This window comes from Bombina bombina, chromosome 3 (genome assembly GCF_027579735.1).
Source record: "Bombina bombina isolate aBomBom1 chromosome 3, aBomBom1.pri, whole genome shotgun sequence".
Lineage (NCBI taxonomy): Eukaryota > Metazoa > Chordata > Amphibia > Anura > Bombinatoridae > Bombina > Bombina bombina.
Window position 1 is genome coordinate 165,549,213 of NC_069501.1, and position 72,089 is coordinate 165,621,301.

A 72,089-nucleotide genomic window follows, 5' to 3' on the forward strand; every position below is an offset into this window, starting at 1 on the left:
TGATTGGATCAGCCAATAGGATTGAGCTCGCATTCTATTGGCTGTTCCAATCAGCCAATGGTATGCAAGCTCAATCCTATTGGCTGATTGGATCAGCCAATAGGATTTTTTCTACCTTAATTCCGATTGGCTGATAGAATTCAATCAGCCAATTGGAATCTAAAGGGATGCCATCTTGGATGACGTCATTTAAAGGTACCTTCATTCGTCGTTAGTCCGTCGGATGAAGAGGATGCTCCGCATCGGATGTCTTGAAGATGGACACGCTCCACACCGGAAGGATTAAGATAGAAGATGCCTTCTGGATGAAGACTTCTGCCCATCTGGAGGACCACTTCTGCCCGTCTGGAGGACCACTTCTGCCGGCTTCGTTGAGGACATCTTCCCGCTTGGATGAAGACTTCTTCCGGTAAGTGAATCTTCGGGAGTTAGTGTTAGGATTTTTTTAAGGGTGTATTGGGTGGGTTTATTTTTTAGGTTAGGGCTTTGGGCCTGCAAAAGAGCTAAATGCCCTCTTAAGGGCAATGCCCATACAAATGCCCTTTTCAGGGCAATTGGGAGCTTAGGTTTTTTTAGTTAGGCTTTTATTTGGGGGGTTGGTTGTGTGGGTGGTGGGTTTTACTGTTGGGGGGTTGTTTGTATTTTTTTTTACAGGAAAAAGAGCTGATTTCTTTGGGGCAATGCCCTGCAAAAAGCCCTTTTAAGGGCTATTGATAGTTTAGTTTAGGCTAGGGTTTTTTTTTATTTTGGGGGGGCTTTTTTATTTTGATAGGGCTATTAGATTGGGTGTAATTAGTTTAAATATCTTGTAATTTATTTTTTATTTTCTGTAATTTAGTGGGGGGGTTTTTGTGATTTAACTAATTTAATTTAATTTATTTAATTGTATTTAATTTAGGTAATTTAGTTAATTGTAGTGTAGTGTTAGGTGTTAGTGTAACTTAGGTTAGGTTTTATTTTACAGGTAAATTTGTATTTATTTTAGCTAGGTAGTTATTAAATAGTTAATAACTATTTAATAACTATTCTACCTAGTTAAAATAAATACAAACTTGCCTGTAAAATAAAAATAAACTCTAAGCTAGCTACAATGTAACTATTAGTTATATTGTAGCTAGCTTAGGGTTTATTTTATAGGTAAGTATTTAGTTTTAAATAGGAATTATTTAGGTAATAATAGTAATTTTTATTTAGATTTATTTAAACTATATTTAAGTTAGGATGTGTTAGGGTTAGGGTTAGACTTAGGTTTAGGGGTTAATAAATTTAGAATAGTGGCTGCAACGTTGGGGGCGGCAGATTAGGGGTTAATAAGTGTAGGTAGGTTGCGGCGACATTGGGGGCGGCAGATTAGGGGTTAATAAATATAATGTAGGTGCTAGAGATGTTAGGGGCAGCAGATTAGGGGTTAATAATGTTTAACTAGTGTTTGCGAGGCGGGAGTGTGGCGGTTTAGGGGTTAATATGTTTATTCTAGTGGCGGCGATGTCCGGAGTGGCAGATTAGGGGTTAAAAATGTTATTATAGTGTTTGCGATGCGAGAGGGCCTCGGTTTAGGGCTTAATAGGTAGTTTATGGGTGTTAGTGTACTTTTTAGCACTTTAATTATGAGTTTTATGCTACAGCTTTGTAGCGTAAAACTCATAACTACTGACTTTAGAATGCGTTAGGAATCTTGGAGGTAGAGGGTGTACCGCTCACTTTTTGGCCTCCCAGGACAAACTTGTAGAACCAGCGCTATGGAAGTCCCATAGAAAAAAGTGTTTACAAACTTTACGTAAGTCGGTTTGCGGTAAGGCCAAAAAAGTGTGCAGTGCCCCTAAACCTGCAAGACTTGCAATAGCATCGGTAGTGAAAAAGCAGCGTTAGGACCTGTTAACGCTGCTTTTTCAGCTTACCGCAAAACTCGTAATCTAGCCTTAACTAACCACCCACACAAAGTATTTAAGAAAAAAATAAACATAACCGCAAAAACCTAACTCTTAAATCACTAAACTCCCAAAACAGAAACTACCTAACCCTTACACCGCCAAACCCCACAACGCCAACTAAATAAATTTCAATATTAACCCCTAAACAGCCAAACCCTACAACGCCAACTAATTTTACTATTAACCCCTAAACCAACAACCCCCCCAAATAGCAATAAATCAAATTAACATATTAACCCTAAACCGCCTACCCCCCACATCGCAATAAACCTAATTAACCTATTAACTCCTAAACCGCCAACCCGCCACAACGCAAATAACTAATTTATTTACTAAGCCCCCTAACCTAACACCCCCTAAATTAACCCCAATTACTACTAAATTACACTTAAAATAAAAAAATCCTAACATTAAATTACAAAAAAATAAATCTAACATTACAAAAAATAAAAAGTCTAACATTACAGAAATAAATAAAACACACTTAAATTAAACCTAATTCCTATGAAAATAAAAAAGCCCCCGCAAAATAAAAACACCCCCTAATCTAAACTAAACTACCAATAGCCCTTAAAAGGGCCTTTTGTAGGACAATTAAACAGCTCTTTTACATTAAATAACTACTAAGTCCCCCCCTAACAGTAAACCCCCCACCCACCAAACACCTAAAAAAAAAAACCTACCACTAAAAAAACCTAAACTACCCATTGCCCCTAAAGGGGCATTTGTATGGGCATTGCCCTGAAAAAGCATTCAGCTTTTTTTACTGCCCTTAAAAGGGCAATCAGCTCTTTATCAAGCCAATTAAATCCCTAATCTTAAAAAAAATATCCTATATCTAAGCCCCCAATAGGTACTCACCGTTGCGGAAGTCCGGCGGAGGTCTTCTTCCAGGTGGCTCCATCATCTTCTGTGTTCAACCGGAGTGAAGGCGGCACGGAGCGGAGGTGCGGTGCTGGCTTCCCAGATGCACGGATCTTCAGCAGCGGCGGTCATTGGCGCAGTGGTCCTCAGCAGCGGGGAGGCTCCTCTTCATGCGATCGTCTGTCGCACAATGAAGATTGAATGCAAGGTACCCCATATTTATTGGGGTACCTTGCATTCCTATTGGCTGAAATTTTGAAATCAGCCAATAGGATAAGAGCTACTGAAATCTTATTGGCTGATTTGAACAGCAATAGGATTTCAGTAGCTCTAATCCTATTGGCTGATTTCAAAATTTCAGCCAATAGGAATGCAAGGTACCCTAAATTGAATTCCTTTCATTCAATCTTCAGTGTACAACGGACATCAGATGGAGAGGAGCCTCCACGCCACCGAGGAACGCCACCATTGAGGACCGCCGCTGAGGATCCACGCATCGTGGAAGACAGCTCCGCACCTCTGCTCCGCGCCACCTTTGTTCCGGATGAAGATAGAAGATGATGGAGCCGCCTGGAAGAAGACCTTCTCCGCCGGACTTCACAGTGAGTACCTATTTGGTGGGTACCTATTTGGGGCTTAGTAAAAGAGCTGAATGCCCTTTAGGGGTAATGGGTAGTTTAGGTTTTTAGTGTTAGGTTTTTTTTATTTTGGGGGGGTTTGGTGGGTGGGGGGTTTTACTGTTAGGGGGTAATTGGTAATTTTTGTAAGTAATAGAGCTGTTTAACTAAGGGCAATGCCCTACAAAAGGCCCCTTTACAGCTATTGGTAGTTTAGTATTAGATTAGGGGGTGTTTTTATTTTGGGGGGATTTTTTATTTTTATAGGAGTATTAGTTTAGGTTGATTTTTTTTATTTTTGATAGCTTTGTTTATTTTTTTCTGTAATTTTACTTTTTTTATTTTTTGTAACTTTAGCTTGGGGGTTTGTATTTTTTAAACATAGACTGCCCTCGGGCAGGCTTATCGCCTAATCATATATCATTGTAAAAGCTATTAATAGTTAGTAGACTCTTACAGCTAGATACAATAGTGTTTTAGAGGAGGGGCTAATGCATGTAGGTTAATGTTTTCTTACTAATTGGGTGCTACATGGTGCAGAGCTGGTAGGATAGTTTTTCACTGAAATACACATCTTTTTATCTTTGTTTTGGTGCATTGTTTCTGCAAGCCATTGAGGTGCATTTTAAGCTAGATACAATGGGCTAGATTACGAGTGGAGCGCTATTTATCATTCCAGCTCGCGAGCCGACTGCACTCGACTTTGATTTTGACAAGTTTAAAGTAAAACGTTTTTGCTTGCTCGCTAACCTGAAATGTGCAAAAAGTTAAAGTTACAATATTGCAACCTCGTTAAAGTATTCTCCCATAGACTTCAATGGAGCATGAAAAGGAGGGGATAGGACTAACACCCAAGTCACACAAACCAATCGCATTTTCTCAAGTGTGCTAACCCAACATATTTATATAATATATATATATATATATATACAGTTCTGCTTCGTAGGGCTTCTTCAATTGTCAGCTGCTCAGGGTGCATTTAAATCCAACATCCAGCAAACAAATACGCCTAGATTTAGAGTTCTGCGGCCAAAGGGGTGTGTAGCTAACGCTGGCTTTTTTCTGGCCGCACCTTTTAAATACCGCTGGTATTGAGAGTTCACAGAATGGCTGCGTTAGGCTCCAAAAAAGGAGCGTAGAGCATATTTAACGCAACTTCAACTCTCGATACCGGCGGTGCTTACGGACGCGGCAAGCTTCAAAAACGTGCTCGTGCACGATTCCCCCATAGAAAACAATGGGGCTGTTTGAGCTGAAAAAAAACCTAACACCTGCAAAAAAGCCGCGTTCAGCTCCTAACGCAGCCCCATTGTTGTCTATGGGGAAACACTTCCTACGTCTGCACCTAGCACTCTAACATGTACCCAGAGTCTAAACACCCCTAACCTTACACTTATTAACCCCTATTCTTCCGCCCCCGCTATCGCTGACCCCTGCATATTTTTTTAACCCCTAATCTGCCGCTCCGTAAACCGCCGCTACTTACATTATCCCTATGTACCCCTAATCTGCTGCCCCTAACACCGCCGACCCCTATATTATATTTATTAACCCCTAATCTGCCCCCCACAACGTCGCCTCCACCTGCCTACACTTATTAACCCCTAATCTGCCGAGCGGACCGCACCGCTATTATAATAAAGTTATTAACCCCTAATCCGCCTCACTAACCCTATAATAAATAGTATTAACCCCTAATCTGCCCTCCCTAACATCGCCGACACCTAACTTCAAACATTAACCCCTAATCTGCCGACTGGAGCTCACCGCTATTCTAATAAATGTACTAACCCCTAAAGCTAAGTCTAACCCTAACACTAACACCCCCCTAAATTAAATATAATTTAAATCTAACGAAATAAATTAACTCTTATTAAATAAATTATTCCTATTTAAAGCTAAATACTTACCTGTAAAATAAATCCTAATATAGCTACAATATAAATTATAATTATATTATAGCTATTTTAGGATTTATATTTATTTTACAGGTAACTTTGTATTTATTTTAACCAGGTACAATAGCTATTAAATAGTTAAGAACTATTTAATAGCTAAAATAGTTAAAATAATTACAAATTTACCTGTAAAATACAATTAAACCTAACACTACACTATCAATAAATGAATTAAATACAGTACCTACAAATAACTACAATTAAATAAACTAACTAAAGTACAAAAAATAAAAAAGAACTAAGTTACAAGAAATAAAAAAATATTTACAAACAGAAAAATATTACAACAATTTTAAACTAATTACACCTACTCTAAGCCCCCTAATAAAATAACAAAGCCCCCCAAAATAAAAAAATGCCCTACTCTATTCTAAATTAAAAAAGTTCAAAGCTCTTTTACCTTACCAGCCCTGAACAGGGCCCTTTGCGGGGCATGCCCCAAGAAATTCAGCTCTTTTGCCTGTAAAAAAACACATACAATACCCCCCCCCCAACATTACAACCCACCACCCACATACCCCTAATCTAACCCAAACCCCCCTTAAATAAACCTAACACTAAGCCCCTGAAGATCTTCCTACCTTATCTTCACCTCACCGGGTATCACCGATCGGTCCTGGCTCCAAAATCTTCATCCAACCCAAGCGGGGGCTAGACATCCATCATCCGGCGGCTGAAGAGGTCCAGAAGAGGCTCCAAAGTCTTCATCCTATCCGGGAAGAAGAGGCGATCCAGACCGGCAACCATCTTGATCCAAGCGGCATCTTCTATCTTCATCCGATGAGGAACGGCTCCATCGTGAAGACCTCCAGCGCGGACCAATCTTCTTCCGACGACGTCCAACTGAAGAATGACGGTTCCTTTAAGGGACGTCATCCAAGATGGCGTCCCTCGAATTCCGATTGGCTTATAGGATTCTATCAGCCAATCGGAATTAAGGTAGGAAAATTCTGATTGGCTGATGGAATCAGCCAATCAGAATCAAGTTCAATCCGATTGGCTGATTCAATCAGCCAATCAGATTGAGCTCGCATTCTATTGGCTGTTCCGATCAGCCAATAGAATGCGAGCTCAATCTGATTGGCTGATCGGATCAGCCAATCGGATTGAACTTGATTCTGATTGGCTGATTCCATCAGCCAATCAGAATTTTCCTACCTTAATTCGGATTGGCTGATAGAATCCTATCAGCCAATCGGAATTCGAGGGACGCCATCTTGGATGACGTCCCTTAAAGGAACCGTCATTCGTCGGGAAGAAGAAGATGGGTCCGCGGTGGAGGTCTTCAAGATGGAGCCGGTCCTCATCGGATGAAGATAGAAGATGCCGCTTGAAAGAAGATGGTTGCCGGTCCGGATCTACTCTTCTTCCCGGATAGGATGAAGACTTTGGAGCCTCTTCTGGACTTCTTCAGCCGTCGGATGATGGATGTCTAGCCCCCGCTTGGGCTTGGATGCAGATTTCGGAGCCTGGAACGATCGGTGATACCTGGCATGGTGAAGACAAGGTAGGAAGATCTTCAGGGGCTTAGTGTTAGGTTTATTTAAGGGGGGTTTGGGTTAGATTAGGGGTATGTGGGTGGTGGGTTGTAATGTTGGGGGGGGTATTGTATGTGTTTTAAGGGCTGGTAAGGTAAAAGAGCTTTGAACTTTTGTAATTTAGAATAGGGTAGGGCATTTTTTTATTTTGGGGGTCTTTGTTATTTTATTAGGGGGCTTAGAGTAGGTGTAATTAGTTAAAAAATGTTGTAATTTTGTTCTAATGTTTGTAAATATTTTTTTATTTTTTTGTAACTTAGTTTATTTAATTGTATTTATTTGTAGGAATTGTATTTTATTTATTTATTGATAGTGTAGTGTTAGGTTTAATTGTAGATAATTGTAGGTATTTTATTTAATTTATTTATTGATAGTGTAGTGTTAGGTTTAATTGTAACTTAGGTTAGGATTTATTTTACAGGTAATTTTGTAATTATTTTAACTAGGTAGCTATTAAATAGTTATTAACTATTTAATAGCTATTGTACCTGGTTAAAATAATTACAAAGTTGCCTGTAAAATAAATATTAATCCTAAAATAGCTAAGATATAATTATAATTTATATTGTAGCTATATTAGGATTTATTTTACAGGTAAGTATTTAGATTTAAATAGGAATAATTTATTTAATAAGACTTAATTTATTTCGTTAGATAAAATTTATATTTAACTTAGGGGGGTGTTAGTGTTAGATTTAGCTTTAGGGGTTAATACATTTATTATAGTAGCGGTGAGATCCAGTTGGCAGATTAGGGGTTAATGTTTGAAGTTAGGTGTCGGCAATGTTAGGGAGGGCAGATTAGGGGTTAATACTATTATAGGGTTATTGAGGCGGGAGTGAGGTGGATTAGGGGTTAATAACTTTATTATAATAGCGGTGCGGTCCGCTCAGCAGATTAGGGGTTAATAAGTGTAGGCAGGTGGAGGCGACGTTGTGGAGGGCAGATTAGGGGTTAATAAATATAATATAGGGGTTGGCGGTGTTAGGGGCGGCAGATTAGGGGTACATAAGTATAACGTAGGTGGTGGTCGGCAGATTAGGGGTTAAAAAATTTTAATCGAGTGGCGGCGATGTGGGGGGACCTCGGTTTAGGGGTACATAGGTAGTTTATGGGTGTTAGTGTACTTTAGAGCACAGTAGTTAATAGCTTTATAAACCGGCGTTAGCCCAGAAAGCTCTTAACTACTGACTTTTTTCTGCGGCTGGAGTTTTGTCGTTAGATTTCTAACGCTCACTTCAGACACGACTCTAAATACCGGAGTTAGAAAGATCCCATTGAAAAGATAGGATACGCAATTGACGTAAGGGGATCTGCGGTATGGAAAAGTCGCGGCTGGAAAGTGAGCGTTAGACCCTTTCCTGACTGACTCCAAATACCGGCGGTAGCCTAAAACCAGCGTTAGGAGCCTCTAACGCTGGTTTAGACGGCTACCGCCAAACTCTAAATCTAGGCCATAGAAAGCACACACCGGGTTTTCAAAAATAAAGTCTCTATGAAAATGAAACTTTAAAGAGTGCTTTCTATTTGTTTGAGATATATATATACATGGATTTTTTTGTAAAATATTTATCTGTACCTATATATATATTTATTTATTTATATTTATATTTCAAATTACTTAGAACATATTCCCCTATGTGAAGAACATTGTAGTATGAAATGTTTACAGAACAAACACAAACACTTTATTAAATTTGAAGATTGCATAAATATAATTTTACATATTTTCAGCTACTTAAAGGAAAAGAACAGTCAAAATTAAACTTGCGTGAATCAGATAGAGCATGAAATTGTAAGACACCTCTAAATTCCCTTCTATTTTCAAATGGGCAATTGTTATTGTAATTGGCTAACTAGATGGTCTCAGCTAGCTGCCAGTAGTGCAATGCTGTTCCTTCAGTAAAGGATAACAAGAGAATGAAGCAAAGGTGATAATAGAAGTAATTGTATGTTCTATCTGAATCATGAAAGAAAATGTTGGCCTTTCTGTCCCTTTAACTGCAAAACAATGCACATATATATATATATATATATATATATATATATATATATATATATATATATATATATATATATATGTGTATACATATGTATTTATGTGTTTATATGTGTATATGTGTCTCTAAATACATATATAAACATATAAATACATAAACAAATACTGTATACACACACACACACACACACACACATATATATATACAGGGAGTGCAGAATTATTAGGCAAGTTGTATTTTTGAGGATTAATTTTATTATTGAACAACAACTATGTTCTCAATGAACCCAAAAAAACTCATTAATATCAAAGCTGAATAGTTTTGGAAGTAGTTTTTAGTTTGTTTTTAGTTATAGCTATTTTAGGGGGATATCTGTGTGTGCAGGTGACTATTACTGTGCATAATTATTAGGCAACTTAACAAAAAACTAATATATACCCATTTCAATTATTTATTTTTACCAGTGAAACCAATATAACATCTCAACATTCACAAATATACATTTCTGACATTCAAAAACAAAACAAAAACAAATCAGTGACCAATATAGCCACCTTTCTTTGCAAGGACACTCAAAAGCCTGCCATCCATGGATTCTGTCAGTGTTTTGATCTGTTCACCATCAACATTGCGTGCAGCAGCAACCACAGCCTCCCAGACACTGTTCAGAGAGGTGTACTGTTTTCCCTCCTTGTAAATCTCACATTTGATGATGGACCACAGGTTCTCAATGGGGTTCAGATCAGGTGAACAAGGAGGCCATGTCATTAGATTTTCTTCTTTTATACCCTTTCTTGCCAGCCACGCTGTGGAGTACTTGGACGCGTGTGATGGAGCATTGTCCTGCATGAAAATCATGTTTTTCTTGAAGGATGCAGACTTCTTCCTGTACCACTGCTTGAAGAAGGTGTCTTCCAGAAACTGGCAGTAGGACTGGGAGTTGAGTTTGACTCCATCCTCAACCCGAAAAGGCCCCACAAGCTCATCTTTGATGATACCAGCCCAAACCAGTACTCCACCTCCACCTTGCTGGCGTCTGAGTCGGACTGGAGCTCTCTGCCCTTTACCAATCCAGCCACGGGCCCATCCATCTGGCCCATCAAGACTCACTCTCATTTCATCAGTCCATAAAACCTTAGAAAAATCAGTCTTGAGATATTTCTTGGCCCAGTCTTGACGTTTCAGCTTGTGTGTCTTGTTCAGTGGTGGTCGTCTTTCAGCCTTTCTTACCTTGGCCATGTCTCTGAGTATTGCACACCTTGTGCTTTTGGGCACTCCAGTGATGTTGCAGCTCTGAAATATGGCCAAACTGGTGGCAAGTGGCATCTTGGCAGCTGCACGCTTGACTTTTCTCAGTTCATGGGCAGTTATTTTGCGGCTTGGTTTTTCCACACGCTTCTTGCGACCCTGTTGACTATTTTGAATGAAACGCTTGATTGTTCGATGATCACGCTTCAGAAGCTTTGCAATTTTAAGAGTGCTGCATCCCTCTGCAAGATATCTCACTATTTTTGACTTTTCTGAGCCTGTCAAGTCCTTCTTTTGACCCATTTTGCCAAAGGAAAGGAAGTTGCCTAATAATTATGCACATCTGATATAGGGTGTTGATGTCATTAGAGGTGTTGATGTCATTAGACCACACCCCTTCTCATTACAGAGATGCACATCACCTAATATGCTTAATTGGTAGTAGGCTTTCAAGCCTATACAGCTTGGGGTAAGACAACATGCATAAAGAGGATGATGTGGTCAAAATTCTCATTTGCCTAATAATTCTGCACTCCCTGTATATATATATATATATATATATATATATATATATATATATATATATATATATATATATATATATATATATATATACAGTCATGGCCAAAAATATTGGCCCCCATCATTTCTCCCTTCAGTGCACAAGGTACACCTCTCATATTGGCTCACTTGTACTGTTTTTTTTTGGGGGGGTGTTCATCGACCTAAGTCCCGGTGCCTGACTTGGCAATCTCTGTCTACACATGGTCAAAGTACAACTACTTTTCCTTGCCTTTGCCCCATCATTTCTGTCAGATAATGCACCACTTCACCCAAATTGCTGTAATTACAAATATTTAGGCATTCTCATGTTTATTTCTTTTGTTTACATTGGTATGACACAAAAAAAGTGGAGAAAAAAATCAAAATCTGACACTCCACGCAATATTCCAAAAATGGACTGGACAAAATTATTGACACCTTTTCAAAATTGTAAGAAATAATTTATATAGTTTGTGATGCTCCTGTAATTTGTAATTTAACTCTCCTGCATCAATTAGCAGGTGCTGACAATATAGAAATCACTCCGGCAACCAGTTAAAATGGTGAAAAATGTACTCAACCTTTCTGTTGTCTGTCTCTTTGTGCCACACTGAGCATGAAGAAGACAACGAGCAGCAACCCAAAATCTTTTTTTCATGATTCAGATAGAGAATACAAATTTAAACAACCTTACAATTTACTTCTATTATTTATTTTGCTTCATTTTTTAGATATCCTTCGTTGAAGAAAAAGCAATTCAAATGGTGAGCGAATCACACAAGGCTTCTATGTGCAGCAACCAATCAGCAGCTACTGAGCATATCTAGATATGATTTTCAGCAAAGAATATCAAGAGAATAAAACAAATTAGATAATATAAGTAAATTAGAAAGATGTTTAAAATTGCATTCTCTTTCTAAATCATGAAAGAAAAAATGTGGGTTTCATGGCCCTTTAAGAAGTTTACAGCCCATAGCACTGTAGCTAATCTCCCTGTACGTGGACGAAAGAAAAAAAGGCTTTTAAAGAAAAGAATACAGTCCCTACAGTCAAACATGGTGGAGGTTCACTGATGTTTTGGGGCTGCTTTGCTGCTTTAGGCACTGGATGTCTTGACTGTGTGCATGGCATTATGAAATCTGAAGACTTACGAAAGAATTCTGTGTTGCAATGTAGGGCCCAGTGTCAGAAAGTTGGGTCTCCATCAGAGGTCATGGGTCTCACAGCAGGACAAGGACCCAAAGCATGCATCAAAAAGCACCCAGAAATGGTTTAAGATAAAGCACTGGAGAGTACTGAACTGGCCAGCAATGAGTCCAGATCTAAATCCCATAGAGCACCTGTGGAGAGATCTCAAAACAGCAGTTGGGAAAAGGAACCATTCCAATCTGAGAGACCTGGAGCAGTTGGCACAAGAAGAGTGGTCCAAAATTCCAGTAGAGAGGTGTAAGAAATGTATTGATGGTTACATGAAACAATTGATTTTAGTATTTTTTTCCAAGGGGTGTGCTACCAAATATTAAATTGAGGGTCCCAATAATTTTATCTAGTCCATTTTTGGCATGGAATGTGTCAGCGTTGGCGTTTTTTTCTCCACTTTTTTGTATCATACCAATACAAACAAAAGAACTAAACATGAGAATGCCTAAACATTTGTAATTGCAACAATTTTCTAGGCAAAGTGGTGCATTATCTGACAGAAATGCAGGGGTGCCAATATTTTTGGCCTTGACTATATTTATAGACACTTTAATACACATACATGTATATGTATGTATCTCTATGTTAAAGCCCTTTGCAGCCTTTTGTTTTCTCTAACACATGAGACCTTATATCTTAAATCCCTTATAACGTTTTATTGCATTTTTTAAAAAATACATTTTATTAGATGGTGTTATTATAAGTGTAACTGTACTTTTTAATGTATTTTTAATGTTTTTTAGTGCAACTTTTTATTTGAAAGTAAGTTAACCAGAGTTCTGAGGTCACGCGAACCCAACACACGTTAAATTCAATTACCTCATTTACTTTAACCCCTTAACGACCGAGGACGTGCAGGGTACGTCCTCTAAAGGATGTCAGTTAACGACCAAGGACGTACCCTGCACGTCCTCAGTCTGGAAAGCAGCTGGAAGCGATCCTGCTCGCTTCCAGCTGCTTTCCGGTTATTGCAGTGATGCCTCGACATCGAGGCATCCTACAATAACACTTTCTGGCCATCCGATGCAGAGAGAGCCACTCTGTGGCCCTCTCTGCACCGGACATCGATGGCCGGTATCGTTGGTGGGTGGGAGCCGACTCGGGAGGCGGGTGGGCGGCCATCGGTGAGCTCTGTAAGGTGGAGGGGGGCGGGATCGGGGGCGGAGCCTTTGGGGGCGCGCACGGGCGCGTGCACGGGGGGGTGGCGGGCGGGCGCGTGCACGGGGCGGGAGCGGGTGGGAACCGCTACACTACAGAAAAAAAGTTGCAAGTAAATTGTAAAAAAAATGAAAATAAACTTATTTTTTGGAAAGCATCTAAGGGATCTGGAAGGGGTGGGGGGTTGGTATGGGGGGGGGGGGGAAGCTACACTACAGAAAAGGGACATTTTTTTTAATAAAAGCAGCATATTTTTCACTAAAATGGGTACTGCCAGTACCCAAGATGGCGCACATTAAGTCAGAGGGGGAGGGTTAGAGAGCTGTTTGGTGGGGGATCAGTGAGTTTGGGGGCTGAGGGGGATCCTACACATAAGCATATGTAAATATGCTAAAAAAAATTGCACAAAAAAGCCAAAATTTTCCTTTTATTTTAGTACTGGCAGAGTTTCTGCCAGTACTTAAGATGGCTGGGACATTTGTGGGGTAGGGGAGGGAAGAGAGATGTTTGGGAGGGATCAGGGGGTCTGATGTTTCAGGTGGGAGGCTGATCTCTACACTAAAGCTAAAATTAACCCTGCAAGCTGCCCTACAAGCTACCTAATTAACCCCTTCACTGCTAGCCATAATACACGTGTGATTAACAGCGCCATTTAGCAGCATTCTAATTACCAAAAAGCAACGCCAAAGTCATATATGTCTGCTATTTCTGAACCAAGGGGATCCCAGAGAAGCATTTACAACCATTTGTGCCATAATTGCACAAGCTGTTTGTAAATGATTTCAGTGAGAAACCTAAAATTGTGAAAAATGTAACGCATTTGGCGGTGAAATGGTGGCATGAAATATACCAAAATGGGCCTAGATCAATACTTGGGGTTGTCTACTACACTACACTAAAAATACCCCAAAAAGCTCCTTACATGCTCCCTAATTAACCCCTTCACTGCTGGGCATAATACACGTGTGGTGCGCAGTGGCATTTAGCGGCCTTCTAATTACCAAAAAGCAATGCCAAAGCCATATATGTCTGCTATTTCTGAACAAAGGGGATCCCAGAGAAGAATTTACAACCATTTATGCCATAATTGCACAAGCAGTTTGTAAATAATTTCAGTGAGAAACTGAAAGTTTGTGAAAAATATTGTGAAAAAGTGAACGATTTTTTGTATTTGATCGCATTTGGCGGTGAAATGGTGGCATGAAATATACCAAAATGGGCCTAGATCAATACTTTGGGATGTCTTCTAAAAAAATATATATACATGTCAATGGATATTCAGGGATTCCTGAAAGATATCAGTGTCCCAATGTAACTAGCGCTAATTTTGAAAAAAAAATGGTTTGAAAATACTTGTATTTATGGCCCTATACGTTACAAAAAAAGCAAAGAAGATGTAAACATTGGGTATTTCTAAACTCAGGACAAAATTTAGAAACTATTTAGCATGGGTGTTTTTTGGTGGTTGTAGATATGTAACAGATTTTGGGGTTCAAAGTTAGAAAAAGTGTGTTTTTTTCCATTTTTCCTCATATTTTATAAATTATTTTATAGTAAATGATAAGATATGATGAAAATAATGGTATTTTTAGAAAGTCCATTTAATGGCGAGAAAAACGGTATATAATATGTGTGGGTACAGTAAATGAGTGAGAGGAAAATTTCAGCTAAACACAAACACCGCAGAAATGTAAAAATAGCCTTGGTCCCAAACGGCCAGAAAATGGAAAAGTGCTCTGGTCACTAAGGGGTTAAAATTGTAATTTGCACACTACTTCCGACATGCACTAAACATCTGTGATAAACCCAATATAGCTCGCGCACATGTTAGCGCACCACTCATAATCTGGCCCAATATTTGCAAATGGTCAGTGATGCATAATCTGGCCCAATATTGGCAAATGGTCAGTGATGCAGTGTATTGATGCAGTTTTAACAATGTGTATTGCTTTTAAACTTATTACTGTACAGTATTTGTGCATAAGATTTACTATAGGTGTTTATTTTAGTACATGAGAAATAATAGAAACAAGAGAGGCGCCTGTGTGTACCAGTAACACAATGGAGATGTCGCAGTAACAGACCCTAACCAGGGTACTCACATTTGTGAAGAGCACTCAGACAGTGTCTAATAGCACAATCTGAGTGCTCTTCACAAATGTGAGTACCCTGGTTAGGGTCTGTTACTGTGACATCTCCATTGTGTTACTGGTACACACAAGCGCCTCTCTTGTTTCTATTATTTCTCTAGATATTGTAGCATCTATGGGCTAGATTTATTAAAGCCCTATGGCTGCAAGTTCTCATAAGAACTTGCTCGCCGTATTTATCAAGCAGCGGTCACTAGACCGCCGCTTCCCTATCCTATTCGCCACCTCTAAGGTGGCAAAATTCAATCTCCTCGGTCTAGTCAGACCGAGGAGATTGACAGCTCCTGCCCGCTCTTGATTGGCTGTGCACGGGCAGGGGGCGGGATTGCACGCAAGCGCAAAATTGCGCTCATGTGCAATAGCGAATACCTGCGGGTAATTTCGCCCCGCCACAGATGAGCTGAGGCGTACAGGGGCGCCTATACGCGCCCCTGTATGCCTCAGCTTTAATAAATCTAGCCCATAGTATATGTGAGGAGAGTGCAGCCTTCTATCAAATCCTGGGTTCTATTTCCCTGAATCACATCAGTTTGACTACCTGCTACAAGTGTAAAGTTATACCCAGAGGCTTATCAAGATTCTCTTTAGTATATGTACATTGTACAGTATACTGTGATCTACATCTAAATTTGTTTCTACAGGTGTTTAATAATCAACAATACACTTATATAAGTCAGTGTTTTTCAGGTTAATTCTAACCACAAATATATACATATTAATATGTGTTCATCTGAATGTATCATACTTTCATTTATTCTTATCTGAATGTATTGCTGTAGATCAACATAGCGCCCCCTATCTTGAGCCAAATACGACTGACTCTGTTTATTGTCTTTATTTTAGTACATGATCAGCATTTCGTAATGATACTCCTGATACAATTTTATACAATTAGGTAATTAATTGTTAAATATTCTGTTTAAACTTAAATTTATTTATGCTATCATTAGTAACATCATTAGATAATGTTATGTCACCTGCTTTTTAACTAAACATGTACATTTTTTTTTATATACAAATATCAAATATGGACGCAGGTATTAGACTCTTTTGGGAGCCAGATTTATTATGTTACTAGTGCAACACACAAAGATATGGATTTACCAGATCTTTGTGTGTTGCACTATCAAACAAATAGACAATAACTTTTTGACTGGAAAACTGAAAATGCATAGTGGTTTTACTTTCCAACTGTAAAAAAAAATAGCAATCATCCATCCAAATCGGCCATTCATTAGCATGAGTGTAATTCAAATTGACACACTGGTTGCTTTAGAGATACTTTGAATGATATGAAGTTGCTCTCACCTCAAAAAGGAATCATCATCGAACATTTTTGATCACCTAGAGTAACATTACCTGTCAAATGGTAGGACATTATTTTAATTAGTACCAAAAAAGAAATAAATGGAATTTGACATGAATGCCTTTGGGAGTGCTGCTCTTTGCTACAATATGCAAGTTTTCTCTCATCTTTGCCTTGAGTGGTATAATCCAAGAAAATGATGGGTCAGCATTCTATTCCACTTAAGGTGGGATATTTGGTAGAGTTTTCAATCTGAAATGACACGTCAAGACTGTAAAATACATGTTGCCAATAGCACCTACAACGGGGCATGACAAAGAGAATTTTTAGATTTCAGAGTTGCATAAAGAAGGAAATGTGAAGAGGACCAAAACAAAAATTGAAGAGGACTTACAAGGGAAAAGTTAGATCTTCACCTGGGTCTGCCTGGAAGATTGTAGTTTTTGTTGCATTGGACCATTTGTGTTAGGACAACATATTTTATCATTTTTAATTAAGTTTTCAATTTATTTGGCTTCATTTTTATCATTGTAGTTTGTTGTTTTTCATGATTATTTTTTTCCTCCACAAGGCCATATTTGGTCACTTGGCCAAAAAAGCACAAGCCAAAAATTGTGAGCACACTGTTCAAAATAAATTAGAGGGAGCATTGTATAGAATATGTACTAGTTCACATATAGGGCCAGAATACAAATGGAGCGCTATTTGATGCTCCCGATTGAGTGTTAACTGCACTAGAATTAAGCTTTTTGCGTTCATTGTGTTGCGCTCGTATTATAAGTTTAAAGTAAACTGTTTTTGCTTGCATGCTAACCCATTGAGCGCAAAAAGATGAACTTAGAATATTGCACGCTCGATAACATATTCCCCCATAGAAGTCAAAGGAGCAAAAAATGGATACTAAACACCCAACTTGCGTGCAAACCTGATCCCATATTCTCAAGTGCGCTAACCCAAGATGAAAATATTAATATGTCACATTCCAATGTTTTTCACATAGAAGAATATGTTCTATTTATTCATAAATATATATATATATATATATATATATGTATGATTTTTTTTACGTACAACATATAACTATACCTATATATACATGATGATAATATATAGGTATAGATATAAACAGATATATATAGGAATATCTATTTAGAAATATTTAGACCATATTCTGCTATGTGAAGAACATTGAAATATGAAATATTTACAATAAATGCGCAGTATAACACTTTATTAAATATGAATATTGCATAAATATGTTTTTTCATGTTTTTATCTACTTAACTGCAAAGGGCTCCAATGCTCTCTTATTTATGTCTCTATGGGGCAGATTTATCATGGCCCGAATGGGGCCAAATACCCCTGTTTCCGCGCAAGTCTTCTGCCGGAAACAAGAGTTAAAGGGACAGTCTACACCAGAATGTTTATTGTTTAAAAAGATAGCTAATCCCTTTATTACCCATTCCCCAGTTTTGCATAACCAACACAGTTACATTAATATATGTTTTACCTATGTGATTGTCTTGTATCTAAGCCTCTGCAGACTACCCCACTCTCAGTGCTTTTGACAGACATACAGTTTAATTAATCAGTGCAGACTCCTAAATAACTCCATGGGAGATAGCACAATATTATCTATATGACACACATGAAATATTACTGTCTAACTGTGAAAAACTTTCAAAATGCTCTGAGCTAAGAGGCGGTTTTCAACGTTTTTAGAAATCAGTTTGAGACTACCTAGGTTTAGCTTTTCAAAAATACCACCAAGGGAACAAAGCAAATTTAAAGATAAAAGTCCATTGGAAAGTTGTTTAAAATTGCATGCCCTATCTGAATCATAAAAGTTTAAATTTGACTAGACTGTCCCTTTAAGAAGCAGCAGTCTTAAGACCGCTGCTCCTTAACTCGTCCGCCGTCTCTGAGGCGATGGACAGCAATCTGCCCAATCGCATACAATCAGGTTAATTGACACCCCCTGCTAACAGCCGATTGGTCGCAAATCTGCAGGGAGCAGCATTGCACAATCAATTCACCAGAAATGCTTGTGCAATGATAAATGCAGTGTGCTGTCTGCATTTATCGATGTCCGCCAGACAAATAATAAATCGGCCCCTATATGTGGACATATGTATTTATGGGTTTATATGTCTATATATAATATATATATATATATATATATATATATATATATACATATATATTTTTAATAATTTTTATTAGCTGGTGTTATTATGAGTGTAACTGTACTTTTTAATGTATTTTTAATGTTTCTTCTGCAACTTTTTTTTGAGCATAACAGTTAACCAGAGTTCTGAGGTCACGCGAACCTGATGCACATTAAATTCAATTGCACTTGAGCAACCGTGTTTACTTTCAACTTGTAATACGTGCTCTACTTCCAACGCGTGCAAACATCTGTGATAGACCCAATAACGCTTGCGCACATCTGTTAGTGTGCCACTCATAATCTGGCTCAATATTGGCAAATGTTCAGACTGATGCGGTGTACTTTGTAATGTATTTTTGATGGGTTTTGTGACACTTTTTTGTTTCACAAAACAGTTACCCAGAGTTCTGACGACACCCTAAACCGACGAGCGTTAACTTAAAATACATGACGCTTCAGTGTCTACCTAACAAGTGTGTCAAATGTGTAATTACTGGCTCTAATATTTTGAAGATGAATATTAAATTTGTTTGCACCCTTGTGGTTGTGGATAGCACTACAAAGTGCCCAACGACAGATATGTGATATATTTTGTCATGAAAGGCATGTGTTTTTCTATTTTTTCTCTCAGCTGCTATTTTTTCTCTCAAGGTTAATTACAATTCAGGATATATAATGTCCAGCAAAGGCAGTATTTTGTTTCTTTTTGTTTCACTAGCTACTAAGGGGTTAACACAAAAAGCTTGGTACTAGAGGGGTGACCAAATGCTGTAACTTAAGATAAGATGTATCACAGTAAGAGATCTTGCTTCAAAGGTATAACCTGGTCTGCATGCCTCTGAATTTAACACTAGTAGTTTTTATGGCCTAACACAGCTGGGGTTGGGGGTCAGAGTTAGTTGTGATTATTTTAGATGCTGGTGAAACTGGGATTAAAGTCCAAAACTGACAGGATACGAATAAGTGGCAAAGTTGTACCTGGGAAATGCCAGCCACTTAAACTGAGGTATGGGGTGTTTAGTGTCTATTTATTGATAGTTTAGCCATGTAAAAATATTATGCCAACAGTTTTCATGCAGGGGCAAATGAAAAGGCCAAGTGGGTTTATATATTTTCCTAGGTCCAATATCTGCCATTCACCCAGCAAACAGGCTCAGTGTAACTTGAAGAGTAGTTAATTACCCCCTGGGAGGAAGACCATGTGACCTGGGATGCGTATAAAAGTGTGTGTAACTGTAACAGATTCAGAATTAATTTACTTTTACAACAAGAAATATAACATCAAAAAGGATTATTGAAGATGTCTCTAAAGAATTCATGTTTTAGGTCTTTTGTGTATTTAATCATTTTATTTTGTATAACTGTTTACAATCTGTTTCTATTGTTTTTTTGTCTATTGTTTAATTTCCCTTTGTATATCACATTTGATTTAATATATTTCTTGCACTGTGACCCCCTTTTCTCAGATTAATTATAAAATTAATCAGATCTGTCTTTGTGCTCTAGAAACAGAATTCACTGCTTCTATGAGCTTAGGAAAACTACCTAAATAATATTTGTATACATCTGTGTTTCATTAGGTGTTACTATAACAGTAATTTAGAGGCACCTCCAAAGGCCATGAGTCATAACTTTTGGGGTGTTTGCAGCTGATGAAGGTGTTTGGAGAAGTGTATGTAGATTGTGGGGGATTAATGGTGATAGCTGGTAGGATCTAAGGGAATTGAGTTCTTGTAACTTGCTGTAAACCCTGTAAGGTTGACCCTTTCATGCCCGCACTCTCCCTGTTGTCACAGTTTGGCAACTAGCTCTGCTTGTGACAAGAAGAAGATATTTGAACATTGAGTTTTGGCGTGGTGTAGATAAGATTTGGGAGTTAACTGGGGTAGGCCCTAAAAGAACTGGGATATGATAGTGAAGCCTTGACCTATGTGAAGTTGGCACCCCATGTTTGTAAAAACTGAATTAAAATATACCATTCGTTTGTGCTGCGTTTGTTCTGATTTGTGCCGCAAAAACCAATGTTTGTGCCGGTTTGGTTTAGGAGATATTGCACATTATTTTTTTATGAAACCCCGCCCACTTTGCACCCCATGTTATGCAATTTTAAAAACAAATATACCATTTGTTTGTGCTGCGTTTGTGCTGGTTTGTGCCACAAAAATGAACATTTGTGCCGGTTTGTGCTGCGTTTGTGCTGATTTGTGCTGCAAAAACGAACGTTTGTGCTGTTTTGGTTTTGGAGATATAGCACATTATTTATTATGAAACCCCGCCCACTTTGCACCCCATGTTATTCAATTTTAAAAACAAATATACCATTAGTTTGTGCTGATTTGTGCCGCAAAAACAAATGTTTGTGCCAGTTTGGTTTCGGAGATATAGCGCATTATATTTGCTGAAACTCCGCCCACTTTGCACCCCATGTTATGCAATTTTAAAAACAAATATACCATTTGTTTGTGCTGCGTTTGTGCTGGTTTGTGCCGCAAAAACAAACATTTGTGCCGGTTTGGTTTTGGAGATATAGCGCATTATATTTGCTGAAACTCCGCCCACTTTGCACCCCATGTTATGCAATTTTAAAAACAAATATACCAATTGGTTTGTGCTGCGTTTGTGCTGATTTGTGCCGCAAAAACAAATGTTTGTGTCGGTTTGGTTTCGGAGATATAGCGCATTATATTTGCTGAAACTCCGGCCACTTTGCACCCCATGTTATGCAATTTTAAAAACAAATATACCATTTGTTTGTGCTGCGTTTGTGCTGATTTGTGCTGCAAAAACTACCGTTTGTGCTGTTTTGGTTTCGGAGCTATAGCGCATTATTTTTTATGAAACCCCACCCACTTTGCACCCCATGTTATTCAATTTTAAAAACAAATATACTGATTGTTTGTGCTGTGTTTGTGCTGATTTGTGCCGCAAAAACGAATATAGAACACCAGTGATCAAAGGGACATTATACACTCATTTTTTCTTTGCATAAATGTTTTGTAGATTATCTATTTATATAGCCCATAAAGTTGTTGTTTTTTTTTTTTTTAAACTGATAGTTTTTGCTTATTCTTAAATAACATTGCTCTGATTTTGAGACTCCTAACCAAGCCCCAAAGTTTTAGGAGAATACCGAAGTATACCTACTCCACCTTCCTTCTGTTTGTGTAAAGAGTCTTTTCATATGCAAAGGAAGGGGGAGTGTCGGATATTTCCCACTTGCAATGGGTGCTCCAGTAACCTTTTAAACAGAACTAAACTGGAAGCTTCTAAGTAAGTTTTTAAATGGTTTTGTACCGGATTTTTATATCAGTATCTGTGCATATTATTCTTTATAATAGTGTCTATTACATGCAGTTATATGAAAATTGGTGTATACTGTCCCTTTAACACTGCACCAGAAAGTAAAATGTAAGAGGGTTAATATTGTACCAGAGAGGTTAATGTGGCATTTACAGGGCCATATTTGTAATGAGGCAGAGTAGGCATGTGCCCACAGGCGCCCTCCATAGAGGGGAGCCGTGCCTAATTGCTGGTGTTCTGTCAATTAATTCGACAGAACAGCGGCAACAACAAGGAGGGTGTGCTCTATAAATAACACTATTCAGTTCGCACCTCCTTCTTTTCCATGACCGGCGGCTTCCGTGGGGGCAGAGAGGGACCTCGGTGTAGGCTCCCTATTAAAAAGTCTGTCCAGCACAAGCAGGCGTTTCACTGGCACCACGGAAACCGCCGGTAACAGAAAACAAGGGGGATGTGCTCTGTTTAGTGCACTCTGTGCCTATGGGCACCCGAAATGTAAATCCGGCCCAGGGCATTAAAGGATTAACATGGTAACATACCGGTTTATACGGCATACATGGGGTTAATGAATAGTAATGGATTGGAAGAAGCCCAAACCATAGCTTAAAGGGACTGAACCCAATTTTTTTCTTTCGTGATTCAGATAGCGCATGCAATTTTAAGCAACTTTCTAATTTACTCCTATTATCAATTTTTCTTTATTCTCTTGCAATTTTTATTTGGAAAAAGAAGGCATCTAAGCTTTTTTTGGGTTCAGAACTGTGGATAGCACTTTTTTATTGGTGGATGAATTTATCCACCAATCAGCAAGGAAAACCCAGGTTGTTTACCAAAAATGGGCCGGCATCTAAACTTACATTCTTGCATTTCAAATAAAGATTCCAAGAGAATGAAGAAAATTTGATAATAGGAGTAAAGTTGCTTACAATTTCATGCTCTTTCTGAATCACAAAAGAAAAATTTGGGTTCAGTGTCCCTTTAAAGGGATATGAAACCCACATTTTTTCTTTCATGATTTAGAAAGAGCATGCAATTGTACACAACTTTCCAATTTACTTCTATCATCTAATTTGCTTAATTTTCTTGATATTCTTTGCTGAAAAGCATATCTAGATATGCTCAGTAGCTGCTAATTGGTAGATGCACAGATGCCTTGTGTGATTGGCTCACCCATGTGCATTGCTATTTCTTCAAAAAAGGATATCTAAAGAATGAAGCAAATTAGTTAGAAGTAAACTGGAATGTTATTTAAAATTGTATTCTCTTCTTAAATCATGAAAGAAAATGTTTTGGTTTAGTGTCCCTTTAAGTAATTTAACTGCAAAGTGAATAAGTAGAAACCCACTACTTAATTGAAAAAGGAAATTTTCAATTAAATTGCAGTAAAGCCCTCTTCAACCCCATTAGGCCTAATAAACCTCCTTTAGCCAATTTAACCTCTTTGTTGCCATATTAATCGCCTGTAATGTCATGTTAACCACAGACAGCCCAATATTAACTTGCTTAGATTTAACAAGCGCTTAAAAGCACTCAAGCAAGTTTTCTTATATAAGTCAATTCTTTTTTAGTCGCTTTTTAAAAAAAAAAAAAAAACATTTAGGGGGGCGTACATCCCTGGCGATGGGGAAAAAATTGTCTCAATAGTTTTCTATGCAGCGTAACTAGACTGTTGCGCTGAGCAGCTACACTGCTGCGCTGCATAGAAAACTGAAACAGGTTTTTTTTCCAGTTGCCAGGGATGTAATCTCACTCATATGTTCTTAAATATTTTTTTCTGGTGTGGAAGTCACATCTGTTCTTTTGTATACCCCAAAGTTTTATAATTCTATTTGTACTTACAAACATTTTTGTTGTGATAATACTTTTGAATCAAACAGTACAGGGAGTGCAGAATTATTAGGCAAATGAGTATTTTGACCACATCATCCTCTTTATGCATGTTGTCTTACTCCAAGCTGTATAGGCTCGAAAGCCTACTACCAATTAAGCATATTAGGTGATGTGCATCTCTGTAATGAGAAGGGGTGTAGTCTAATGACATCAACACCCTATATCAGGTATGCATAATTATTAGGCAACTTCCTTTCCTTTGGCAAAATGGGTCAAAAGAAGGACTTGACAGGCTCAGAAAAGTCAAAAATAGTGAGATATCTTGCAGAGGGATGCAGCACTCTTAAAATTGCAAAGCTTCTGAAGCGTGATCATCGAACAATCAAGCGTTTCATTCAAAATAGTCAACAGGGTCGCAAGAAGCGTGTGGAAAAACCAAGGCGCAAAATAACTGCCCATGAACTGAGAAAAGTCAAGCGTGCAGCTGCCAAGATGCCACTTGCCACCAGTTTGGCCATATTTCAGAGCTGCAACATCACTGGAGTGCCCAAAAGCACAAGGTGTGCAATACTCAGAGACATGGCCAAGGTAAGAAAGGCTGAAAGACGACCACCACTGAACAAGACACACAAGCTGAAACGTCAAGACTGGGCCAAGAAATATCTCAAGACTGATTTTTCTAAGGTTTTATGGACTGATGAAATGAGAGTGAGTCTTGATGGGCCAGATGGATGGGCCCGTGGCTGGATTGGTAAAGGGCAGAGAGCTCCAGTCCGACTCAGGCGCCAGCAAGGTGGAGGTGGAGTACTGGTTTGGGCTGGTATCATCAAAGATGAGCTTGTGGGGCCTTTTCGGGTTGAGGATGGAGTCAAGCTCAACTCCCAGTCCTACTGCCAGTTTCTGGAAGACACCTTCTTCAAGCAGTGGTACAGGAAGAAGTCTGCATCCTTCAAGAAAAACATGATTTTCATGCAGGACAATGCTCCATCACACACGTCCAAGTACTCCACAGCGTGGCTGGCAAGAAAGGGTATAAAAGAAGAAAATCTAATGACATGGCCTCCTTGTTCACCTGATCTGAACCCCATTGAGAACCTGTGGTCCATCATCAAATGTGAGATTTACAAGGAGGGAAAACAGTACACCTCTCTGAACAGTGTCTGGGAGGCTGTGGTTGCTGCTGCACGCAATGTTGATGGTGAACAGATCAAAACACTGACAGAATCCATGGATGGCAGGCTTTTGAGTGTCCTTGCAAAGAAAGGTGGCTATATTGGTCACTGATTTGTTTTTGTTTTGTTTTTGAATGTCAGAAATGGTTAAGAGCATTTCACCTGCAGTTTTGATTGCGATGCAGATACCTTTAGAACATAGCGCTATTGTAAGGCTTTGACAATCGGGCCCTTTGAATTCGCTTAAACACCTCATCATTGGCAAAAGATATTTGCCTAGATTATGAGTTTTGCACTACGGTGCGGTACAACTATTACCGCTAAAAAATTGGCCATTGCGCTGAAATGGCAGATAATGCACATTATGAGTCGCTGCGGTATAGCTATACCGCAAGCATTTTAGCCTGTAACGCAACGTCCACACTGGCGTTCAAGTGTGGAATTTTCCATAGCGCCGTATTACAGGTTGTGCGGTCCGACTAAAATGCTTGCTTTACAGCCTATACCGACACAATCCATTCCGCCATCTGAGAGTAGTAGTTATGGATTTTGCAAAACAAAAATGTTTCACAAAACTTATGACTAAAATGTTACAAAGTACACTAACACCCATAAACTACCTATTAACCCCTAAACCGCCATCCTCCCACATTGCAAATACTATATTAAACCTATAAACCCCTAATCTGCCGTCCACTCACATTGCGACTATTAAATAAACCTATTAACCCCTAATCCGCCACCCACCTACCCACATTGCCAACACTATATAAATCTATTAACCCCTAATCCGCCACCCACCCTATTTGCCATCACTTAATAAATCTAGTAAGCCCTAATTTGCTGCTCCCTGACATCGCTGACACTAAATAAACCTATTAACCCCTAAACCGCCAGTCCTCCACATCGTAACTAATAAACGAAACCTATTAATCCCTAAACCGCCAGCCCCCACATCGCAAAACACTAAATTAAACTATTAACCCCTAAACCTAACACCCCCTAACTTTAAATTAAAAGTTACAATATAACTATCTTAAAATAAATAAAAACTTTCCTGTGAAATAAAAAAAACTAATATTAAACTATAAATTATAAATTAACATAACTATTCTAATGAAATAAAAAAACTACCAATTAAAATTCATAAATTACAATTTTAAACACTACAAAAAAAATAAAAAAAAATCTAACATTACAAAAAATAAAAAAAACACAATTACGAAAAATAAAAAACTCTAAGCTTACAAAAATAATAAATGAAATTATCAAAAATAAAATCAATTAACCTAATCTAATAGCCCTATAAAAATAAAAAAGCCCCCCAAAATAAAAACACCCCCTAACCTACAATAAACTACCAAAAGCCCTTAAAAAGGGCATTTTCTAGGGCATTGCCCTAAATTAAACAGCTCTTTTACCTAGAAAAAAATACAAAGTCCTCCCAACAGTAAAACCCCTTAGCTACCCATTGCCCCTAAAGGGGCATTTGTATGGGAATTGCCCTTAAAAGGGCATTCAGCTCTTTTACTGCCCTTAAAAGGGTATTCAGCTCTTTTACAGTGCCCAAAAAACCCTAATCTAAAAAACAAACAAAAAAACTAACACTAACCCAATAAAATCTACTCATGGTTCCTGAAGTCCGGACATCCATCTCTATCCAGGTGGAGATATCTTCATCCATCACGAGGACGTCTTCTATCTTCATCCCGGCGGCGCAGAGCGCAGCTATCCAGGACCGACGATGACATCCTGCGCGGAGCATCCTCTTCATACGATCACCGCCATACACTGAAGTTGAATACAAGGTACCTGTTTAAAAAATGGTGGACCTTGCATTCCTATTGGCTGATTTGATTCTTCAAATTCAAATCAGCCAATAGGATAAGAGCTACTGAAATCCTATTGGCTGATTTGAACAGCCAATATGATGAAAGCTACTGAAATCCTATTGGCTGTTCAAATCAGCCAATAGGATTTCAGTATCTCTTATCCTATTGGCTGTTTTGAACATTTATATTTTTAATTTATTAGTTACAATGTGGAGGTCCGGCAGTTTAGGGTTAATAGATTTAGTTTTTTAGTTACGATGTGGGGGCTGGCGGTTTAGGGGTTAATAGGTTTATTTAGTGTTGGGGAGTGGCGGATTAGGGGTTAATAACTTTTATTAGTGTCGGCGATGTCGACGAGCGGCGGATTAGTGCTTAATAACTTTTATTAGTGTCAGCGATGTCGGTGGCGGGTTAGGGGGTTAATAACTTTTATTAGTATAATATAAGAAAAAGAAGGCACCTCATAGTGTAATATGACCCCAATCGGTTTGTAAGCATATATAGTAAAAGACTTACCAGAAGTGGCACTGTACTGTGACTGGTGCCAATGAGCAGGCTAGCACTTAGCAGTGGCCAGTACACTGTTCTTGAATACACCAAGCAATGTTATCAACCAGAATCTGGTATTGGATGTGCCACAGGTAGGAAAGCAATATAACTCTGTGTCAACCGATACCATGAGTGTTAGTACCAGCAATGAAAAATAACTTCCGATATTTTAAAATGAGAGCAACACTTTATTCTTTATGGCAAAGCGTTTTCTTGACCAAACAAACAGGTCGTTTCTTTAGGCAAATACAACAGAAGAAGCCTGAAGAAACTACATGTTTGGTCGAGAAATGCGTTGCCATAAAGATTAAAGCGTCGCTGTCATTTTAAAATATCGGAAGTTGTTTTTCATTGCTGGTACTAACACTCAGGGTATCGGTTGACACAGAGTTATATTGCTTCCCTACCTGTGGCACATCCAATACCAGATTCTAGTTGATAACATTGCTTGGTGTATGCAAGAACAGTGTACTGGCTACTGCTAAGTGCTAGCCTGCTAGTTGGCACCAGTCACAGTACAGTGCAACTACTTCTGGTAAGCCTTTTACTATATATGCTTACAAACCGATTAGGGTCATATTACACTATGAGGCGCCCTCTTTTTCTTATATTATATTTATAGATTACCTCACACCGGGTTCAAGCGGAGCAGCCTCGGTCCCAACAGACCTGTCGTATACCTGTTATCATACAGATCTACATTGTCGGATTATAGTTTTCATTCACTACAAGGAGTAAACTCTGGTAACATTGTAACTTTTTAAACAATCATCTTTTTTCTATCTTGCTCTGATCAAGCGTGCCCCCACAAGTTCCCGTCCTGGGTACTTTTGCAACTTTTATTAGTGCCGGCGATGTCAGGGACCGGCGGATTAGGGGTTAATAACTTTTATGAGTGTCGGCAATGTTGGGGATCGGTGGATTAGGGGTTACTAACTTTTATTAGTGTCAGTGATGTCGGGAAGTGGTGGATTAGGGGTTAATAAATTTTATTAGTGTCGGCAATGTCGGGGAGCGGCGGATTAAGGGTTAATAACTTTTATTAGTGTCGGGGGCTGCTGATTAGGGGTGTTTAGACTAGGGGTTTATTTTAGGGTGTTAGGTTTAAACATAACTTTATTTTCCCCATAGACATCAATGGGGTTGCGTTACAACGATTTGCCATTCCGCGATCGCAGGTGTTAGGTTTTCTTTCATGTAATTGGCAAGAGTCCATGAGCTAGTGACGTATGGGATATACAATCCTACCAGGAGGGGCAAAGTTTCCCAAACCTCAAAATGCCTATAAATACACCCTTCACCACACCCACAATTCAGTTTTACAAACTTTGCCTCCTATGGAGGTGGTGAAGTAAGTTTGTGCTAAGATTTCTACGTTGACATGCGCTTCTCAGCATTTTGAAGCTCGATTCCTCTCAGAGTACAGCGAATGTCAGAGGGACGTGGAGAGTATTACCTCAGCTATGGTTTGGCACTTTATGCATTTATATAAAGTTCTAAATATATGTATTGTACTTATATTTGCCATGAGTCAGGTTCATGTATTTCCTTTTGCAGATTGTCAGTTTCATATTTGGGAAAGTTAATATTGAGAAATATTTTTCTTACCTGGGGTTTAGTCTTTTTTACAATTGACTACTTGTTCAAATTGCAGGCTGTCTTAGGCTCACGGGTGCGCTAAATGCTACACTTTATTGCGTCATTCTTGGCGCAAATTTTTTTTTGGCACGAAAGGCACGTCTATTGACGCAAGTTCGTCATTTCTGGCATCGTACTTGACGCAGGGGTTCACACAGGGTTGCGTTGTTAGTGATGAGAATGTGTCATTTCCGGACGTGGTTGGCGCCAAGTATGACGCACAACGTAACTGAAATTATTTTTGGCGCCAACCATGTCCGGAAATGACACGTTTATTGCCCCATTGCTTTTGCCTCTTGCCTTTTGCTATGTCAGAGGGCTATGCTATTTGCATTTTTTCCCATTCCTGAAACTGTCATATAAGGAAATTGATCATTTTGCTTTATATGTTGTTTTTTCTTTTACATTTTGAAAGATGTCTCAATCTGATCCTGCCTCAGAAGTATCTGCTGGAACTTTGCTGCCTGACATTGGTTCCACCAAAGCTAAGTGCATTTGTTGTAAAATTGTGGAGATTATATCTCCAAATGTCATTTGTAATAGTTGTCATGATAAACTTTTAAAATTGTTTGAGATAACTTGTAACAATTGAGTGATTGGTATCAACTGAGCAACTTATATTAACCAAGTTACTAACTGTAAAAATTGTTTTATATATTTTTAATTAAAAGCAATCTATTTAGGACTTATTATATGGAATATTATATGTAAATTGAGACACCGGTGTCCTAGGAATATAGGAATTGATTGTGTTAATTTTAGAGTGTTTAATAAAATTATAGATGTGTTTGGAATTTGAGTGAGGTTTTCTTTATATTCTGTGAGTAACTTTCTAAAGGAACTTTTAATTATCAGCACACAGATTTTAATAAAGGGATTTCTAATTATTTGTTTTTTAATATATATATATATATATATATATATATATATATATATATATGGACATATTTAGGAGCAGACTGCTCTTTGAGCGCCTCCCACAATCTCCCCTTTTTTCTTGTATATATTGGTTACTTCCGTTTGGAGAGAGGTGTGACAATAGTGGGTGTGCTAAGTGCTGCTGAAACCAGGATCCTAGACAAACCCTGTTAACTGGATAGTACATTGCCGGTTGCAGTTCCCTCAACTTCTAATGTACATGATATACCTATGAATTTTAAAGAATTTGTTACTGATTCTATTCAGAAGGCTTTGTCTGCATTTCCACCTTCTAATAAGCGTAAGAGGTCTTTTAAAACTTCTCATAAAGTTGATGAAATTTCAAATGACAGCATTATGAATTATCCACCTCTGATGAGGATCTATCTGATTCAGAAGATCCTTCCTCAGACATTGACAATGACAAATCTACTTATTTATTTAAAATAGAGTATATGCGTTCTTTGTTAAAAGAAGTGTTAATTACTTTCTATATTGAGGAAGCTGTTTTTAAACCTACTGTGGTTACTCCAGAGGTTTTCCTATTCCTAATGCTATTTCTGACATGATTTATAAGGAATGGAATAAGCCAGGTACTCCTTTAATCCTTCTGCAAGGTTTAAAAAATTGTATCCTTTACCAGCAATTGCAATAGAGTTTTGGGAAAAGATCCCCAAAGTTGATTGGGCTATTTCTACTCTTGTTAAACTAACCACTATTCCTATGGAAGATAGTACTTCCTTTAAAGATCCTTTAGATAGGAATATTGAATCTTATCTAAGGAAAGCCTATTTATATTCAGGTCATCTTCTTAGGCCTGCAATTACTTTGGCTGATGTTGCAGCTGCTTCAACTTTTTTGTTGGAGAATTTAGCGCAACAAGAATTGGATTCTGACATATCTAGCATTGTTCGCTTACTGCAACATGCTAATCATTTTATTTGTGATGCCATTTTTGATATTATCAAAATTGATGTTAGATCCATGTCTTTAGCTATTTTAGCTAGAAGAGCTTTGTGGCTTAAATCTTGGAACGCTGATATGACATCTAGATTGCTATCTCTTTCTTTCCAAGGTAATAATTTATTTGGTTCTCAGTTGGATTCTATTATTTCAACTGTTACTGGGGGGAAAGGAGTTTTTTTGCCTCAGGATAAACAACCTAAGGGTAAATCTAATCGTTTTCAATCCTTTCGTCAAAATAAAGAACAAAAACCTAATCTTGCCCCCAAGGAATCTGTTTCCAATTGGAAGCCTTCCTCAAATTGGAATAAATCTAAGCCCTTTTAAGAAACCAAAGTCAGCCCCTAAGTCTGCATGAAGGTGTGGCCCTCATTCCAGTTCAGCTGGTGGGGGTCAGATTAAGGCTTTTCAAGGATGTTTGGGCAAATTCTGTCCAAAATCAATGGATTCAGAGCATTGTCTCTCAGGGGTACCGAATAGGATTCAGAGTAAGACCTCCTGTGAGAAGATTTTTTCTCTCACGCATCCCAGTGAATCTAGAAAAAGCCCAGGCTTTCCTGAAGTGTGTTTCAGATCTAGAGGTTTCAGGGGTTATCATGCCGGATCCCTTTCAGGAACAAGGCCTGAGGTTTTATTCAAATCTATTCATTGCCCCAAAGAAAGAACATTCATTCAGACCAGTTGTGGATCCGAAAATGTAGAATCGTTATGTAAGAGTACCAACTTTCAAGATGGTGACTATAAGGACTATTCTGCCTTTTGTTCAGCAAGGACATTATATGTCTACAATAGACTTGCAGGATGCTTACCTTTATATTCCGATTCATCCAGAACATTATCAGTTCCTGAGAGTCTCTTTTCTACACAAGCATTACCAATTTGTTGCTCTTCCATTTGGCCTAGCGACAGCTCCAAGAATCTTTACAAAGGTTCTGGGTGCCCTACTCACTGTAATCAGAGAACAGGGTATTGCAGTGTTTCCTTATTTGGACGATATCTTGGTACTAGCTCAGTCTTTACGTTCTGCAGAATTTCACACAACTTGTGTTCGAAAACATGGTTGGAGGATCAATTTACCAAAAAGTTTTTTGATTCCTCAGACAAGGGTCACCTTTTTAGGTTTCCAGATAGATTCAGTGTCCATGACTCCGTCTCTAACAGACAAGAGACATTTGAAATTGGTTGCAGCATGTCGGCACCTTCAGTCTCAGTCATTCCCTTCAGTGGCTATGTGCATGGATGTTTTAGGCCTCATGGCTGCATCATTGAACGCGATTCCTTTTGCACGTTTTCACATGAGACCTCTCCAGCTTTGCATGCTGAATCAATGGTGCAGGGATTATACAAAGATATCACAATTAATATCCTTAAATCCCAATGTTCAACACTCTCAACACTGTTTTCAGACAGACAATATCACAACGGTTGCATATGTCAATAATCAGGGTGGGACCCACAGTCCCCTAGCTATGAAAGAAGTATCTCGGATACTTGTTTGGCAGAATCCAGCTCTTGTCTAATTTCTGCTGTTCATATCCCAGGTGTAGACAATTGGGAGGCGGATTATCTCAGCCGTCAGACTTTACATCCAGGGGAGTGGTTTCTCCATCCGGATGTGTTTTCTCAGATTGTTCAGATGTGGGGTCTTCCAGAAATAGATCTGATGGCTTCTCATCTAAACAAGAAACTTCCCAGATACCTGTTCAGGTCCAGGGATTCTCAGGCGGAAGCAGTGGATGCGCTGACACTTCCTTGGTGTTATCAACCTGCTTATATCTTCCCGCCTCTAGTTCTTCTTCCAAGAGTGATCTCCAAGATCATCATGGAACAATCGTTTGTGTTGCTGGTGGCTCCAGCATGGCTTCACAGGTTTTGGTATGCGGATCTTGTTCGGATGTCCAGTTGCCAACCTTGGCCACTTCCGTTAAGGCCGGACCTACTGTCTCAAGGTCCGTTTTTCCATCAGGATCTCAAATAATTAAATTTGAAGGTATGGAAATTGAACGCTTAGTATTAAGTCATAGATGTTTCTCTGACTCAGTAATTAATACTATGTTACAAGCTCGTAAATCTGTCTCTAGGAAGATTTATTATCGAGTTTGGAAGATTTACATTTCATGGTGTTCTTCTCATAAATTCTCTTGGCATTCTTTTAGAATTCCTAGAATTTTACAGTTTTTACAGGATGGTTTGGATAGGGGTTTGTCTGCAAGTTCCTTGAATGGACAAATCTCTGCTCTTTCTGTATTATTTCACAGAAAGATTGCTAAACTTCCTGATATTCACTGTTTTGTACAGGCTTTAGTTCAAATTAAGCCTGTCATTAAATTTCTCCTCCTTGGATTCTTAATTTGGTTTTGAAGGCGTTACAGGCTCCTCCATATTGAGCCTATGCATTCTTTGGATATTAAACTACTTTCTTGGAAAGTGTTGTTCCTTTTGGCTATCTCTTCTGCTAGAAGAGTTTCTGAGCTCTTTCTTGTGAATCTCCTTTTCTGATTTTTCATCAGGATAAGGCGGTTTTGCGGACTTCATTTGAATTTTTGTTGTGAATTCTAACAACATTAGTAGAGAAATTGTTATCCCTTCCTTGTGTCCTAATCCTAAGAATCCTTTGGAAAGATCCTTACATTCTTTGGATGTGGTAAGAGCTTTGAAATATTATGTTGACGCTGCTAAAGATTTCAGGAAGACTTCTAGTCTATTTGTTATATTTTCTGGTCCTAGGAAAGCTCAGAAGGCCTCTGCTATTTCCTTGGCCTCTTGGTTAAAGCTTATTTGGAGTCGGGTCAAGTCCCGCCTCAGAGAATTACAGCTCATTCTACTAGTTCAGTCTCCACCTCGTGGGCATTTAAGAATGAAGCTTCAGTTGATCAGATTTGCAAAGCAGCGACTTGGTCCTCTTTGCATACATTTACTAAATTCTACCGTTTTGATGTATTTGCTTCTTCTGAAGCAGTCTTTGGTAGAAAAGTTCTTCAGGCAGCTGTTTCAGTTTGATTCTTCTGCTGCTGTTTTAAGTTTTTTTTTTCTTCATGAGAATAACTTATATTTGGGTTGTGGATTATTTTTTCAGCATTTGGCTGTGGTTTATTTTTTATCCCTCCCTCTCTAGTGACTCTTGCGTGGAGTTCCACATCTTGGATATTTGTTATCCCATATGTCACTAGCTCATGGACTCTTGCCAATTACATGAAAGAAAACTTAATTTATGTAAGAACTTACCTGATAAATTCATTTATTTCATATTGGGAAGAGTCCATGAGGTCCACCCTTTTTATGGTGGTTATGATTTTTTTGTATAAAGCACAATTATTTCCAAATTCCTTTGTTGATGCTTTTTACTCCTTTCTTTATTACCCCTCTACTTGGCTATTCATTAAACTGAATTGTGGGTGTAGTGAGGGGTGTATTTATAGACATTTTGAGGTTTGGGAAAATTTGCCCCTCCTGGTAGGATTGTATATCCCATACGTCACTAGCTCATGGACTCTTGCCAATATGAAAGAAATGAATTTATCAGGTAAGTTCTTACATAAATTATGTTTTTTTCAAACACTCTCTCCCCATTGATGTCTATGGGGGAAAGCGTGCACAAGCACGTAAACTCAGTCCTTGGTTTTTGTGCGGTATGGAGCTTACCGCACAGCACACAGAGGTTTTTCAGTAACTCGTAATGGCAGCGCAATGGAAATTGTGGGACACCTCATTTTATTGTGTTCTTTTCGCATCCGGTATAGCGCAAAACTCGTAATCTAGGTGATTGTTCGCTACAATTAATATTTATTAGGTTAAGTTTCATCATTGAGCTTAATTTACTTGTTAAAGGGACAGTAAACGCAAAATTTAATTTTCTTGATTCAAATACAATAAGAACGGCTTTACAATTTACTTCTCTTATTTAATTTGATTTATTCTTTAGTATCCTTTGCTGAAGTTTAACAGTAAGTAAGCTCATAGGACCTCAGGTTCGTGCACATGTTTATAGCACTATATGGCAACAGTGTTTAAAAAAATGTTTATAGCAATGCAATACAAAGTTACGAACACTGCTGCCATATAGTGCTATAAACATGTGCACGATCCTGAGGTCCTATGAGCTTACATTTAATTTTCAACAAAGGTTACTGAAAGAATAGAGCAATTTAGATAATAGAAGTTAATTGGAAAGTTGTTTAAAATAGCATTTTCTGTCTGAATCATGACAATTTGATTTTTACTTTACTGTCCTTTTAAGTTGTTTCAGCAAACTCCAGTCAAGATACAGGGGCATATTTATCAAGCTCCGTATGGTACTTGATGCCCCGTGTTTCTGGCGATAAACACAAGTTATGAAGACCGCTGCTCCATAATCTGTCCGCCTGCTTTGAGGCGGCGGACAGAAATCACAGCTCACAAGAACTGCTGGTGCAATGATAATATCGGATTATGTCCTCTCGCACAATGATAATTCGGCCCCAATGTTTAATCAGAGTTGGAAAATTAGCATTACTATAAAACTGTGTTGTGGTGTATAGGTAAGCAAACGCATTTGGAAATTTGAACAGTGTCAAGAGCTAAAAATGAAAACTTTAATGCTATTGGTGCAATATTTTGGGAGAACTATCACTATCAGTGGACACTGGTCTTCATTTACTAACTACTTTAGCTACTTTAGTTATAATAATTTATTTAATGATTGGGTACTTTGTGAGATCAGGCACTTTTTTGGATGGCAAGATCTTGCTTGCAATCAGCATTTTAATTCATCCCAAATATTTTTAATGGAGTTGAGGTCCAGTTCCTTCACACCAAACTAGACATAGACCTTACTTTGAGTACAGGGGCACAGTAATGCTGGAACAGGAAAGAGCCTTCATCAAGCTGAAACCACCTAATTTGTAACCTGTAGCAATAAGATGACCTTCAATGGTAATAGCTGAAACTCTGAAAACAGCCCCAGACCATTATACCTCCTCCCAAACCATTATTTCTCTGAAACTTGCCCTTAAAAGGTACTATATATTCCAGTAGGTAGTGTTCTCCTGGCATCTGCCACATCTAGATTCTTCTATCAGACTTGCAGATATTAAAGCAGGATTCATCACTCCAGAGAACGAGTCAAGTGACTGCATACTTTACACCATTCCAGATGGCACTTGGCTTTGCTCGTGTTAAGGTGACTGATCTCAGGCAAAGAACAATGAAATTCAGCTGCACTTTATAAGTAAAAGACCTGTATTTCACAAATTGGTCACCAGCATACAAAAGACGCAACGTTTCGGATATTCAATTCTTAATCATGCCTGATCAGTAACCAGAAATGCTAGAATTTATACACCTGCAATCATAGTAACAACACATCCCAGGTAAATCACTTCTTTACTCCCTCGTGTAGAATTAAACATGATATATGCAAAGTTAAAACAACCTAGCTAACTAGTGATTTATAATGTTAAAATGCTATCTTAACAAGGCATAATACCGAACCTAAATTTAAAATATAAAATATATATTGATCATATACAGTACATATACAAATATCTAGACACAGAGCTGCAATATAGGATCTCAAGAACATAGATAAATCTAATCCCTTATTCATTCCCAAAGGTTGCATACATATTAATTTATTAACCCAAAGGTCCTCTTTTCTTTTAAGGAGAGTTTCCCTATTTCCCCCACTTCATTGATGTGGCACAGTGTCAATAACCTGAAATCGCAATTGGCTGATATTATGGCTGAATTCCAAAAAATCAGCAGAGATAGGGGCTTCCTTATTTTTACACCTTATTTTACTCTTATGTTCGTTGATCCTGTCCCTAACCTTACAGGTGGTCTCTCCAATGTAGATGATCCAACAAGGTCATTTGATTAAATAAATTGCATATGTAGTGTTGCAGGTATGGAAGCCCCTAATCTCAATTTTTTTGCCTATAAGGGGATGTATAAAATGTGGACCCCTAATCATGGAATTACAGTTGCCACAATTCAGGCATGGAAAACTTCCATTGTTTTTGCATGTCAAATAACCTTGTTTCCCCTTTGTGTTACCCCAGTCTGTAAGAACCAGCTCATCCCTTAAATTCCAACGTGCACTCAACCAGCAATGTGCTGTACTCTTACCCTGTTTATATGCATTGATCTCAGGCAAAGGTAGGTTCCTATGAAATCCTAAGCAGGAAATTCAGTATATGTGATGTGTTAAATGGGGTATTTATGAGCTCAACGTAGGGGCTACATAGGAGGAAAATGTTGCATATTGGTTATTAAATTTAGTGGTGAGGATTAAAGATGGGCAGAGTTTGTGGTGAGGGTAGTTATTTCCAGGGGTTGTAAAATGGACACTATACACCTTTGCAATACATTTTTGTTGTCTTTGTGTAAAATAAGATATCATCCACTTGTAAACATTTTAAAAACAATTTAAGTGCCTCATTTGATACTATTGTTTTTAAGTAGCCAAAGTCAAGCAGTTATTTGGAAGAGCGAATCCAGAGTTTGTTAATGTAGTAGACAAGGCTAGCCAATGTCATTATGGGGTTAATTCCAACCTTTCTGATCTTGTTTATCTGCTGTTTTTTACTCCAAATACGTGTTTTTCAGGTGATCACAATGCAAACAATAGCACCATTTATGTATGGGTAAAGGATCAGATCGCATCCGAGCAGAGAGTAGAAGAGTCACCCATACAATGCATGGAAAACATTGATTTCAGCAATGACAATCTCACTGACCACAAGTTTTTCACTATTTAAAAAAATAAATAAAAGATACATTAAATACAATGAAAAAGGGGGTTGATAAGTTGCAAAATTGGCCTTTCTGACATGTTTTCAAGTACCCCCCCCCCCCCCAGAAACATTTCTGAGGATGCCCATGAGAGATGTCTGGTAAGTTTGCGTAAGAGAAAGCCTAGGAGTGTGCATAGAGGTGGAAATAGTATCTGCATACTTGTGTGTTTGTGAGTGAGAGAGCACTTGGTGTGATCTGCATTATGGTAAGACAACACCTTAACATTCAAACATCACTATGTTTGATAACTATGTATATTAACATTCAAGGATATCATCTCTCCCTGCATATTTGGTAATCAATGCATCTTCAATGGTGTCATACATAGGCCCCTGGTACTTCCTGCCCTGCCATTCACTAATATTACACAGGGAGAGAGCCCCATCCACATATCCTTGCAGTGCTTTAACTCTGCAATTTGCAACCACTACATGATACGCTATGGAATCTTCCAAGGGTGGGGTAAGTATTGTGCTCAAAAGTGAGGGGGAAACAAGATATTAATACAGAAAGTGTTTTTCACTAAATATAACTTATAAATTGATGAAAAACCCAGAAGTTTACGATTGTGGTCCCATTCTCCCCCCACTTACTTCACTAACAAAGATTATTACCTTTTCCAGCAGAGAGAAGTGATCTTTTAAAAGCTGCTTGTTAATATAAAATGTTTCTCTCTGGAAGCTCAGGTGGACTTCAAATGTTCCAGACATTTCACAGCAGCTGGTCACAGGCAAACACGCTTTGTTGCTTCTAAACCCACAATCTCTTTTGTCTGTGAAATGTTACTCGGCAATGGAAGAGAGGGGCAATGTGAACTATGATGCTATCTTGGGCATCCAATGGAGAGAATAAAAATTAAAAAATATATATACAGTATATAAATAATATATAATAAATACATACATTCCCAAATATATGCATATGAAGTTAGATAGCTGAATGCATTGTAAAAACTGAGAATGCTTAACCTTTTTTTTTTATAAAATCATTTTATTGTATTTATTTTTTCCCCCAAAATACTGTTAGCTAGGCTACTAAAGGATTTTAAAAGGAATGCATGCTTATTTTGTTTTTATATTTCTTCATGACCGGACTGTAGAAGGTGATTGCATTCTGCCCTTGAGACTACAGATAAAAAAGCACTGCCAAAAAAAGCTTTTTCATCTAAAACTACATTTTGCTTCACTAAATACCAGGCGCACAAAGTAGGAAACCAAGTATGAAATCTTTAGGATTTTAACAATAGGATTTTTAAAATTAGAGACATCAGAGTCAAGATGTCAGACACACTAGATGAAGCTGAAAAGAGTACAAAAGCATCCACTGCTAAGTATGATTAGGAACCAATAGTTCAGATGAAATACTATTTTTGTTTCTTCCAACTTTGCACAGTGCATAACAAAAGAAAAATACCATGGTAGAGGAATTATATTAATGTAAAGTAACATCTACTGACAACTTCTTTCATACCATTTCAAAAATGTGTTTATTTTAAGAATAAGAGTTAGATTTTATGACTAAGAAGTTTTTTGAGTTATCACTGTTCCTACCCAAATCCTTACTGTTAAACTAGCTGATTGGGGGTGTGGGGTTACATATTTTTCTGAATTATTGCTGGTTATTCCTAGTGCTAGTTATTTTTTGGTCAGTATGGAAAACAAATACACAGGGCCAGATTACAAGTGGCACGCTAAATATTTTTTCACTCGCATGCTAAAACTGTTAAACGTAAACTTTTAACGCGGGTGGGTTAGCAAGCGTATTGGAAATTAAAAGTAAAAAGTTAATGCACAAGCAAAACCCAATACGTGCTAACTTCAGGGCTTCGGATATCCGGTCCGTGTTAACTTCTCTCCATAGACTTCAATGAAGTGCACTTTAAAAAATAAACCGAACATTATCACTTGTGCGATATCCCAACACTGCGTTAGACCTACAGCTCTAAAGCCAAAGGTGATTATGAATATTTTACATTCTAATGTACTTCACAATGTAGAAGAAAATGTTCTTTTTTAATATATATATATATATATATATATATATATATGATTTATTTTTTTTGTAAAATATGTATCTATATATATATATTTTCATATATTCATATATATATATATATATATATAGCTTAAATAGTGAGAGAGAAAAAGTTAATCCCCTGACCTGGATTTTACTACCAGGTACTTGGTGTTCAGAACCCTCAATAAAGGGAATGGTGCAGGCCCTAAAAAAAATACATAACCTTTTATTAAAGAAGTATTACAGTAGAATATTTCACTCCTATTTTTAAAGAAAGGGAATTCAGCACTCTTTTATATCTAGCACCAGGTCTTTATTCATGATTAAAGTTAAAAACATCAAAAGAATCTATTTGCCACAAATTCTATAAAAAGCATTGCAAACCCTAATCTAATATACCATATACAGAAAGATATACTGTATGTATATATGCGCTAAGTAACCATGTTTGTAACAATATATTTTGCACTGTAAAAACAATACAGATCAAATGAAACAAACATGCTTCATATCAGGGTGGGTTAAAACAGGTAAATAAGTGTCCCGGTCAAATAGTTAACAGCTATAACATGTGCAGTTCACAGCATTAATGCTCATATGTTCCGGTTTGTACACTCAAGGTTATCACCGGATAGTATAGATGTGGGTATTGCATATAGAAAGTGTCCAGACTCTGCCGTAACAAAAATAAAAATAGGCAACAAGGCTGTTTTTATTTTTGTTACTGCAGAAATTGAGAAATAGAGTCTGGACACTTTCTATATGCAATACCCTCTGTTTGTTGAAAGACGCTTGCTAATATGAAGGAGGATGGTAATTAGGCATACACCTGTGCTGGAGGTGGGTGTAGCGCAGCTACTTGAATGGTTCTGGAATCGGTCTGTGCAGCCCTAACACTTTGGAGATAAATCACTTGAAAGAAATAGGTGATAAAGTGCCCAGAGGCTGTGGTTCTTTAACAGCATTGTTTGTATAAAAGACAAGCTTGTGCTGGCTCACACCACGGAGTATGCTTACAAGGTGCAGAGTGATGTCAGAGGAAAAGGCTTAAACAGATTCATTTGAATTACTCATTTGTGCACGAGCTCCTGTGAAAAGGGAGTCCCAGGAGGTGAATACAAGCCATATCCACTGTTCAAGTCACGTAAGCCTCCACTTATGACTTTGCTTGCATCTATACTATCCGGTCATAACCTTGAGTGTGGTGCAAACTGCGATACAGACCGGAACATATGAGCATTAATGCTGTGAACTGCACATGTTATAGCTGTTAACTATTTGCCCGGGACACTTATTTACCTGTTTTAACCCACCCTGATATGAAGCATGTTTGTTTCATTTGATCTGTATTGTTTTTACAGTGCAAAATATATTTTTACAAATATGGTTACTTATTAGCGCATATATAAATATATCCTTTTGTATATGGTGTATTAGATTAGGGTTTGCAATGCTTTTTATAGAATTTGTGGCAAAGAGATTGTTTTGATGTTTTTAACTTTAATCATGAATAAAGACCTGGTGTTTTATATAAAAGAGTGCTGAATTCCCTTTCTTTAAAAATTGGAGTGAAATATTCTCCTGTAATACTTCTTTAAAGGGACATAATACTCATATGCGAAATCACTTGAAACTGATGCAGTATAGCTGTAAAAAGCTGACAGGAAAATATCACCTGAGCATCTCTATGTAAAAAAGGAAGATATTTTACCTCACAATCTCCTCAGCTCAGCAGAGTAAGTTCTGTGTAAAAAAAAATAAAAAAAATGAAGAAATGAACAGCAGCCAATCAGCATCAGCAGTGCTGAGGTCATGAACTCTTTTACTATGATCTCATGAGATTTGACTTAACTCTCATGAGATTTCATAGTAAGCTGAATAGGGAAATAATATGAGAGTGCACAAGGCTCATCCCCTTAGCTGTCCCAGGACAGACATACTAAAATGCTTCTTAGAAATCCTTTACAATGGGATGTGGCTACTGAGGAACTTTTGAGGTAAAATATCTTTCTTTTTTACATAGAGATGTTCAGGTAATATTTTCTAGTCCGCTTTTTACAGCTATGCTGCATCACTTTCAAGTGTTTAAACATTTGGGTATTATGGCCCTTTAATAAAAGGTTATATATATATATATATATATATATATATATATATATATATATATATATATAGCAATAAGAAACAAATTGCAGAGACTCTTTGCAGATCCAAAACTCGATTTATTTCAGTTTAAAAATAAAAATCCATGAATACATGATCAGAAATCGGCATGTCTCACAACTCCAACAAAACTTGTGAAAAAACTGCTGCTGACATGTTTCGCCGCTCACGGCGTAATCATAGCTACAGGTAAAATCCCTGCTCACCTATTTAAGGTGGCTGGGAAAATCCAATTGGTTAAAATTTAATTGGCAAGTTTAAGCTGGAATAAATACTTAACCCCATGTGAACTGTGAACACTTAGAGAGGAAATATCTTTATATTTATATTTCATTTCATTATATGGGTTTGTTTTTACTTTTGCAAACTGCTAAAGAAATTTAATTTTAAACCCTGATTAAATGCAAAGCGAGTGATTCATAACAAATGGTCTAGTTATCCATTTGAGAAAAATGAAAGTATTATAGTTTACACCAGATTACCTGGAAAAATAGAAGGATGGGAATTATTAACCCAGTGTTCACATTTAACATGAGGTATATTTATGATGCCCATTATTACACAATGGGGATTCGTAACCACATAATTTTGGTGAAACATATCACACAAATTTGGCTTATAAGAGTAACTTAAAGCCATTCTAACTAGATGCAGATTTATACAAAGAGTTAAGAATAAGTGGTTTCTGAATTACAAAGACAACTGAGGAGATTTTATGAATATTTTATAAATGTTTACAAATATGTTTTGAGAATATTTTATCTAAGATATTAGTTATTCTAAAATTGCAATGGTTCTAGTGGGAAAAGTTAGAGTTATAGACTCATCCTAAATGGTAGGCTTACTATATTATTGTATATTAATATTAGTATTTAGTGTAAATATTACTCTTGTAATTTATAATATTCCTATACATCAGGCCAATACAAGAGAGGGAGATGAGAGGACCACATGATTATTTCCAGAAATTAATTAGATCATATTCAGAGTTCAGACCCGAAGGTACTCGGGTCTGAAGTCTAAAGATCCAATACATCTCTCTCTTTTGTAGTAACCGATCACGATCACCTCCTCTAGGTGGACAACATACTCTTTCAATAGCCTGCCATCTAAGACTTTTAATGTCCTTATTGTGGCATCGTGAAAAGTGTTTCACCAGAGGTGTACTAGCTTCTCCTGCTTGAATTGTGGACAAATGGTTGCGAATGCGTACCTTTACTTCATTTGTTGTTAAACCTACATACTGTAGGTGACAGGAAATGCAGGTCAGAACATATACAACATAAGTTGAGGTACATTTCAGGCAACTAGTGATGGGAAAAGTTTCACCCGTAACTTCAGATTTAAAAATGTTAGATGCCAAAATGTACTCACATACCCGACATTTCTGTCTGCATTTGAACAGACCCTTATGGGTTAACCAAGCACTCGTCGGTCTGTTCAATTCAGGCAAGGATGAAGGAGATAATGCATTAGCCAAAGTCTTGGCTCTTCTATAGGAGCATCTTACGCCAGCTGTCGGGTATGTGAGTACATTTTGGCATCTAACATTTTTAAATCTGAAGTTACGGGTGAAACTTTTCCCATCACTAGTTGCCTGAAATGTACCTCAACTTATGTTGTATATGTTCTGACCTGCATTTCCTGTCACCTACAGTATGTAGGTTTAACAACAAATGAAGTAAAGGTACGCATTCGCAACCATTTGTCCACAATTCAAGCAGGAGAAGCTAGTACACCTCTGGTGAAACACTTTTCACGATGCCACAATAAGGACATTAAAAGTCTTAGATGGCAGGCTATTGAAAGAGTATGTTGTCCACCTAGAGGAGGTGATCGTGATCGGTTACTACAAAAGAGAGAGATGTATTGGATCTTTAGACTTCAGACCCGAGTACCTTCGGGTCTGAACTCTGAATATGATCTAATTAATTTCTGGAAATAATCATGTGGTCCTCTCATCTCCCTCTCTTGTATTGGCCTGATGTATAGGAATATTATAAATTACAAGAGTAATATTTACACTAAATACTAATATTAATATACAATAATATAGTAAGCCTACAATTTAGGATGAGTCTATAACTCTAACTTTTCCCACTAGAACCATTGCAATTTTAGAATAACTAATATCTTAGATAAAATATTCTCAAAACATATTTGTAAACATTTATAAAATATTCATAAAATCTCCTCAGTTGTCTTTGTAATTCAGAAACCACTTATTCTTAACTCTTTGTATAAATCTGCATCTAGTTAGAATGGCTTTAAGTTACTCTTATAAGCCAAATTTGTGTGATATGTTTCACCAAAATTATGTGGTTACGAATCCCCATTGTGTAATAATGGGCATCATAAATATACCTCATGTTAAATGTGAACACTGGGTTAATAATTCCCATCCTTCTATTTTTCCAGGTAATCTGGTGTAAACTATAATACTTTCATTTTTCTCAAATGGATAACTAGACCATTTGTTATGAATCACTCGCTTTGCATTTAATCAGGGTTTAAAATTAAATTTCTTTAGCAGTTTGCAAAAGTAAAAACAAACCCATATAATGAAATGAAATATAAATATAAAGATATTTCCTCTCTAAGTGTTCACAGTTCACATGGGGTTAAGTATTTATTCCAGCTTAAACTTGCCAATTAAATTTTAACCAATTGGATTTTCATGGATTTTTATTTTTAAACTGAAATAAATCGAGTTTTGGATCTGCAAAGAGTCTCTGCAATTTGTTTCTTATTGCTGTATACCTTCAGGCAGCAGAGACTTTTGCAATTACACAGTTCCTGGAGTCCCTCACTGAGCAGTGATTGCAGACCGCCCTCTTCCAAGCAAGCAGAGGGGTAGATGCATTGAACAAGGACTGGATTGGTCTCCGGAATCACGTGGTTAGTGTCACTCCCCCTGCAACGTAGGACGCCGAAGATACCGCTCTCTCCATTGACGGAGTTTCCCTGCACTTATTAACAGGACGTTATCGGACACCCTAATGATACAGCTGTATCTGCCCTGAGGTCGCCTGGTATGGTGAGTGCGAGCTAAATGCTCGATATACATATTGCTTGAGCGAGGTACATACCGCTTTTTGCAAATATCTACAGACTGTCGCTGGGCTTTTAGGGTTGTTTCTTATGGTTATATGGGCGTGCTGGAGTGACACAACCTCTAATCTCTGCATATGAGTCTAACCTATACATGAACTGTATCTTGGAATAATTTGTTAAGGAGTACCTCATTTCCAGTTCTATTCAAGGACTCTTGTCTGGACATATACACACATATTTATCTTTTGTCCAAAGGACGTTAATTGTTTAGGTTGCTGAGTGTAATTGTGATTTACTTTCATTTCTATATATATATATATATATATATATACATGAATAGACATACAGATATATATAGGAATATATTTTAAAAAAAATAAAAAAATTCTACTATGTGAAGAACATTGGAATAAAAATATTTACAGTAAAAAATGTATTATATATGTATCTATATATGTATATGCATGTGTATGTATGTGTTTATATGTGTATATATGTATGTAAAAACATAAATACACATGTATACAGTATATACATATATACACATGTATATACACATGTGTATCTATGTATGTATGTATATATAGATATATATATATATAATATGTGTGTGTATATGTGTGTGTATATATATATATATATATATATATATACATTGTCACATACCATATACCTTTTAACCCTTATATAATTTTGTAATTAATATTTATATTAATCATTCTTATCAGATAATGTATATATGATTGTAATTTATCAAGCAGAGGATGCTGCAATCTACCCCCGAAGTTTCACCGAAAACATAAGTTAAGAAGCAGCGGTCATAAGATCGCTGCTCCTTAACTCATCTGCCACCTCTGAGGTGGCAGACTGCAATTATCCTGATTGGATACGATCAGGATGATTGACACCCCCTGCTAGCAACTGATTGGCTGCGAATGTGCAGGGGGCGGCATTGCACAAGCATTTAACAAGAAATGCTTGTGCAATGATAAATGCCGACAGCATATGCTGTCGGCATTTATCGATGTCGGGCAGACATGATCTGCTACAGTAGATCATGTCTGCCTGACATTTGATAAATCTACCCCTAGGTCTTCACTCGCACAAACCCAATGCGCACTAATTTAGTTTGTGCTTAAGCAAACGCATTTACTTTCAACTTGTAATAACAAAAACGCTATGACAGATTTGTTTTAACCCAAAGAAAAGAGACTAGCTAGATATGATAGAAGCTTGCAGATTTTTCTGCTGTTTAATTTAATGGGAAATTTTTTTCTCTTGTAAGGTGTATCCAGTCCACGGATTCATCCATTACTTGTGGGATATTCTCCTTCCCAACAGGAAGCTGCAAGAGGATCACCCACAGCAGAGCTGTCTATATAGCTTCTCCCCTAACTGCCACCTCCCAGTCATTCTCTTGCAGCTCTCGACAAGGGAAGTAGCTAGAGAGATGTGGTGCATTAATGTAGTTTATCTTCAATCAAAAGTTTGTTATTTTCAAATGGTACCGGAGTTGTACTATTTTAGCCTCAGGCAGAAAGTTGAAGAAGAGTCTGCCTGTGGTCTTTGATGATCTTAGCAGGTTGTAACTAAGATCCATTGCTGTTCTCACACATAACTGAAGAGATGGGTAACTTCAGCTGGGGGAATAGCGTGCAGGGTCTCCTGCTCTGAAGTATGTGCAGGTTTAAATTTTTCTAGAGAAATGATATGCTAGAAAATGCTGACAATACCGGATTTACTTAAGGTAAGCCTGATTACAGTGATTTAATAACGACTGGTATCATGCTTGCAGTAAAGGGTAATATTTTTATTATTTACTCACATTACTGAATAGATATAACGTTTTCTTGAAGGTGTATGAACGTTTATTACATATTGGTGATAAAACTTTATTCTGGGGCTCAGTTTTTTCCACATGGCTGACTAGATTTTGCCTAGGGATAGTTTTTTAAGGCCCTCTCACTGTGAGTACAGTTTGGGAGGGGCCTATTTTTGCGCCTAAATTGCGCATTAGTTTTTGCAGTTTGAGACATCCAGCTTCCCTGAAGGAGTCCCCTGAACATTTAGGACCTCTCTATGGGGTTTTTGTGCCTTCCAAAGTCGTTGTATGGGCAGGTTTGGTGTGACTGTTTTAAAAACGTTTATATCGTTTTTTTATCCAGTTTTGAAACTAAGGGGTTAATCATCCATTTGCAAGTGGGTGCAATGCTCTTTTAGTCTATTATACACACTGTAAAAGTTTCGTAAGATTTACTGCTTTTTTCACTGTTTTGCAGTTTCTGTGATTGTTTTTTTTCCTTAAAGGCACAGTACTGTTTTTAATTTTTGCTGGTCTCATTACTAGTCTGTTTAAACATGTCTGACATAGAGGAAACTCATTGTTCATTATGTTTAGAAGCCATTGTGAAACCCCCTCTTAGAATGTGTACCAAATGCACTGATTTTACTATAGATTACAAAGACCATATTCTAGATTTAAAAAATTTATCACCAGAAAAAATTGACAAGGAGGAAGTTATGCCGTCTAACTCTCCCCACGTGTCAGATCCTATAAATCCCACTCATGGGACGCCTAGTACATCTAGCGCGCCCATTGCGTATACCTTGCAAGACATGGCTGCAGTTATGAATCAGACCCTTACAGAGGTATTATCTAAACTGCCAGGATTGCAAGGAAAGCGAGACAGCTCTGGGACTAGAATAAATACAGAGCTCTCTGACGCTTTAGTAGCTATGTCTGATACACCCTCACATTATACTGAAGCTGAAGCAGGGGAGCTTCAATCTGTGGGTGATTTTTCTGATTCAGGGAAGATACTTCAATCTGATTCTGATATGTCTACATTTAAATTTAAGCTTGAACACCTCCGCGTATTGCTCAGGGAGGTTTTAGCAACTCTGGACGACTGTGACACTATTGTAGTCCCAGAGAAATTATGTAGATTGGATAAATACTATGCAGTACCTACTTACACTGATGTTTTTCCAATTCCTAAAAGGTTTTCTGAAATCATTACTAAGGAATGGGATAGACCAGGTGTACCGTTCTCTCCCCCTCCTGTTTTTAAAAAGATGTTTCCTATAGACGCCGCTACACGGGACTTATGGCAGACGGTCCCTAAGGTGGAGGGAGCAGTTTCTACTCTAGCTAAGCGTACCACTATCCCTGTCGAGGACAGTTGTGCTTTTCTAGATCCAATGGATAAAAAATTAGAGGGTTACCTTAAAAAATTTTTTATTCAACAAGGTTTTATTCTCCAGCCTCTTGCATGCATTGCCCTAGTCACTGCTGCCGCGGCTTTCTGGTTTGAGTCCCTAGAGGAGGCTCTACAGGTTAAAACCCCGTTGGAAGGTATTATTGACAAGCTTAGGGCCCTTAAGCTAGCCAATTCATTTGTTTCTGATGCCGTTGTTCATTTAACCAAGCTAACGGCTAAAAATTCAGGTTTTGCTATTCAGGCGCATAGGGCGCTATGGCTTAAATCCTGGTCAGCTGACGTGACTTCAAAGTCTAAACTTCTCAACATTCCCTTCAAAGGACAGACCCTAATCGGGCCTGGACTGAAGGAGATCATTTCTGACATCACTGGAGGAAAAGGTCACGCCCTTCCTCAAGACAGGTCCAACAAATTAAGGACCAAACAGTCTAGTTTTCGGCCCTTTCGAAACTTCAAGAGTGGCGCAGCTTCAACTTCCTCTAACACAAAACAAGAGGGAACTTTTTCCCAGTCTAAGCCGGTCTGGAGACCTAACCAGGCTTGGAACAAGGGGAAACAGGCCAAAAAGCCTGCTGCTGCCTCTACGACAGCATGAAGGAGCAGCCCCCGATCTGGAAATGGATCTAGTAGGGGGCAGACTCTCTCTCTTCGCCCAGGCTTGGGCAAGAGATGTCCAGGATCCCTGGGCATTGGAAATTGTGTCCAAGGGTTATCTTCTGGAATTCAAAACCTCCCCCCCAAAAGGGAGATTTCATCTCTCACTTTTATCTGGAAACCAGATAAAGAGAGAGGCATTCTTACATTGTGTTCAAGACCTTCTAATTATGGGAGTGATCCACCCAGTTCCGCAGGAGGAACATGGTCAGGGCTTCTATTCAAATCTGTTTGTAGTTCCCAAGAAAGAAGGAACATTCAGACCAATCTTAGATCTCAAGATCTTAAACAAATTTCTCAGAGTTCCATCCTTCAAGATGGAGACTATTTGAACCATCCTTCCTATGATCCAGGAGGGTCAATATATGACTACCGTAGACCTAAAGGATGCTTATCTTCACATCCCGATACACAAAGATCATCATCGTTTTCTCAGGTTTGCCTTTCTAGACAGGCACTACCAGTTTGTGGCTCTTTCCTTCGGGTTGGCCACAGCACCAAGAATCTTTACAAAGGTTCTAGGGTCCCTTCTAGCGGTCCTAAGGCCGCAGGGTATAGCAGTAGCCCCTTACTTAGATGACATTCTGATACAGGCGTCGACTTTTCAAGTTGCCAGGTCCCACACGGACATTGTTCTGGCATTTCTGAGGTTCCATGGGTGGAAGGTGAACGAAGAAAAGAGCTCTCTATAACCTCTAACAAAAGTTTCATTCCTTGGGACTCGGTAGATTCGGTAGAAATGAAGATTTACCTAATGATGGCCAGATTGTCAAAACTTCTAGACTCTTGCTGTGTTCTTTATTCCACTTCTCATCCTTCAGTGGCTCAGTGTATGGAAGTAATCGGTTTAATGGTAGCGGCAATGGACATAGTACCGTTTGCCCACCTACATCTCAGACCGCTGCAACTTTGCATGCTCAGTCAGTGGAATGGGGATTACACAGATTTGTCCCCTCTACTAAATCTGGATCAAGAAACCAGGGATTCTCTTCTCTGGTGGCTATCTCAGGTCCATCTGTCCAAGGGGATGAGCTTCCGCAGGCCAGATTGGACTATTGTAACGACAGATGCCAGCCTTCTGGGCTGGGGTGCAGTCTGGAACTCCCTTAAGGCTCAGGGCTCGTGGACTCAGGAGGAGGCTCTCCTTCCAATAAACATTCTGGAATTAAGAGCGATAATCAATGCTCTTCAGGCTTGGCCTCAGCTTGCTGCGGTCAGGTTCATCAGATTTCAGTCGGACAACATCACAACTGTAGCCTATATCAACCATCAGGGGGGGAACAAGGAGCCCCCTGGCATTGTTGGAGGTTTCAAAGATAATTCTATGGGCAGAGGTTCACTCTTGCCATCCATATCCCAGGAGTAGAGAACTGGGAGGCGGATTTTCTAAGTGGGCAGACTTTTCATCCGGGGGAGTGGGAGCTCCATCCGGAGGTATTTGCCCAGCTGATTCAACTATGGGGCAAAAATAATTATTTGTTCCAGCCACCAATAATTAAAAGACCTTTATTTCTTCATTAATTGGGGTCTTAGACAAACATACAACGTTTCAGACCTGCTATAGGTCCTTAGTCATGTATACTGAACATACACTGATTCATCATTTAAATACTTTACACCTGGTCAATTATTCACCTGTTATCATGTGACCATTCATTGTTACATCACTGCCATCTTGTGGCCATCTAGCATATATATTCCTATTACAGACAAGCATTCTGAATAGTCACATTGAGAAGGTTTAAATATCAAACAATGTTAAAAGATAAAACCATATTTATAAAATTAAAATAGAAGAAATATTACACACAATATGCAGATGCTATTTGCTTATTTTATAAATGCTAATTTAAACTCTTTCATTCTAGACCAAAATCCTGTAACAGAGACTATGGATGTGTGTACGAAGGGTACAAGTGAAAGATCTTATGTTGCTTTAAGGGACATGGCTGCTATAAACGGACTAGCTCCTAAACAGGGGATTTGCACAGAACTCTCTTATGTAAATGTGGACTGTGACACTAATACCACTATTGCATTTAATGATTCACAGAATAGATATGAGATGTCTAATGTTGCACAACAAGTTGATTCACATGTTTTTTCCAAAGGTTTAAGTAAATCACAACACGATACTATATATCAGAATTCACATTATAGCACACAGCACGTAGAAGAAAATTTAATTTTTAATTTGTCTAATTTGAAGCTGACAAAAGAGCAAGAAACAGCTCTAAATAAGGGATTATCCTATTGCCTAGAGAACTATTGTGATGAATTTAAGATTCAACAAGACCTACAGAGGTTCTTTAGGAAATTGAGGCTAAAGATTTATTTCTCTATGCAAAGGGATAACGTAAATGACACTAACACAATTGATAACAAAATGAAATTTAATGACATTAGGCACTTTGGTTTATCTAAAAAAAACACTTTTTCACCAGCATCCACACATAGTGCAGCCACATATGTTAGTCTTGTACAGAGAGAAGTGAACAGTTTATTTAAAAGGGAGAAAAAAAGAAAATTGGTGCAAAAAAATAGGAAACACAACAAAGAGGACATGTCAGCCATTGGATCTTTGAGAGAGAATAAAAATATAATCATTAAAGAGGCCGATAAGGGCGGGGCCATTGTGATTTTAAATAAGTCTGATTATATTGATGAGATCAATAGGCAACTGAAAGATACCCAAGTTTATGAAACACTGACTAGAGATCCTACCATACAGATTAACAAAGGGATAAACAACATTTTGACCCTGGCTACACAAAGAGATATCATAACAGATAAGTTTAAGGAAGCCCTATATGTAACAGATCCAATTAGGCCGGTAATATATGTATTACCAAAGGTACATAAATCCTTAAAAAATCCTCCAGGGCGTCCTATTGTGGCAGGGATGGGTTCAGTTTTTTCTAATATTTCTACTTTCTTGGATAAAGTGTTGCAGCCTCTAGTTAAAAACACTACATCTTACATCAGGGACACTAATGATTTTTTGGCTAAACTACAGGACTTAGGACATGTAGGTGATAAGTGTATCTTGTTTTCATTAGATGTCTCAAGCCTTTATACCTCTATCAAACATACAACAGGGATTTCATCAGTGGAACATATGCTTAGATCTAGTAAAAGTTATACTGAGGCAGAGATTTGGTTTCTAATAGAACTTTTGTCTATTATTCTTTATCAGAATTATTTTCTATTCATGGATACATATTATTTGCAGAAACAGGGTACAGCAATGGGCTCCAACGTTGCCCCCTCATACGCCAACATTTTCATGAATAGCTTTGAGGAATACTTTGTATATCCTCATGGCTTGTTCCAGCTCTATGGTGCCTCCTGGTGGAGGTACATTGATGATGTGTTTGGCGTGTGGGGGGTGACGTTGGTAGCCTATTGTCCTTTGTTGAAGATCTCAATAATTCTGTTAATTTATTAAAATTCACTTTAAATATGAGTGAAATTGGAATTGAGTTTCTGGATACCTATGTATACTTTAAGGATGGTTTCTTAAAAACAGATATCCATACAAAAGATACAGATAAAAACAATATATTGAAATATGGAAGTTACCATCCTGACAGTATCTTTAGGGCTATTCCAAAGAGCCAATTTTTAAGGGTTAAACGCATAGTGTCTGAGGAGAATAGATGTAAGCAAAGGTTGGAGGAGATGGCTGATAAATTCATTAATAGAGGGTATCCAATATCACTAATCAAGGAACAACTAGATGTAGTCAATAATGAAAAATTACCCAAGAAGTATAAAAATAAAGAAACAAATCGTCTAGCGTTTGTAACACAGTTTAATGAATTCAGTCAGAAAATTAATAATATTCTAAGAAAGCACTGGCACATCCTGAGGGACTGTAACCCCCAAGTGAATGAGTTTAAAGAAAATCTAATGACAGCATATAGAAGAAATAGAAGTATCAAAGATACCCTTGTACATTCTGATATAGGTAGCAATAGATTGAACATGCAGAAGACTATAGGCCCTAGGAAAGATGGATGTTATCCTTGTTTGAACTGCAGTAACTGCAGTTCAATGATCAAAGGTGAACATTTTTTTCACCCCATAAATGGGAGGAAATACAAAATTAACAAATATCTTACTTGTAGGTCATGTTACTGTATTTATTTGATCAAGTGTCCATGTGGTTTGATTTATTTGGGCGAGACCTGTAGAGAGGTAAGGGAGAGGATAACAGAACATAATGGAAGTGGAGGGCCCTCTAGTGGGCCTGTAGCAAAATTAAGGGATAGCTGACTTGAAGTCTGGAGGTTTCTAGAGTGTGTGTATGCTACAATGTTGCAAGTGGGTGGGCGGGTGTACCTCTTGCCTTTATAGGGTCCTGCTCCAGTGGATCCGGCCTCTTCCTGCCTCCAGACTTCAACGAGAAATTTCTGCAGAGCTGGTCTTCTTCCACTTAGGCCTCAGCTGTCATGAAGCGTTCTAGGCGAACTTCTCTGCCTCCCAGGAGATACAGGGATGCTGTAGTTGAGCCTTCTAGAAGGAAGGGACCTGGAGGAGAAAAAGGAACATCAGATCCTGAAAATGTGGTACCCCCTACCCCCCAGATTAGGGCGTCCAATAGGCCCACTATTGCTGCTAAGCAGGCTGCTAGAAGGGAGTTGAGTTTTCCCCCTAAGAGCAGGTGTGGGGCAAGGGCTGGCACTAGGGCCGGGGGGAGTGAGTCTAGGGCTGCGCAGGGAGGGGTTAGCAATTCATTAGCCCAGGCCTCTGCTAGGGCTCTGACAGGCGAGGGGACTGTGTCCACTAGGGAGAGTGAGGTGGCAGCATGGCTGCAGCAGGTTCCGGCGCTCCCGCCGGGTGCTCTAGCCGCCGTCCTGTCCCTTGCGCAATCCCTGGCTTCTGCCATGGGGCCGGGTGATGCGTTGCAGGGGCGGGATGTGGCTGGGGGGTCCGGTGGTAGCTGTGGCTTGCCAGGCCAAGCGAGCGTTGGGCCTTCTACGTCGGCGGGGCGTGGCCACGCCACCTGCACGTGACGCGCGACGCGACTCCTCCCCTTCTGACGGATCTTCCGTGGGTGAGGAGCGCGGTCGCACGCGAGCCAGACGCCGCCCTGCTTCGAGACCGAGGACGCCGGCCGGAGTAGCTCCAAGTAAGTTTGGGAGACTCCGGGTGGCGACGACGGTCGCAGGGGGCGGGGGTGCGGGTGAGGGCTCGGCAGTTCAGCGAGAAGGGGGCATGAGGCAGGAGCAAGCAGACCGGAGAGGTGCCATAAGCGGGGGCGCAGATGACGTCACCGCAGGGGTCAATGCAGTAGTGGTCAATCGGGCACAGGGCCCAGGGCAGCAATCGATATCCAGCATTCAAGGGGGGTCCACTCAGGCAGGGGTTAATTTAGCTCACGGGTCTGGGCAGCAACCTTTTAGGCAGGCTGGGGCAGCTGAGTTATCTGGACTGAGGGGTATAGGCGCACATGACGCCGACATCATTGTGGCTAGGGAGGCGGTAAGGCCAGGGCCCAGCCAGGGTATGAACAGGAACAGAGGGCAGAATAGGGGCGCAAATGACGCCGGTACCTCTCAGGGCAGGGGCCTCATGAGCATCAGGCAACAAGCAGAAGACAGGCTAGATGCTGGCAGGGGTCAGAATTTGGCATCAAGGCCGGAGACTAATAGGAATGGCCAGGGATCAAGTGGGTCCAGTGAATCAGCGAATGGGCAGCAGAGCCAAGCAAGGGGTGTGATTGTAAGCATGGATGGCGCACAAATTGCTGCGACTGTGCAGCGGGAAGTGAGAGAGTGTGTGAGTCAGGCGCTGGGGGCTCAGGAGGACCTGATTAGGAGAGCTGTGGCGTCTGCATTGGGGGTGCATGAGAGGGCAAGGGTAGGCGAAAGGGAGGGCTGTTCCCCATCTGGGGCCCTCATTGCCGCTCAGAGTACTCCCCAGTCTGCTTTTTCTTCACAGGTCCCTACGGTTGAGGAACGCAGGATGCAAGCTGGCACAAGTAGTCAGATGGCAGCTTCTGGAGCCGTTGGGGGGTCTTCTACATCCGCAGCAGTTGCTGGTCCATCAACACCTTCTAGTACAATGCAGCTTCCATCATCGGAGGGCGCATCGCTGACGCTACCACAGGCCGGTGAGTGTAACATCACTGACATCACACACACGAACATGGGTTCTTCCTCTAGTGACTCTGGCTCTGATAGTGAGGCAGGGCTGGGTTTAGTGGGAAAGGGACAGCAGCAGATGTTCAGGATGATAAAGAAGTTAGTGGCAGCTCAGGTTCAGGCGAAAGCAGGCGCACAGGGTGTAGTTGAAGGCGACTCTGCAACCCAGGTTGCGGAGGCGGCGGTAGTAGCCGCAGGCCAGGTAGCTCCTCGGAAAGTGGCGGTGCACGGGGACTCTTACCCGTGTCTTGTCCACTCGCTATATGGGCACCTGAAAGCGAAAGTTATCAAAAAGATACAGGAAGGTAGATATGTGAATATCTACGAGCTCTCTCCAGAAGCTTGCAGGGCCAAGGAGAGGGCGGCCGATGGCTCCGGCCCCAAAAAGGTGCGGCGTCAGGAGACGTACGAGGAGTGGCAAGCAGGTTATAGGATATTGGCGTCTTGCTACGTGGATAGGTGGCCGACTCAGGGGCATAACCTCTTTAAATATCAAGACACTATTGGCGATATTTACAAGAGATTTAAAGAAGGCGCATGGCGGGATTACGATGTAGCATTCCGCAAGAAAATGGTCGGCAATCCTATATTGCATTTTGGGACGCAGGATATGCACCTGTGGTCCAAATTGGGGCGCGAGAGGTCCACCTCGCCACCGGCGGTGGCTAGGCCTGGAGCCCAGTGGTCCTTACCCCGCCAGAAGAGACGCGGGAGGGAGTGCTGGAAATTCCAGGACAAGCAGTGTGACAGGGGAGCGAATTGCTCCTTTCGTCACATCTGCAAATTTTGCAGCGGACCACACCCAGGGTCTGAGTGCGCGAAAAGGAGGGACGCTAGCGCACCCTTCCAGAGTAGTAGAGGGGGGGCTGGGGTCAAGGGCCCCAACTCCACTTCAAATTGAGAGGATGGCGCCTTGGTTGGCGCTATACCCTGATGGGGAGGCGGCGGTGCTCCTATCGTCAGGGTTAAGAGAGGGTTTTAGGATTCCAGTTAATACCCCGGTAACCGGGTCATGCATACACCGCAATTTGAAGTCGGCTTCTGAATTCCCCCACGTGGTGAGGGAAAAGCTGGCGAAGGAGTTGAGACTGGGGAGGGTAGTTGGGCCGTTCAGAGAGCGGCCTCTACCGGATCTGGTGGTTTCCCCCTTGGGAGTGGTGCCCAAGAGAGAGCAGGGTAAGTTTAGGCTTATCCATCACCTTTCGTTTCCCAAAGGGGCGTCAGTGAACGACGCAATTGACCCAGACCTCAGCTCGGTGCACTACCAATCTTTCGATGATGCACTGGAGGTGGTGCGGTCACGGGGTCGGGGGGCGCTAATGGCTAAGCTGGACATCGAGTCGGCTTTCCGCTTGCTCCCGCTTCATCCTTCTTCCTTCAGGTTGATGGGTATGAAGTTCGAAGGCGAATTCTTCATTGACAGGTGCCTGCCCATGGGCTGCTCATTGTCGTGCGCCCTGTTTGAGTGCTTCAGCTCCTTCTTACACTGGGTGGTACAAGAGGCATCCGGGGGCGGGGCTGTGGCCCACTATCTAGATGATTTCTTGCTGGTAGGGGGGGGCCGGTAGCAACGAGTGCGCCAGGTTGATGAGGGTAATGCAGGAGGTTACGACCGATTTTGGGGTCCCTCTTGCGGGAGAAAAAACCCAGGGCCCATACACCTGCCTGACATTCCTGGGCATAGAGATAGACACAGTAGAATCCCTATGCAGGCTCCCGAAGGATAAAGTCGACCGCCTCCTGGAGGCGGTTCAATCGGCGTGCCGCGCGGAGTACATCTCCATCAAGGAGCTGCAATCGCTATTGGGCCTCCTTAACTTCGCAGGCAGGGCCATTCCCATGGGGAGGGTCTTCAATCGCAGGCTGGAGGCCCAATTGAAAGGGCCGCGGGGGTTCAGGCATAGACGCCGGGTGACGGACCAGATGAGGGACGACCTAAGAATTTGGGAGAAGTTCCTGGTCCATTTTAACGGGGTATGCCTTTGGAGGGCTGGGCCCATCTCTAACCAATCCCTGCACCTGTTTACGGATGCAGCTGGGGGGTTTGGCTATGGCGCATATCTGGACGGGGATTGGAGCGCGGAAGCTTGGCCAGGGAATTGGTTTGTCTCAGGTCTCACGCGTAATTTAGCACTGCTGGAACTTTTCCCCATAGTCGTTGCAGTCGAGCTGTGGGGGGAGAGACTGGCCAATCGGTCAGTAATATTCTGGTCAGACAACATGAGCGTGGTGTACGCCATTAACAGATTGTCTGCAGCTTCGCCGGTAGTGGTAACCTACCTGCGACACCTGGTCTTGCGGTGCTTGCAGCTTAATGTTCGCTTCACTGCTCGGCACGTGCCAGGGGTTAGCAATGTTATAGCTGATGCATTATCTAGATTTCAATGGGATCAGTTCAGGAGGGTGGCCCCGAGGGCAGCGGCGGAGGGTCTAACATGCCCTCCTTTTCTTTGGCAGCTGGCAGAGGTTGGGAGACCGTTCTCCCCCTAATCAGGGCGTCGCTCGCTCCTAAGACGTGGGCGACGTACATGTCGCACTGGAAGGCGTGGGAGCGCTTCAGTGAACAGAAGGGTTTCTCAGTCCATCAGGCGTCTCAGGTACACGTTTTAGAATGGTTGGCGTGTCTGAAGCTAGAGGGTGTGTCGAGGTTGTCAACTCTCAGCAGGTTAGCGGCTTTGTCGTTTTTCAACAAAGCCTTGGGCCTGGCAGATTACACTAGTGCTTTCTTAGTAAGGCATATCTTGAAGGGGTGGGGTCGGCTGGCCCCACCTCTCAAGGATCAGAGGGAACCAATCACGTCTGATAGATTGCGGTTGATGGTAGGCAAGCTGGGGGTCGTATGCCGCTCCCCCTATGAGGCATGTTTGTTTCGGGCGGCTTTCGCGCTGGCGTTCGCAGGGGCACTCAGAATAGGGGAAGTCGTTTCCGCTTCTACAAAGGCTGAAGGGGCGGTATTAAAATGGAGCATGTGAGGTCCTCCGAAGACGGTGTCCTTCTGCTCATCCCACGATCCAAGACGGATCAAGAGGGAAAGGGGGCGTGGTTACCTTTAGCCAGAAATGAATTCCAGGACTGCTGTCCGGTGCGGAGCGTGGCGGAGTATTGCCGCATTCGCCCGGAGGGAGCGCATCAGTTTCTCGTCCACGAGGACGGTAGCTCACTTTCGGCATTCCAGTTCCGTAGAGTGCTAGCCAAGGTGGCAGCGGCAGCGGGATTAGATCCCTCTAAGATCGCCCCGCATTCGTTTCGGATCGGGGCGGCGACTTGCGCAGCGGCTAGTGGGTCATCTAAGGCGGTCATTAAGAAACTGGGGCGGTGGAAGTCAGAGCGCTATAGGGGCTACATCCGCCCTCTGAAAGACTAGTGCTCGGGGGCGGGGTTGGGCGGTCCTCTCTGTCACCTCCTCGGCCGGGAGGGGGGGGGAGGCAGGGGATGCCTACTGTGGTCATATGGCAGCATTTCATTGTCCCCATCCATGTTGTTTTAGGTAAAGTAAGGACCCCAGTGCGCGTGTGGATTATTGGGCATTCCTTTATCCACTGGGCGGCTATCAGGGCACATCAATCCCTGGGCGGGCAGCAGCTAGGAGTGGCGACTTCCAGGGCTAACATCCGCTGGCTCGGTCGCAGGGGTTTAAATTGGAGCGAACTTCCCTCATTGTTACAGGATGCGCATAGGAGGTGGGGAAAGCCTCAAGTGATTGTTGTGCATTTGGGGGGGAATGACCTGGGATCCATCCCAGTGTTGGATTTGATACAGATTATGATTGCAGACATAAAGTGGGTTTGCACGTGGCTCAAGGACGTGCGGATTGGATGGTCTAACGTGGTTGCACGGCTGCGGTGGCGTCACATCGTCACGCAGAGGGCAGCGTATAACGTCCGCAAGAAAGTAAACAGGGAAGTGGGAAGAGCGGTCACGGCCGTTGGAGGTTTTGTCATCAGACATGACACTATCACGGCCGACAAGAAGGCCCTTTACCGACCTGATGGGGTTCACCTGGCGGACGCTGGGTTGGACATTTTTCTGGCTGACATTAAGAAAGCCATCTCATTGGTTATTTAAATTGGAAGTTGGCAATTTCAATAGTTAATTTAGTTGAAGTTCAGGCTATGGTTGGTATCTGACCGTGGTTATATTTAAAAAAAAAAAAAAAAAAATTTTGTATAATTGTTCTGGTTTTATATGGTTGATGTTATTTAAGGGCTATGTTGGTTAAGGGTGGCGGCGAGAGTTGATGTTCTCTCGTGGCGGTCGGTCAAGGCCCTGGGAGCGGGTACAGAGAGAGCAGAGTGACGGCCCGAACACAGGGGGAGGTGTCGCCCACTAAGTGCCGGCTTAGGGGTTCCTCTCCCTTTAAAGAGCTGCAGGCCGAAGAGCTCTTCGTAACGAATCTCTCTCGCTGTACCAATGAGCGTGCGCAACCCTGTGCCACGCTGCAGACATCGGAGGGGCCTTGACCGGCAATCAGTAGGGGTTAGCTAGTTAGAAGAAGATGCCGCCACCAACTGGAATGAACTTGTTACAAGTTCATTCAGAGGTTGAAATTTGCTGCCTAAGTATTGGCTAATTTAGGCAGAATTAAATTTGGTTTATTTAATAAACGCGACCGTGACCGGTCTTTTCCCCAAGCAGTTGTGTTGTGTTTTTATTTTATTAGTAGAACGTAGGACGTAATAGGAGGTTTATCCCTTATGGAAGTGGAGGGCCCTCTAGTGGGCCTGTAGCAAAATTAAGGGATAGCTGACTTGAAGTCTGGAGGTTTCTAGAGTGTGTGTATGCTACAATGTTGCAAGTGGGTGGGCGGGTGTACCTCTTGCCTTTATAGGGTCCTGCTCCAGGGGATCCGGCCTCTTCCTGCCTCCAGACTTCGACAAGAAATTTCCCCGCCCGCCCGACCCTGGATGAAGGTATGTGGCGGCAGTTAGGTTATGGGTAAGTCTGCCCTCGGCGGGGGTAGGTTTAGTTGAACCAGCCCCATAAGCCCGAGGTTTTAAGATAGTCAACCACCTCTCTCACACGTGTTGAATGACTCGTTGGGAGGGGACGCCTTACCGGGTTGGTAGAATTGTGCCCTAGCTGGCGGTCGGTCAAGGCCCTGGGAGCGGGTACAGAGAGAGCAGAGTGACGGCCCGAACACAGGGGGAGGTGTCGCCCACTAAGTGCCGGCTTAGGGGTTCCTCTCCCTTTAAAGAGCTGCAGGCCGAAGAGCTCTTCGTAACGAATCTCTCTCGCTGTACCAATGAGCGTGCGCAACCCTGTGCCACGCTGCAGACATCGGAGGGGCCTTGACCGGCAATCAGTAGGGGTTAGCTAGTTAGAAGAAGATGCCGCCACCAACTGGAATGAACTTGTTACAAGTTCATTCAGAGGTTGAAATTTGCTGCCTAAGTATTGGCTAATTTAGGCAGAATTAAATTTGGTTTATTTAATAAACGCGACCGTGACCGGTCTTTTCCCCAAGCAGTTGTGTTGTGTTTTTATTTTATTAGTAGAACGTAGGACGTAATAGGAGGTTTATCCCTTAGTCTAATATTAGATGCAAGAACAAAGAGGCTCTTGTTTCCTCTCACTTCCTCTCTATGGGTCATAACATCAGTCAGCTCAGATTCCAAATAATTGAACAAATTGACAGACTAAGGAGGGGAGGTAATAGAGAACATATACTAAAAACAAGAGAGATGTTTTGGATATACAAATTGGAAAGCTTAATACCTAAGGGTATGAATAAAGACTTCGATTGGAGTCTGTTCTATTAAATATTTGTCTTTCCGGAACATCTCTGGAGATGGGTAAATCTTCCCTTTCTAATGGGCTGAGTATTATGATACCTGCATTTTTTACTTTAAGGTATTTTTCCTACAATAACCCTTTTTAATGGGCTGAGTAAATTTGATGGAAATATCTAAAAATTATCTATGTATACAAAAATACTAAAGAGAAATGAGGAAAAATTCCTTTTAAGGTTGGCCTATAGTGTCTAAATTGATAGCAATCCATATAATCTCCAGTAGCAATTTTTTTAAATTTATAAAATCAACTCTAGAATGAAAGAGTTTAAATTAGCATTTATAAAATAAGCAAATAGCATCTGCATATTGTGTGTAATATTTCTTCTATTTTAATTTTGTACATATGGTTTTATCTTTTAACATTGTTTGATATTTAAACCTTCTCAATGTGACTATTCAGAATGCTTGTCTGTAATAGGAATATATATGCTAGATGGCCCAAGATGGCAGTGATGTAACAATGAATGGTGACATGACAACAGGTGAATAATTGACGAGGTGTAAAGTATTTAAATGATGAATCAGTGTATGTTCAGTATACATGACTAAGGACCTATAGCAGGTCTGAAACGTTGTATGTTTGTCTAAGACCCCAATTAATGAAGAAATAAAGGTCTTTTAATTATTGGTGGCTGGAACAAATCATTATTTTTGCTTGGAGTGCTTGCAGGATAAGGCAGATCCTGGGTTCCGTGCCCCACAAGCCACATATTCTTTGGTGCTGTTTTCCATACTTTTCTTTAAGGATTCAACTATGGGGCAAACCAGAACTGGATCTCATGGCGTCTCGTCAGAACGCCAAACTTCCTTGTTACGGGTTCAGGTCAAGGGATCCCCAGGCAGCGCTGGTAGATGCTCTAGCAGCGCCCTGGTCCTTCAGCCTGGCTTATGTGTTTCCACCATTTCCTCTGCTCCCTCGGCTGATTGCCAAGATCAAGCAGGAGAGAGCTTCAGTGGTTTTGATAGCTCCTGCGTGGCCACGCAGGACTTGGTATGCAGATCTGGTGGACATGTCATCCTTTCCACCATGGACTCTGCCGCTGAGGCAGGACCTTCTACTTCAAGGTCCCTTCAAACATCCAAATCTAATTTCTCTGCGTCTGACTGCTTGGAGATTGAACGCTTGATTTTATCAAAGCGTGGTTTTTCCGAGTCGGTCATCGATACCTTAATTCAGGCTCGAAAGCCTGTCACCAGGAAAATCTATCATAAGATATGGTGTAAATATCTTCATTGGTGTGAATCCAAGGGTTACTCATGGAGTAAAGTCAGGATTCCCAGGATATTGTCTTTTCTCCAAAAAGAATTGGAGAAGGGATTGTCAGCTAGTTCCTTAAAGGGACAGATTTCTGCTCTGTCTTTTCTTTTGCACAAGCGTCTGGCGGATGTTCCAGACGTTCAGGCGTTTTGTCAGGCTTTAGTTAGAATCAAGCCTGTGTTTAAACCTGTTGTTCCGCCTAGGAGTTTAAATGTAGTTCTTAAAGTTCTTCAAGGGGTTCCGTTTGAACCTCTGCATTCCATAGATATCAAGCTTTATCTTGGAAAGTTCTGTTCTTGGTAGCTATCTCTTCGGCTCGAAGAGTTTCAGAGTTATCTGCCTTGCAGTGTGATTCCCCTTATCTGATCTTCCATGCAGATAAGGTAGTGTTGCATACCAAACCTGGGTTTCTTCCTAAGGTGGTATCTAATAAGAATATCAATCAGGAGATTGTTGTTCCGTCACTGTGTCCTAATCCTTCTTCAAAGAAGGAACGTCTATTACACAATCTTGACGTGGTTCGTGCTTTAAAGTTTTATTTACAAGCTACTAAAGATTTTCATCAAACATCTGCATTGTTTGTTGTCTACTCTGGACAGAGGAAAGGCCAAAAGGCTTTGGCAACTTCTCTTTCCTTTTGGTTAAGAAGTATAATCTGCTTAGCTTATGAGACTGCTGGCCAGCAGCCTCCTGTAAGAATTATAGCTCATTCCACTAGAGCAGTGGCTTCCACATGGGCTTTTAAAAATGAGGCTTCTGTTGAACAGATTTGTAAGGCGGCGACTTGGTCTTCGCTTCATACTTTTTCTAAATTCTACAAATTTGATACTTTTGCTTCTTCGGAGGCTATTTTTGGGAGAAAGGTCTTACAGGCAGTGGTGCCTTCCGTTTAAGCGCCTGCCTTGTCCCTCCCTTCATCCGTGTCCTATAGCTTTGGTATTGGTATCCCACAAGTAATGGATGAATCCGTGGACTGGATACACCTTACAAGAGAAAACAAAATTTATGCTTACCTGATAAATTTATTTCTCTTGTGGTGTATCCAGTCCACGGCCCGCCCTGTCATTTTAAGGCAGGTGTTTTTTTAATTTTTAAACTACAGTCACCACTGCACCCTATAGTTTCTCCTTTCTCTTGCTTGTCTTTGGTCGAATGACTGGGAGGTGGCAGTTAGGGGAGGAGCTATATAGACAGCTCTGCTGTGGGTGATCCTCTTGCAGCTTCTTGTTGGGAAGGAGAATATCCCACAAGTAATGGATGAATCCGAGGACTGGATACACCACAAGAGAAATAAATTTATCAGGTAAGCATAAATTTTGTTTTTTTTATATATTAACATAAAAATGGTATCTAGATTTAGTCATATACTTTCTGAATGTACTACTGTATATTTCAGATGTCATTTTTATAGTCATTTAAACATTTGCTAGTATTGATTTAATATATTTCCCCCTGGTAAATAGTATTAACCAAATTTATCAAATGCCTACCCTTACTTGGGCACTCTATTGTTTATTCTTTAGGTTTATTTTGCATACAAAATAGCTGTATTTGCTTATTGAGACAACAATCTATTTAAATGTAGACAGGTGCACAGGCGAAAAATTTTTTGGTCTCATAGATTTGTTTTGGATTTTTTTAAACACTCGGTTGGGCCGAATTTCATCCTTGCAGGCATTAATTTCAGATGAATATTGTATTCACATTTGTTACCATTATTTCCAATGAGAGCAGATAATTAATACAATTAATACAATAAATATTAACTTATTGTACAAAGGGTGCTAGTTAAAAAATTGTAATGTAATTGTTAATTTTTTTATGAACGTAACAACAAAAAATAAATTTTTCTTGCTGTATCAGTTAAAACTATTTTTGTAGTTTCTGATTACTCAAAAACCATGCTGACAATTGGGTGAATCATAATATATCGGTATTTCTTGCTGAAAATAATTTTTGCTTTCTGGACATATTGGTCAGAGTGGTTTTTTTTTGAGTGCTCACAATACTAAATGGATCAGTGTGTTAAAAGCTGCAAACATGTTTTTACTAGAAAAATTCAGAAAATGTATTTTGTGAGCTAAGTATTTGTTATTAGAATAGAAACTGGGAAGCCACCCAAAAAAACCCCTGTTATTTTGAATTAATTCCTGTTCAGTTTTTAAGCGAAATGCTAATTTACATGCATGAGATTAACCTATTGCAATCCAAAGGTATCCTCATCACTGCTAAACAATATGGATACCAAGCATGATAGCCATACTAAGCATGACTGCTCAATCACTATATTGTCACTTCTAATATTTTAAAAGTATATATTTTTTTAATATTTACTTTTATTCATTTGAAAGCACTGTTTTCCGGTTTGGCATAATCTACATCTGAAAAAAAGAAGACTACATTGCTTTTGAAACCTTTAGTTGTCTTCTTCTTTTCAGATATAAATCATGTCAAACTGGAAAATGGTGCTTTCAAATCGATAAAAGGAAAAAAAATAACACACAATGTTTAATATTAAAAATTTCAATATAGTCATTGAGCAAAGATGCCCAGTATGCCCACTATGGCTATATACAAATAACTTTGAGATTTTTTAGCAGTGAGGAGGATTGATTCAGATTATAATAAATTTCTTTTGAACTCACAATTGTGTGATCCCATTTGAAAGGCCAGTTATGAAGACACCTTTACTGATCTCACTTTTCCTGCTGATCCCCTTAGCTGTACAGGATATCACATACTCAATACTTATGCATATGCAAATGACCATATACATATGTAAATGTCTGCCCTGCCCACTGCAGATAGACTATACAATCGCAATGAATGAATACCATGTATGTAAATGCACCTCTAAAATGTTAACCCTATATTATTTAAATTTTTCATTATTTCAGATATACAGTTGTATATAATAGCAATAGATGAGACATATATGAAATCTGGTGTGATCATCATTATAAATTGATTTAAATGTGCAATAATTAGATGTATTTATTTATGTTGATATCCAATTACAAATTAAGTATACCCAGTAAACAATCAGTTACTTATAAAATACTTAGTATATTTAAGATTAATTTAAATCATAGGACCTTGTCACTTTATTAGCATTGATTTTAGAGCGTAATTATTCAGACACACAGAAATTAGGAAATACTTAAAAGGACACTAAACCCCAAATTTTTCTTTCATGATTCAGTTAGAGAATACAATTTTAAACACCATTCCAATTTACTTCTATTATCTAATTTGCTTCATTCTTTAGATATTCTTTTCTGAAGAAATAGCAATGCACATGGGTGAGCCGATCACACGAGGCATCTATGTGCAGCCACCAATTAGCAGCTACAATGCCTATCTAGATATGCTTTTCAGCAAAGGATATCAAGAGAGTTAAACAAAATAGATAATAGAAGTACATTAGAAAGTTGTTTAAAATTGCATTCTCTTTCTAAATCATGAAAGAAAAAAATGTGGGGTTCATGTCCCTTTAAGTTTAAATGAACAGGTATTATTAATTCCTACATTAAATGACCTATGACCTTCTGAATCAAAATTTAAAACATGGTTTTCTAAAATTAATATGTTCTTGTATGCAAGTTCTACCAATGGAAAGCAAAAAATAATTTAGGAATTTTCTTAAAGAGAGAACTTAAACCCCAGTATTTCCTGGATATGTGTTTAAATAAAAATAGTGCTCACTAACAAGTTATTGTCAAAAATGTAATTTCTCTATTTTTTTCTATTTTATTTTATATTTTTCTCTAACATACAAAATAATAATTATTTACTAATTACATTAAAATTACATTATATTACCAATATTAAACCTATATAACCAAAAAAAAAAAACTTTATGTGATCTGAGCATCACCAATTTTATTTTCAAGGACAATATAACCACAATAAAAACAAAATGTATGCATACTGAATAAATTATTTTCTTTTAGGCTGGTGAGAGTCCACTATCCTTGACATGTGGGATTGAATAGGAGGAGGCAAAGAACACCAAACAACAAGAGCTTTTAAGACCTATCACCTCCCTGTACTACTCAGTTTAATGTATAACCAAGCAGAGAAAAGAAACAGGTTGGAAAGACAAAGCAGAGGATACAGAGGTTCAAATAAAAACTTTAACCAAAAATAATGAAAATGGGTGGGTTTTATTAATTTAATTTATAAATTAAGCATACTTTTTGTTTTCTTTCATATGATGGTGCAAGGCCACGAGCTTTGACGTGTGGAATTAAATAACCAAGCTGTGGAATTCACAAAAATGAAAGGATAAAAATAAGGTATAAAAACACAAGACACCAAACTTCAACAAGTATGTGTGTCTGAACAGGAGGTGCGCCAAATAATAAAAGGTTTTATAGTTTGAAACTATCTTAATAATAAAGATAATATTAAATGTTATATGTGAAAATGTAAAAAACAATAATATATAACGATGTCTATATTAATTGTAATTACTCTAACACTATAGATGAGAACATAATATTTCAAATGTTACAACCATATAATAGCATATATATAATAGTAGTGATAGTCCTTAAACAAACTGGTCCAAACTACTATAATCAAGCAAATAGTAACGAGTAGCAGCTCTCTCCAATCAAGTGTAGATCTCAACGAAGTCCTGGAAGACAAAAAACAAGAGGCGCTCTTGGTGCAGCAAGTCCTATATAGAGACCCTAATAATAATAAAACGATGGATAATCAGGTACTCACAAGGAACATTGCACATCCGTTCGGCTGACTCTCCTACGCTGTAACTGCTGTGTAACTGCTGTAGCCAAAACGAGGCTCCCCACGACCAGCTGCTTCCGATATCACAATACAGCTTAGGCACCCGGTACGAATGTGTATGTAGAGTGAATACCTATTAACTAGCCGGGCCAAGGGAACTGGAAGTATGTAACTGTGTTTAAAAAAGAGGGATTGTTGATTTAATATATATATACTCAACACATGTTCACACATATGCACATGTATAACTAGTGATAGGATAACTTGTCAAAAAATAAGGTAGTTCCTGTTTGCCAGATACTGCAGCTTGCAAGACATTCCAGCAAAAAAACATAAAAATGTCAAAGTTAGCAAAAGTATGTAAGGAAAAACAGGTTGCAACTTTGCAAATCTGTTCCATTGATGCGTCATTTATGAAACCCATGAAGTGGAAACTGATCAAGTGGAATAAGTTGTGAGACATTTAGGTGGTGACTTTCCCGTATGAATCACCTGTTTAAACCAAGAAGCTTAAGAAACTGCATTTCTTTTTGACCCCTTCGAGGACCAGAATTATGAGCAAATAAACTTGAGCTCTTTCTGAAATGTTTTGTAGCCTGAAGATAAAACTTAAAAGCTCTTACTTCATATAGATATTTAAGAAGCTTCTCTTTGAAATTAGAAGGATTGAGACATAAAGAAGGAACAATCTCCTGATTTATATACTCTGAAGAAATTACCCTTGGTAAGAAATCATACTCTGTACGAAGTACAGCCTTGTTCTTGTAGAAAATAAGGAAATGGGATTCATATGAAGCAGCCAAGATGGCAACTGGCATCTATGAGGAGAAATAGCGTACAATTTCCAGGTGGGAAAATTAACACAAGATGCACTCTAGTGACCGACATGTAAACAAGGCCAAATACAGTCATAAAGTAAAAATAATTAAAAAAAAAAAATTCCCTCAGAGCTTGCTTGCAGTAATCTATGCCTGCTGAGAAACCGCTACACCAATTAAGCAAAAACCACAATCCTGGGCGGTGCGGCAAAATTTAAAGAGATACACACAAATTTTATTTTTTTTAAAAATCATTAAAAAAAGCCCCTGAGATAATTGTAAGACAGTTGCAAGTCCACAAGCCTCCCTCCTATTAGTGTATTGCTAAAACATACATTTTAAACAGATTAAAAAATGTTTTGTATGCCTGACAGTATTAGCTGAGTCCACTGGCTATGCTATACAGAATAGTGTATCTACAAATATCCCGTGGGCTATGTGAATGCAGTTCACTTACCTGGCAGGAGCAGCCACTCCACGTTTGTTTCTTTGCATAGAGTAACTTTTTATATTCCCATAATAACAATACAAATAACACTATCATTATGTATTATTTCCCAGAGAGTACAATTATCTTCCTATTAGGAACACTACAAAATAAAATATATTTCTGTGTATACTAGAAATAACATAACTTTTATATATGCTTTATTTAAAATTTGTGCACAGGGTTTTTATTCTACTTTTGTTAATTAAAAAATCATAGTTTTGTTTTTCTTTTAAATATTATATCTCTGGAATTATTTATCAGACTTTTCTTCAAGGTAACTAGTAATCTTTTGCCTGTTTGACCCTGCCAAATTTCAGTCAAATCTATACAAAAGATTTGATTTGATTGCAGGAATTAAAAAAAAAAGTTCTCATATTTCAGTAAATGCTGAATTGATTTAATTCATCATTTTCAGGTGGTTACAGAATAAAAAAAACTTCTAAATGCTGCAATCAAGAATGTTAAGAATTTGAAAATTTGACCTGCACATGCAGAAATAATGATAAAAAAATTGATATTACAAAATTAATCTTTAAAAATGGTAAACTATTATAATTTAGTGTTATGCTAGCTATAAAAATGTATAAATTAATGTTTAATAAATAGTGTGTTCAATAGATATAAACAATAATTTCATCAATCAAAAGTTGATAATCTAAAAATCTCATTTTCTCTCTCATCCTATTAAGTCTCACACACCCCAGCAGAGATTCACTGAAGTTTTGCAAAACTGATAGGTTTAAAATCGAATGTATAGAGTTTTAAAGAGTATCATAACAAAGGGTCTTGCTAAGTCTATTTTATATAATATGTTTTATTTACATTAACGTAATTGATCAAAAGAAATAAAGACTGTGGATATGTTCTAATAAATACAGCAAATCTTAAAGGGATTGTCCAGCATAAAATTTTTATTAATTATTTTAATACAACTCATAAATTTATATTAGATAAGATAATCATTATATTAATTAGTGAAAAATAAATTAATCATTTAACCTGCTGTAAATTTAATTTCAAATTATTCAAAATATTTCTCATATCGCCCCTCAGGAAAAACGAGTTTATATTCTTTTTCATGCTGCTTTTTTTTTGTCCAATCAGCTGTAATATGCTAATTAGATTGCATTAGCCCGTGTGCGCGCATGTTGTTCATGATTATTAGCTTTTTTTTTATTTCATTTCAGTTGCGCATTGCAGGAACTTCAGGAAGTGGCAGTCCTGCTCTACACAACCTTCAAATTTTCAAGTTTTAGATCTGCTAAGGTATTTTGTTTATAATATATATATATATATATTATTTTTTTTTTTATCAAAGTTTGTCAAATAGCATCCATAAATGAATAGATTTAGTAAATAATAAATCGTATCAACCAAAAAAAAAAAAAAAATCTTTTGCATTCTATAGCTCTCAATTGTAAAAAAAATGACTGCAATAGAATACAAAATTATTATTTTTTTGTTTGATAAGATTTATTATTTACTAAATCTATTCATCTGTGGATGCATTAACAGAAATCTAAATCTTGTTGTTTTAGTGTCATCTTGAGGGGGTGAACCGGCTCCGGAGATCATTTATTTTGAAAAATATTTTTTTTTTATATCTTCGTTTGATTCCGCAGTACGGACATGCTAAGCTATGAGGCAGCAATCTTTTAAAAATGTTTTTACAAATGTTCCCTCCATTTGCTGTACTTGCGACATAAAAATAAAATGGTGTGGCTACTAGGGAATAGTGTTTAGCTGTTATGCTCTTTTTTTGTGTGTGTAGTGCAAGGAGGGTTATTTGTGGTGGATCATAGCAGAATGTTGAGCTGATTCACGTTCTGTATTCAGTAAACTTATTTTCCAATCCCACTCTGATTACTTTATTTGATGTTTGCTTATATAAAATGCTTTTCTTGATCAATTACTTTTTTAATATTGCTAAAGCAAACAAACTTTCGTCATAGTTTCATGTGTGTCACTTAACAATAATTCTGCAGTCAATTATATTATATCAAGTTGTAAATTCCATGTACATTTCCCAATAATTTGAATGAAATAAATATATATTTTCTTCTATCCCTTTATCCATGTTCCTATCTCAATATCCAAATCTTTCTGTCCCTATCCCCCTCTGTCCCTATCCCACTCTGTCCCTATCCCCTGTCCCTATCCCTCTATCATTGTCCCCCTGTCCCTCTATCATTGTCCCTCTATCATTGTCCCCCTGTCTCTATCCCTCTATCATTGTCCCCCTGACCCTATCCCTCTATCATTGTCCCCCTGACCCTATCCCTCTATCATTGTCCCCCTGACCCTATCCCCCTATGTCTCTCTCCCTCTTTCCCTATCCCTCTGTCCCTATCCCCCTCTGTCCCTATCCCCCTCTGTCCCTATCCCCCTCTGTCCCTATCCCCCTCTGTCTCTCTCTCTGTCCCTATCCCTCTGATCCTATGTCCCTATCCCCCTATGTCCCTATCCCTCTGTCCTTATCCCTCTGTTCCTATCCCCCTATCTCTCTCTCCCTCTGTCCCTATCCCTCTGTCCATATCACCCTCTGTCTCTCTCCCTCTATCACTATCCCTCTGTCCATATCCCCCTCTGTCTCTCTCCCTCTATCACTATCCCTCTGTCCAAATCCCCCTATGTCTCTCTCCCTCTGTTCCTATCCCTCTCTTTGTCCTAGGGACAGAGGGAGAGAGACAGAGGGGGATAGGGACAGAGGGGGATAGGGACAGAGGGAGAGAGACATAGGGGGATATGGACAGAGGGGGATAGGGACAGAGGGATAGGGACAGAGGGATAGGGACAGAGGGATAGGGACAGAGGGATAGGGACAGAGGGAGAGAGACAGAGGGGGATAGGGACAGAGGGATAGGGACAGAAGGATAGGGAGAGAGACATAAGGAGATATATCCCCCTATCCCTCTGTCCCTATCCCTCTGTCCCTATCCCCCTCTGTCCCTATCCCCCTCTGTCCCTATCCCCCTATGTCTCTCTCCCTCTGTCCCTATTCCCCTATGTCCATATCCCTCTGTCCCTATCCCACTCTGTCTCTCTCCCTCTGTCTCTCTCCCTCTGTCTCTCTCCCTCTGTCTCCCTCCCTCTGTCTCCCTCCCTTTGTCTCCCTCCCTCTGTCTCTCTCCCTCTGTCCCTATCCCCCTCTGTCCCTATCCCCCTCTGTCCCTATTCCTCTATGTCTCTCTAACTCTGTCCCTATCCCTCTGTCTCTCTCCCTCTGTTCCTATTCCTCTCTTTGTCCTAGGGACATAGGAACAGGGGGATAGGGACAGAGGGAGAGAGACAGAGGGAGAGAGACATAGGGGGAATAGGGACAGAGGGATAGAGACATAGGGGAATAGGGACAGAGGGAGAGAGACATAGGGCGATATGGACAGAGGGATAGGGACAGAGGGATATGGACAGAGGGGAATAGGGACAGAGGAGGATAGGGACAGAGGGGGATAGAGACAGAGGGAGAGAGACATAGGGGGATATGGACAGAGGGATAGGGACAGAGGGATATGGACAGAGGGAGAGAGACATAGGGGGAATAGGGACAGAGGGGGATAGGGACAGAGGGATAGGGACAGAGGGATAGGGACATAGGGGAATAGGGACAGAGGGAGAGAGACATAGGGGGATATGGACAGAGGGATAGGGACAGAGGGATATGGACAGAGGGGAATAGGGACAGAGGGGAATAGGGACAGAGGGGGATAGGGACAGAGGGGGATAGGGACAGAGGGATAGGGACAGAAGGATAGGGAGAGAGACATAAGGAGATATATCCACCTATGTCTCTCTCCCTCTGTCCCTATCCCCCTCTGTCCCTATTCCCCCTATGTCTCTCTCCCTCTGTCCATATCCCTCTGTCCCTATCCCTCTGTCCATATCCCCCTATGTCTCTCTCCCTCTGTCCCTATCCCCCTCTGTCCCTATCCCCCTCTGTCCCTTTCTCCCTCTGTCCCTATTCCCCCTATGTCTCTCTCCCTCTGTCCTTATTCCTCTGTTCCTATCCCGCTATCTCTCTCTCTGTCCCTATCCCCCTCTGTCTCTCTCCCTCTGTCCATATCCC